Source organism: Camelus bactrianus, chromosome 3, assembly GCF_048773025.1.
Source record: "Camelus bactrianus isolate YW-2024 breed Bactrian camel chromosome 3, ASM4877302v1, whole genome shotgun sequence".
Taxonomy (NCBI): Eukaryota; Metazoa; Chordata; class Mammalia; order Artiodactyla; family Camelidae; genus Camelus; species Camelus bactrianus.
The window spans coordinates 141,714,391-141,779,136 of record NC_133541.1 but is presented as its reverse complement, the minus strand read 5'-3'; the positions used below and the strand labels follow the sequence as shown (position 1 = coordinate 141,779,136).

The following is a 64,746-nucleotide window of genomic DNA, read 5'->3' as shown; positions in this document are numbered from 1 at the left end:
TAACCCTAACCCTAACCCTAACCCTAACCCTAACCCTAACCCTAACCCTAACCCTAACCCTAACCCTAACCCTAACCCTAACCCTAACCCTAACCCTAACCCTAACCCTAACCCTAACCCTAACCCTAACCCTAACCCTAACCCTAACCCTAACCCTAACCCTAACCCTAACCCTAACCCTAACCCTAACCCTAACCCTAACCCTAACCCTAACCCTAACCCTAACCCTAACCCTAACCCTAACCCTAACCCTAACCCTAACCCTAACCCTAACCCTAACCCTAACCCTAACCCTAACCCTAACCCTAACCCTAACCCTAACCCTAACCCTAACCCTAACCCTAACCCTAACCCTAACCCTAACCCTAACCCTAACCCTAACCCTAACCCTAACCCTAACCCTAACCCTAACCCTAACCCTAACCCTAACCCTAACCCTAACCCTAACCCTAACCCTAACCCTAACCCTAACCCTAACCCTAACCCTAACCCTAACCCTAACCCTAACCCTAACCCTAACCCTAACCCTAACCCTAACCCTAACCCTAACCCTAACCCTAACCCTAACCCTAACCCTAACCCTAACCCTAACCCTAACCCTAACCCTAACCCTAACCCTAACCCTAACCCTAACCCTAACCCTAACCCTAACCCTAACCCTAACCCTAACCCTAACCCTAACCCTAACCCTAACCCTAACCCTAACCCTAACCCTAACCCTAACCCTAACCCTAACCCTAACCCTAACCCTAACCCTAACCCTAACCCTAACCCTAACCCTAACCCTAACCCTAACCCTAACCCTAACCCTAACCCTAACCCTAACCCTAACCCTAACCCTAACCCTAACCCTAACCCTAACCCTAACCCTAACCCTAACCCTAACCCTAACCCTAACCCTAACCCTAACCCTAACCCTAACCCTAACCCTAACCCTAACCCTAACCCTAACCCTAACCCTAACCCTAACCCTAACCCTAACCCTAACCCTAACCCTAACCCTAACCCTAACCCTAACCCTAACCCTAACCCTAACCCTAACCCTAACCCTAACCCTAACCCTAACCCTAACCCTAACCCTAACCCTAACCCTAACCCTAACCCTAACCCTAACCCTAACCCTAACCCTAACCCTAACCCTAACCCTAACCCTAACCCTAACCCTAACCCTAACCCTAACCCTAACCCTAACCCTAACCCTAACCCTAACCCTAACCCTAACCCTAACCCTAACCCTAACCCTAACCCTAACCCTAACCCTAACCCTAACCCTAACCCTAACCCTAACCCTAACCCTAACCCTAACCCTAACCCTAACCCTAACCCTAACCCTAACCCTAACCCTAACCCTAACCCTAACCCTAACCCTAACCCTAACCCTAACCCTAACCCTAACCCTAACCCTAACCCTAACCCTAACCCTAACCCTAACCCTAACCCTAACCCTAACCCTAACCCTAACCCTAACCCTAACCCTAACCCTAACCCTAACCCTAACCCTAACCCTAACCCTAACCCTAACCCTAACCCTAACCCTAACCCTAACCCTAACCCTAACCCTAACCCTAACCCTAACCCTAACCCTAACCCTAACCCTAACCCTAACCCTAACCCTAACCCTAACCCTAACCCTAACCCTAACCCTAACCCTAACCCTAACCCTAACCCTAACCCTAACCCTAACCCTAACCCTAACCCTAACCCTAACCCTAACCCTAACCCTAACCCTAACCCTAACCCTAACCCTAACCCTAACCCTAACCCTAACCCTAACCCTAACCCTAACCCTAACCCTAACCCTAACCCTAACCCTAACCCTAACCCTAACCCTAACCCTAACCCTAACCCTAACCCTAACCCTAACCCTAACCCTAACCCTAACCCTAACCCTAACCCTAACCCTAACCCTAACCCTAACCCTAACCCTAACCCTAACCCTAACCCTAACCCTAACCCTAACCCTAACCCTAACCCTAACCCTAACCCTAACCCTAACCCTAACCCTAACCCTAACCCTAACCCTAACCCTAACCCTAACCCTAACCCTAACCCTAACCCTAACCCTAACCCTAACCCTAACCCTAACCCTAACCCTAACCCTAACCCTAACCCTAACCCTAACCCTAACCCTAACCCTAACCCTAACCCTAACCCTAACCCTAACCCTAACCCTAACCCTAACCCTAACCCTAACCCTAACCCTAACCCTAACCCTAACCCTAACCCTAACCCTAACCCTAACCCTAACCCTAACCCTAACCCTAACCCTAACCCTAACCCTAACCCTAACCCTAACCCTAACCCTAACCCTAACCCTAACCCTAACCCTAACCCTAACCCTAACCCTAACCCTAACCCTAACCCTAACCCTAACCCTAACCCTAACCCTAACCCTAACCCTAACCCTAACCCTAACCCTAACCCTAACCCTAACCCTAACCCTAACCCTAACCCTAACCCTAACCCTAACCCTAACCCTAACCCTAACCCTAACCCTAACCCTAACCCTAACCCTAACCCTAACCCTAACCCTAACCCTAACCCTAACCCTAACCCTAACCCTAACCCTAACCCTAACCCTAACCCTAACCCTAACCCTAACCCTAACCCTAACCCTAACCCTAACCCTAACCCTAACCCTAACCCTAACCCTAACCCTAACCCTAACCCTAACCCTAACCCTAACCCTAACCCTAACCCTAACCCTAACCCTAACCCTAACCCTAACCCTAACCCTAACCCTAACCCTAACCCTAACCCTAACCCTAACCCTAACCCTAACCCTAACCCTAACCCTAACCCTAACCCTAACCCTAACCCTAACCCTAACCCTAACCCTAACCCTAACCCTAACCCTAACCCTAACCCTAACCCTAACCCTAACCCTAACCCTAACCCTAACCCTAACCCTAACCCTAACCCTAACCCTAACCCTAACCCTAACCCTAACCCTAACCCTAACCCTAACCCTAACCCTAACCCTAACCCTAACCCTAACCCTAACCCTAACCCTAACCCTAACCCTAACCCTAACCCTAACCCTAACCCTAACCCTAACCCTAACCCTAACCCTAACCCTAACCCTAACCCTAACCCTAACCCTAACCCTAACCCTAACCCTAACCCTAACCCTAACCCTAACCCTAACCCTAACCCTAACCCTAACCCTAACCCTAACCCTAACCCTAACCCTAACCCTAACCCTAACCCTAACCCTAACCCTAACCCTAACCCTAACCCTAACCCTAACCCTAACCCTAACCCTAACCCTAACCCTAACCCTAACCCTAACCCTAACCCTAACCCTAACCCTAACCCTAACCCTAACCCTAACCCTAACCCTAACCCTAACCCTAACCCTAACCCTAACCCTAACCCTAACCCTAACCCTAACCCTAACCCTAACCCTAACCCTAACCCTAACCCTAACCCTAACCCTAACCCTAACCCTAACCCTAACCCTAACCCTAACCCTAACCCTAACCCTAACCCTAACCCTAACCCTAACCCTAACCCTAACCCTAACCCTAACCCTAACCCTAACCCTAACCCTAACCCTAACCCTAACCCTAACCCTAACCCTAACCCTAACCCTAACCCTAACCCTAACCCTAACCCTAACCCTAACCCTAACCCTAACCCTAACCCCTAACCCTAACCCTAACCCTAACCCTAACCCTAACCCTGAACCAAAACACTGACTCTGAACCTCAACCTTGACCCTGAGCTTGAACACTGACCATATGCCTCGACCCTGACCGTAACCTTAACCCTAACCTGATTCCAACCTGAGCCCGATCCCGAATCGAATCCCGACCGTAGCCTGAACCCAAACCCGAACCCTCACACTATAACCCGAACCATAAAACCCTGACCCTGACCCTTACCCTGACCCAGACCCTGACTCTGACCCTAGACCCTAATCCCTAAACCCTGACCTAGACCATGACCCAGATCTTGACCTTTGCCCTGACCCTAGGCCATAATGCCTAACCCAGCTCTTACGCATAGACCCAATCACAGCCCATACTCTTGACATAAACATCCCATACTTCCCCAGGCCCCTGTTCCCTAGCGCTGACCCCTAACACCCTTTGCCTAACGCTTACCGCTGACTATTTTACTTTCACCCTGTCTCTACCCCTCATCCCTTAATCCTATTTTCTTGGAATAACCTAAGACTATCTTGATGGAATAAAATCCCACAGAAACTTCACAATCAACTTGCCTATTAAATTCGATTTCTCCACTTACCTAAAGTACTACTTACCTTAATTTAACCACACAATAAAAAGATTATGCACCTTAAGTAAATGTCTCCACAGAAGATTTTATAATTTTTTAACATTTTAAACCAAACAATGTCTTAAATTTTAACATAAAACTAAATGGTATAATAAACAACGATATTACAGCAGGAGAAATTACATAATCTGATTCAATTGATCACAAGAAACGTTAAAAAAAACTCCACTCTTACTTCATAGAATAAACACTCGTGAAAATAGGGGTAGAAACAAATTATCTTAGTATGATACACAGCATTATAAGAAACAGTAAATAAAAATCTGGAATAAAGCCCAGAGGTTTCCTTTCAACACTTTTATTCACTATTTTCCTGGAACTTCCACAAAAAGCCAGGGTGAAAGACAGTAAGAGTATCAACAAATAAAATTGTTACACTAAAAACAAATCTATTCACCAATCAGATGACATCATATATATATATATATAAATCTTGAAATCATGAACAATTCACTGAGTAGCTCAACTTTTAAGCTGTAAGCGACTCAAATACTTCAGCAAGTAGACAATACAAATTGTCAATGTATCAGAATTTCTTTCTTGTACACAGTAACAATGAATAATGTCAAGAATAATTTAACAGAATTATATTTTACATAATATCAATATTACTAGAATACTTAAGAATCAATTTTATCAAGGTGTAAGACTAGTAAATTGAAATGGAAAAGACATTACCAAAAGAAATAAAATAAAACCTTAAAAAAAGAAGACATCCCATGTTGATAACAAAACTAAACATGGAAGGAGTACCCAAAGCGATCTAGAGAGAAATAGACTGAAGCCAGTTTACTACAAGATTTATCTGCTGACTGAAACTTCCTGTAGTGGAAGCCCACCAATCTACTAAGTATTTACCTTAATTAAAGTGTTTGATTGGCTTCAATTGATGTAGTACAAACTCTTGTAATCCGTATTTTCAGAAATGAAATTGTACTTCCTTAAACATTTGAAAACTCTTGGTGTGTACAACCTGAATCCATACTTAAGCACTGATACAGTTGATATTAAGGGCAGTAATCCTGTGACTGTTAGGATTAGTAATAATCAGAGTGTTGTTTTCTATGTTTAAAATCTCATTTTTTTTATAATTTATTGATAAAAATATAGGTAGTGATATGGAGGATTTTAGCCAGAAGTACAAATATATGTTGAATAATGCTGCAAGGACTATTAATGTTTGTAGGTTGATGTTAATGAATTTTGTTATATCTTGAGTTATTACTCATTTGAGGAAAAACCCTTATACTGGTGGCAGACCACCTAAGACAATATGATGATGGGGATAAAAATTGTGATCAGAAGAGTTTTCTTTTATGTGTGTGATAATGATACTGTTGCAGTCCATGCACAGGGCATAAATAGTAAGTTGACAGTGTTTTTGATACAAATTAGTGCATTTAGGGTTGTCATGATTGGATTACACATTGTAATAGCTTTTATTCATCTTATATGGACAGTTGATGAGCAGGCTATAAATTTTGTAGTGAGTTTTGTTAGTCTGTCTCAGCTGCTGATGATACTTCATAATACAGCTTTGATGAATAGTATGTTTAGTGGGCAGTGAGATTTGGTGTAACACATAGGGGTGTACATTTGTCACATTAATAAGATTGGCTGTATTGTATGACATATGCCCTGTATAAATTCAATCACTAAGAAAAGAAATGGGGGAAGTTCAATTTTATGTCTAGGGCTATTGTTAAAATGGTGGATGCTCTTAGATTAAATAATTTTGTACTTGTACATTGACTGGAGTATACTAGATTAATAATAATATCCAATATAAATAGTATTGATGTGGTGTTTTTTGTTAGAAAATACTTGTTGGATGCTTCTATAACTTGTGCATTTAATTTTCTTTTAGAATGGAAATACTAGTACCATGTGAGCTTTTTATTAAAATAATGATTCCTGAGATAATGGTCAGTAGAATGACAGTAAAAATAGGGTTTACTAGTATACTAAAGATATAAAACAATACTCTTAGGGTATGTGCCTGATAGTTTATTTAACAGACTATATTCACCATAGAATGTGGTATAATGTGGTAGCATGAACATTTTAAAATTCTTAGGGGTAGGATCAATTCCTATGATTCTAGGAACTGATTAAACCTCTTTTATTTACTATTTTAAAAGAGCTCTTTTGGGGGAGGGTATAGCTCAGTGATAGTTTGTATGCTTAGATGATGATGATGATAATAATAAATAATAATAATAATAATAATAATTTAAATAATAATAATATTTTAATTAATAATAATAATAATAATAATAATAATAATAATAATAATAATAATAATAATAAATTTAAACATACATAAATAAACCTACTTACTTCCCCCCTAAAAGCAAAGCAAAACAAACAAACAAAAACTCTTTGGTCAGACATACTTCTTATATTTTTGTAGTGGGATGCCTGATGCACTGACAGGTACTGAAACATATACATAGAGCTAGTCTTTGTGTTAATTTTTTTCATAAATAAGGGATGTATAAAAAACAAATCTAAAAAGAGAACATAAATCCAAAACAGAAATAGACTCATAGACATAGAATACAAACTTGTGGTTGCCAAGGGGGAGAGGGGTGGGAAGGGATAAACTGGGAGTTCAAAATTTGTAGATACTGACAGGCATATGCAGCATAGATAAACAAGATTGTACTGTATAGCACAGGGAAATATATACAAGATCTTGTGGTAGCTCACAGGGAAAATAATGTAACAATGAATATATATATATGTTCATGTATAACTAAAAAATTATGCTCTACACTGGAATTTGACACAACATTGTAAAATGACTATAACTCAATAAAAATGTTAAAAAATAAGAGATGTATAAGATGATCATCTCAAAATTGTGTGTAGGATATTCAAATTCATAGAAAGGATATTGTTAGGATGCATGTTTGAATAATAACATTGGCTGTATGTAATTTGGCTGTATATAATTCTGTTATCTAGGGATTTTGAAATGCCCTTAAAAATAGAATAATTTTGAAACCATTTATTATAGTGATACTGACATATTCAGCTATAAAGATCAGAGAATATAGACCTGCTACATATTCTACATGGAAGGTATATACAAGTTTTGATTCTCCTGTTAAATCAAAATGGGGTTCTGTTGATTTCTGCTACAGTAGAGGTAAATATAAAAAAATATATGGCTAGGGGTTGGGAGGGGAAAATTAATCATAGGTATTCTTCTTTAATAAATGAGAGTATAAATGATCCATTTATCAGTGGGAATAATAAACCAATAATTGCTAGTTTACTTTATTTGAGATTGTGCTTTTGCCTATAAAGCTCTGATTAGTGTGTATTTTTAATATTGAACTCATCCAGATCAGAGCATGGAATAAGAAGCTAGGTTTCATACAGCCAGTATAAGAAGTGTGCCTAAGTTTACATCAGTGGATAGTGAATATGTTATGTTAAGAGGACTGCTAATGTGAAAGCCATGGTTAAGTCCAGCATTGGTGCAATAATATACATAAATTGATGATATTTGGGCCTCTCTAAATTTCCAGAACCTAGGAATTCCCTTTAATTAATGTGAATAATGACACAGTGAGCAAACCTGTAATACTTAGTAAAAGAATGCAGATTGTAAATCTGTTCTTAGGAAGAGGACTTAACCTTAAGGAAATAAAGATTTATGTTTGATGAAATTGCTGTGTTCTGCTACTGTAGCAAACCATGTTCTACACTAGGGTATGTATAAATTATTAAAGTTTTACTGTATCATCAATTAATTTGATGGTGCTTTTATAAAGTGACCCTTAATTCTTTTGTCCTCTCATACTGGGACAAGTGTATAATAGATACAAACTTACTGGGATCATTCCAGTCTGAACTCATATCTCACAGAACTTTAATCATTAAATGAAATGTTTTCAGCAGTTACAACACTGGGATCTTCTGATACAATTCTGAGGGTATAAAACCTATTGCTGAAATGAATTCTAAATTTGAATTGATCTATTATTCTTAGAGTACTTTTTTCTGTTAATCAATGTATTGGATCAATACATGCTACAGCATTTTGAAAAGCTGGTCTAAATTTTAATCACTTGGAGCTTGTTATATTCATTGGGGCCACCACAACCATAATTATTAACCCATTAAAAGCTATGCTATCCCTTAAGATTCAGTTATTTATTTTATAGATTAAACACATAAAGCACCAAAGGATCTTCTCATTTTATACGGCTCCCACCTCTTATTGGGAAGGTCAATTTCACTGATGAAAAGAGATAGTAAAAACCTTGTGCCATTCTCCTAACTGCTTATTTAGAAAACAAGTGATTATGCTACATTTGCAGTGTCAGGAAACCATGGCCATTAAATATGTCCTTTGTTAGGCAGTGCCTCTAAGATTAGAAGTGCTAGAGGTAACCTTCCTGGTAAACATGCAGGACATGTGATTACCAAGTTCCTTTTCCTTTTAGAAAGTCATTCCTTAAATGCAAACCTGTGTTGGACTAACAGTTTTTTATAATTAAGTATTGCTTAGGGTTTATTTTACTGTTAACCATCAGTAAGTGATTCATCCTGATATAAGCTTATGCAAGGATAAATATTTCTTGCTACCAATATGAATAGTATTGCTTTTACTAATTAATAGATTAGTCCAGTATTAAATTATGAGGTTTATTCTTTTGCTATTGATATTGAGATGAATGTGTTCTTAACCTTGAATACTTTCTTAATTGATGGCTTCTTTTAAACAAACTACAGCATTGTTTATGCTTATTCTCTAGAGAAGTTTATATCCTGCATCTACAAACCTGTACCTTTTAAAATTACATTAAATTATATTAACAGTTTTGTTTTTAATTAATAATTAAAATTGAACTAAAATTCTTTTATGAACAACCTGCTATCATCAGACTTGTTGGGCTTATTACCTCTACTCATAAATCTTCTATTATACCATATAGATGAATTTGTTCCAGTAAACTGTTCATAAATACATCATCTGGTTTCAAGGTATTTAACTTATTTCATCTTTCCCTAATGGTACTTTATACTACTAGATTTAATTTTCTATCTTCAATATATTAAGTGGTAAACAAATCTCCAGTTTACTTATGATAGTTGAATATGGTAGGAAGCCTGGGCTGGCTTTAGTTCAAATTTTTCATGAAGTATGGGATCTACTGGGTGTAAACCAGGTGCTTTTCTTTCAACTACACTTTAATGCATCAAAGCACACTCTCTGGTGTGCTGACCTTGTCATGAATCACCTCCTCTTTAATGACTTGTACTTGCTAATGGGCTATAAAAAGTTATCACTATTTGAGTAGGGTGATGGGATGAGTGTGCCTGCTTCATGTCCTGATTGTATTTGTCACCCTTCTTAATTTAAAACTATGTTCTCCTTTGGTATTTCTTAACAGCTTTGTATATATTATTTTGTACTCAAGTTGGCCCTTGACTTACCATCCAATAGTTTACACTTAGACCTGACATTTTTATATCTGATCATTATGATTATGACTGCTCCTTTTGGGGGTACACTGAAGATGCTGGTAAAGAGACAAACCACCAAAAAAAAAAAACTGATAAAATAAATGAGTTTAGAAAAGTTGTATGATAAAATATCAATACAGAAAAATCAGTTGTTAAAATATACACAATATCACTAATTATCAGAGAAATGCAAATCAAAACTACAATGAGGTATCACTTCACACCAGTCAGAATGGCCATCATTCAAAAATCCACAAATGACAAATGCTGGAGAGGCTGTGGAGAAAAGGGAACTCTCCTACACTGTTGGTGGGAATGCAGTTTGGTGCAGCCACTGTGGAAAACAGTATGGAGATTCCTCAAAAGACTAGGAATAGACTTACCATATGACCCAGGAATCCCACTCCTGGGCCTCTATCCAGAAGGAACCCTACTTCAGAAAGACACTTGTGTCCCAATGTTTATAGCAGCAATATTTACAGTAGCCAAGACATGGAAACAGCCTAAATGTCCATCAACAGATGACTGGATAAATAAGAAGTGGTATATTTATACAATTGAATACTATTCAGCCATATAAATTGACAAAATAATGTCATTTGCAGCAACATGGATGCTCCTGGAGAATGTCATTCTAAGTGGAGTAAGCCAGAAAGAGAAAGAAAAATACCATATGAGATCACTTATATGTGGAACCTAAAACAAACAAACAAACAAACAAACAAAAAAGCATAAATACAAATCAGAAATAGACACATACACATAGAATACAAACTTGTGGTTGCCAAGGGGGCGGAGGGTGGGAAGGGATAGACTGGGATTTCAAAATTGTAGAATATATAAAGATTATACTGTATAGCACAGGGAAATAAATACAAGATCTTATGGTAGCTCACAGAGAGAAAAATTTGACAATGAATATATATATATATATATATATATATATATATATATATATATGTACATGTATAACTGAAAAATTGTGCTCTTCACTGGAATTTGACACAACATTGTAAAATGATTATAAAGCAATAAAAATGTTTAAAAAAGAAAAATGAGTTGAATTTCTATATGCTAATAAAGAAGTTCCAGAAAGATAAATTACTAAAACAACCTTATTTCACAATTGTACCAAAAAATAACCAAAATGTCTAGAAATAAATTATAAAGGATGTGAAAGGCCTGCACATGGAAACTTGTAAAACACTGATAAAGAAATTGATACAGGACACACATCCACAAAATTTGTGCTCATACATTTGAAGAACATTGGTATAACATTCATCAAGCCAAAGCAGTGTACACATTAATTGCAAACTCTATCAAATTCAAATAGATTTTTTTTTCATGGACACAAAAACCAAGAAATCCTAGCATTTGTGTAGAGCAAAGAACCCAGAATAACCTAAATGATCCTAAGAAAGGAGAAAACAGCTAGAGGCATCTTTCTCACTGACTTCACAGAATATGATGAAGCTACAGTCACCTAAGCAGTGTGGTACTGGCACAAAAACAGGCACATGAACCAGAGTGATAGAATAGAGAGCACAGGAATAAACCCAGTTTATGTTGTCAGTTAATTCACGACAAAAGAGCTAAGGACACACAATGGGGAAAGACAGTATCCTCAATAAATGGTGCCAAGAACACCGGAAACCATATCCCCCCAAAATGACACTAGACACTGTCAACATCACACACAAAATTAAGAGTAAACTCCACAAGTTCCCATATAAAGCCCCTTCTCTGCTGGATCCTCTGAAAATGGAAACCCTTAGCTGTAACCACATGGAGAAAGCTTCTGCCCACTTTTTCCACATCTTTTACTCTCATGATGTTGCCTCCTGTTGGTTCCTGAAGAAGTCTGGCTCCTGCCTGTGTGTACTTACCTGAGCATTGTCCTGAAGTTGAAACCACGACGGGTCCTGAAGAGGCCCAGCCTCCACTAGCTCCACGAGGAGCCAAGTCCCTCAGTGAGAAGCGTGCACCTCAAGGGTCAGAGAGTGGGCATGGAGCCACCTTCTGACCAGCTGGGAACTGAAAGGTGCAACCACTCAGTGTTTACCAAGTGTACTCTAATTTGTCCATACAATTATAAAAATGTACATCTATAAATATTCTAAAGGAAAACATGTAAGAAAATCTACATAACCTTGTCTAAGTGATGAACTTTAAAAAAAAAATCCCCAAATCTATCCACAAAAGTAAAATTTGTATCATGGAATTTAAAAAAAAAAAAAATTTAAACATTGTTTACAATCTTATTCAGAAAACCTAAAGAAAAACCACACACTGAGAAAAATAAATCTACACAACACATACCTGATTAAGGATTTGGACTCAAATTACATCAAGAATTTTATAACAAACAACCCAAATAAAAACTAGTAAAGATCTTAACAAACACCTTTCCAAAGAAAATCATATACCATTAAGGAATTACAAACTAAAATGATGATATAGAAATGCACACATATTAGAACCACTAAACTCCAAAGAAATGACATTACCTGTGATTGATAGAGAATGAAGAAAAACAGGAACTCTCCCTCACTGCTGGAGGAATCTATGTGTGGCTACTTTGAAAGACAGTTTGGCAGTTTTTTCCAAAGCTAGTCAAAGTTCACCTGAGGACCCAACAGTGTGTCTCTAGTATTTAGACAACTGCTTTGAAAGTGTCCAAACAAAACCTAGCCTGCAATTATGCACAACAACTCTGCTCATAATGCCTAGAATCTTTAAAATATGAGGATATCCTTCCATGCATGAATACATAAGAAAATTGGGGTATACCCATGTGAAGGATGGCAAATTACTCTCTAAAATAGATCTCTTTAGCTTGAAGACTACAATGGACAGATTTCTTAAAAAGGAACCATGAGATTCTATGAAACCCAAGTCAATTTTGCCTTTTTGAGGCAATTTTATATTTATAATGGAAATCTCCATTTGAAACGTTGTGTCCCCCTCTGTACCAGGAATAGAAAAGTGACTAAATCTCAAACAAAAACAACAAAAATAACAACAACAACAACAACAACAACAAAACAATCTTATTAATGGAGAAGGCTAAGATTTAAATCTGTACAATGAACATACCCTTCCTTTCTTTTGGTTTTAGATGAAGATGGTATTTCAAGTGATGTCTTGGGCCATTTCAGGGAATTACTCGATTTTCTTGGTATCTCCCATGCTTAAAGGAGGTACGCATGTTACTAAGCTTGTTTATATAATTATGTATAGACTGCTAATACCACAAAAGTATGTACTTAAAATGATTTAAATGTTATGATTTAAAATGATTTAAGTGTCATATTATGTATTTTTAATCACAATCAAAATAATCAGGAATGTAGTACTGATACAATGCATGATAGTAATACACACTAAAAAGATCCCTAGTGAAAAAAGCCATAAAGAAAAGTTCTCCCAGATGAAGTGATTATCGTGTATGCTTTAAACCCATCAAGGTTGTCAAAATGAGAGAATCTCAGTAACAATTCTAGAAAAAGAAAACATGCAGTTAGACATACTGGTGAAAGTTGAAGTGAGCCTATGGATTAAATAATAATGTGGAAAGCATATCACTTCCTCATTTGCACATTATATGGTGGTTCTTCAGGAGAGTGTCCCTGCTTTGGGAAAAGCAGACTACAGTATTTGGTGCAAAGTGCCAAATATGAGGACTTTTTATCATTACAAAAATTATTGGAAAGTCCAGTATTTTCAAAGCAACCATATCAATACTATGGCAGAAAGTGGATAAGACAGATATCAAACGTTGATGTAGAGGCCAATACTTACCCAGACCAAGGTCATCTAAAGTTGTGATAATTGCCCTTGTAGAAATCCACTTGCTATTAAGAGGCAGGGTGGGAGGAGTATACAAGTAACCATCAAGGTTAAACAGTATCTAAATATCCTTATTGTCTTGCATCAGAGGTGCTGATGTACTGTCCTTCTGTCTAAGCATCATCCATGTGAGTTTCTGCCTGGGTCCCCAAGCCATTCATCCACATGTCTATGCAAGTAACTGTCTCACTCCCAACAACATAGCACTGCCAGTAACTCCTAGACCGGCCAAAGGGAAACAGAACATGATGGGATATAGTCAGTGGTAGTGGTTTGGAAGAGGCTGGTTTGGCCGTGTGGCATCTTCCTAGGTTTGCAGGCCTCTGTGAGTGAGCAAGAAAGCCTGATATCTGGGTACATGTCAAGGTGACCTCAGCTGAGCTGAGAGGGTGGGGCATTGGTGAAGTTTATAAAAGACTTTTCAGGGGTACTTCTGCCTACACTTGTGCAACATGGCCTGTTCATCCCCAGCACAGATTAGAGAACAACACAGTTCCCACAGGTGCTGCACAAGGCCAAACCTAAGGTGTAATGGCTTGCTGATCCTGTCATCATGTGGTAACTCAAAACCATCATCAATCCAGTAATGTGTGAATTTTCCCTGAGAAAAGTGTTTTACTGAATTCAATATAAATTCAATGTAGATTTTATAGAAATTCAATTATAGTGAAGTAGAAATCCACATATACAAATATATCCCATGCATGCAACAATAATTTTGCCATCATATGTTTCCTAACATAAACACCTATAATGTAGTTTCTTTAAAGGTTAATTGAAATGAAGAGAGAAGTAGTAAGATCTTAAGATCCTATAGAGAGACAATTTCACAGCAAAAGATATTTGGATGTATGTGGCTTATTTGGGAAGTGATGACAGGAATCCAGAGAGGTGTAGATGGCAAAAAGGGACAGTAAGACAGGGAAAATGGAAAAGTCAAGAAAGGCTAGTTATAGGACTGGTTCCCCTTCTAGGAAATGAGGTCAATCCCAAAATGGATATTCTGAAGAACTACATAGAATGGACTTCAGAAGTATCTCTTTGAAGGGCAATGTGGAGATTTATCCAACAACTCACATTTCCCATTGATTGAGAGTTTTTGTAGATGTCTTTAACACCCCTAAACTTACAGGCTGTGCTTGTGCAAAATGAGCTGCCTTTCACAGTTTAAAGAAAAGCCTGAGACAGAATAGATGAAAGGCACTCGAGGCAGGACATAGACGTAAGCTTACTGGTACCAGGAATGCTCTGCTACAGTACGTTTGAGAACAGAGGTAAGAGGATGAGCAATGAGAATTGGAAATAACTGAAGCCTAAGAATTGGGAAATAGAGTGACCGAATCTGAGTAATACTTTCAGACAAAGCCTTGTACTGAAAATAATTTAAGCTTCTGGATTAAGGAAATGTATCTTTTCAAAAGCAATAAAAATGTTAAACTAGTACTGAATGACATCATTAGGCCAAATTTCAAGGGAAAGTGGGAACTCAATGAGGTAAGTGGAGCATGGAAGGTGTTGTCAAACAAAGGAATGTGCCATCAATTTTGAAGGTGTGTGATAAGGGGACAGAATTCAAAAGCCAGAGCTCACCCAAAGAGTCTATGGGGATGCAATGTACTTGATGACCATAGTTAATAATACTGTATTACATATTTGAAAGTTGCTAAGAGAGTAGATATTAAACGTTCTCATCATAGGAAAAAATATATATAGCTATTTGTGGCAATGGATATTAACTAGACTTATTGTGATCATATGTATGAAATACATAAATATGATATATATATATAATATACCTATCTCAAATCCATGATTTTGTGCACCTGAAAGTAATATAATATTATATGCCAGTTATATCTCAATTTAAAAATAATGTAAAAATGCATGAACTAAAATATCAAAGGAGAAAAGAAGAAAAATAAAGGTAAAGGACTTAGGTTCTAATAACATGATATTAACCAATTATGAGAAATAAAAGCCATATAAAGGGATGTATAATTCTATATTCTTGCCTCTCAAGAACACTGAAGATTAATGCAATGACAACACAGTTCCATTCAACACAAAAGGTGATGAAGCTTCAATGGCAAAGTGTCTTTATTAATGAAGAAATATGTTTTGCTTGAACATTAAAAATTCCAAGCTTGAAATTCCCATAGTAGAGCCCTAGTAAAGCATTCTTGCTGCAGTTTGAGGGGCTTAAACTTTCACTTCAAAAAATAACTTCTGATCAGAATACTCCCTAATCTATATGAGGCAAATGAATAACTGTGCATTGTTTGTTTTTTTCAGCTTAAAGGGAATAGATGCTATCTCATCTCTCCTGAAAATTATCCATTATTTCACACCTCCTAGAGTCGTTAATTAGAATTCCAGCATTATTTGATAATAAAACTAGAATGGGTTTTATTATACATAAAACTATATGTTATATTAGAAAATATAATAACAGTATAATATATATTAATCACTTATTGTATTCCTGGAACTGTGTTAAACTTGCTCAATGTTAATATATTAAATGTGATCACTATACACCTTGTGTGATTCTCAATGTGATTGTGCCATTTGTCAATTCATTGACTTCCCAATTCCAAGTCTACTCTTTATTCTCTATTCTGAAAAAATACAGCTGAACTCCTCAAGTATTTTTCCTTGGCAAAGTGGCAAAGTTCAGCTTTGTCAGTAGAAAGTGTTAGGAGGACAGACAGGGTCTAGTAGGAGAACTCCTTTAGATATTGAAAGACTAAACTAGTTATTCTTAACATTTTCTGTACATAAACATCAACAGGGATGCTCTTAAAAATGCTCACAGTTGATCTTTGGACCATCACCAGAGTGTCTGATTTAACAGAGCTGGACTTGGAGCTAAGCATGAGTGTTTTTTTAAGGCCTCCTCCCCAAGTGATTTTAATTGCAAGCCAAGGATGAAAACAACTGGAGTACACCTACAAAGAAAGTGTGAACTTGAAGGGAATCTGCCTTCCCTCACTCCCAATGCATTATATTCAATGTTGATTTGATACAGTATGGAAAGGAGAGAGAAGAGAAGCAAAAAAAGATTCATGGCTATCATATTTATTTGCAGCCCGGGGTTTGTTTTAAAGTGTATGTTTTGTTATTATTCAAATATGGTGAGGCCAACAGATAAGGAGATGATTGTCATTGAAAAGACGGTTTGTTATTCACAGCTCCCAAGAGGAGAGGGCATGCCATGCCATGCCAATGTGGGGCCACACAAGAAAGTGCCAGGGTCAGTAAGGAGCAGAGTGAGCAAGGTGAAACCTGGGCAAGAGCTTTATTGTGGCTGCTGCTGGAAGGGGAAATGGAAAGGGTGAAGCAAAGTAGGCAGGGTTAAGATTGGTTAGTTTGAATAATTTCAGCAGGCTGTATGGTATGGGGGTGTCCATAGTTGACTGATATCTGATCCTCAGGTGATTAGAGCAGTTGGATAGTGGCCCAGAGTGTGAAGGCTGATAGAGGAGGTGGCTGGAATACAGCCTATTGATTGGTTGGTTTTTATACAAAAGGCAAACTTGCAAGGGAGTCCTTTACTATTTCTAAGAATTGGCTAACCCTAGATTGATCAGTCTCTTCAGGGACTGCAAAATCCCAAGATACCAAACCATTAAATACAGAAGCTAGTAAATATAGTTACAGGGTTGCACCTCTTGGATGGTCCAGGAACTCAAGCCAAAATTTTGGTGTAGGATGACTCTGGACTGGTAATATCCACAGGCACCTTAAAGAATTAAATATGAATCCTTCACAATGGAAGATAATTTTACCTTATTCATCTTACAATTCCAACAAAGAATTTTAAAAGAAATTAAATAGCAATAACAATTTAAAAATTGCCAAGCTCAAAAGGAAACAATGAGCAAACACCCCTCCAAAAAAAAAAAAAAAGAATAAAGTGACTAACAAAATTTAAATGTTGAAAATTATTGAATACAGATTACAAACTCATAAGCTTTCTCTGTTTAAACAAATAAAAGACAAACTTTAAAATATTTGCAAGTAATAGAAAATTATATAGTGACAGCAAATTTCAAAAGGAATGGAAAAGTCTTTAAATGAAAAATGGAATAGCTGAAATTAAAAACCCAAAATATATTATTAAAAGTAGATTAGAGACATCTGACAAGAGAACTGCTGTTCTGGGTGACAAGTCAGAATACAATATCCTGAGTGCAGCACAGAAGAGGAAGTAGGAGGAGAAGGAGAAGAAGATATGTAAGAGAAGTGAGGCATCTTAGAGGATAAGGCAAGAAAATCTAAACTATATGAAATGGGTGTTCCAGAACCAAATTGAGATTAATGCAGAAGCAGTTTTAAAGAAATATCAACAGCCAGAAAGAAATTAACAAAATGGCAATAATTGCATACCTATCAATAATTACTCTAAATGTAGATGGACTAAAGTCTCCAAACAGAAGACATAGAGTGACTGAACATATGAAAAACAAGATCTATGTATATGTTGTCTACAAAAGACTCACTTTGGATCAAGATACACACAGACTTAAAGTGAAGGAATGGCAAAATATATCCTATGAAAAGGGAAACAAAAAGAAAGCTGGGGTGGCAATACTTACATCAGACAAAATAGATTTAAAACAAAGACTGTAAAAAGAGACAAAGAAGAGCATTACATAATGATAAAGGGATCAATTTAACAAGAGGATGTAACAATTGTATGGGGGGAAGGTATAGTTCAAGTGGTAGAGTTCTTGCTTAGCATGCATGAGGTCCTGGGTTCAATCCCTAGGAGCTCCTCTAAAAATAGACAAAGCTAATTACCCTGCCCCCAAAATTAAATAATTAAATCATACAATAATAAATAAAATATTTTTAAAAGATGACACAAGACTTGTAAATATCTATGCATCCAACATAGGAGTACATAAATACACAAAGCAAATATTAACAGACATAAAGGGAGACAGTAAGATAATAATAGTAATGACAATAATACAATAATATTTGAGGACTTTAACACCTCACTTACATCAATGGCTAGATCACAGAAAAGCAGAAAGGAAACAATGACTTTAAACAATACTTTAGACCAGATGAACATAATAGATAAACACAGAACATTCCACCCAGAGGCAGCAGATACATATTCCTTTCAAATGCACATAAAGCATTCTACAAGATAGATCAGATGTGAGGCCACAAAACAAAACTCAATAAATTTAAGAAGAGTGAAATTATATTAAGCATCTTTTCTGATCAAAATGGTATAAAATTAGAAATCAATTATAATAAGAAAGCTGGAAAAAAAAAAGCCACAAACACATGGAGGCTAAAGATCAAGGTTCTAAAAAAGTAAATGGGTGAACAAAGAAATCAAAGAGGAAATTAAAAAATACCTTGAAACAAATTAAAATAGAAATACAGCAATCCAAAATCTATAGGACAGAGCAAAAATCATTCTAAGACAAAAATGTGTAGTTATAAAGGCCTATCTTGGGAAACAAGAAAGCAAATAAGCCATCTAAACTTACACCAAAAGAAACTAAAGCAAACAAACAAAGAAACAAAGAAAGCCCAAAGTGAGTAAAAGGAAGGAAATACTAGAACAATATGAGGGGAGGAGGAGAGAGAGAGAGAAGGGACAGAAAGTTTATTAGGAAGAAATAATGGTTGAAAACTTCCCAAATTTAGGGAGGGAAATAAACATCCATATTCATACAGCATAAAGAATCCAAAGGGAATGGATTTAAAGTCCACACGGAGACACATTATAAGCAATTGTCAAATCAAAGATGAAGAGAGACTTTACAAAGCAACATTAAAAAAATAACTTGTCACATACAAGAGAACCCATAACTATGAGAGAATTTCCTTTTCTTTTTAACATTTTTATTAATTTATAATCACTTTACAATGTTGTGTCAAATTCTAGTGTAGAGCATAATTTTTCAGTTATACATGAACATATATATATATATATATATTCATTGTCACATACCTTTTTCTGTGAGCTACCATAAGACCTTGTATATATTTCTCTGTGCTATACAGTATAATCTTGTTTATCAGTTCTACAATTTTGAAATCCCAGTCTATCCCTTCCCACCCTCCACCCCCTTGGCAACCACAAGCTTGTATTCTATGTCTATGAGTCTATTTCTGTTTTGTATTTATGCTTTGTTTTTTTTGTTTGTTTGTTTTTATTTTTAGATTCCACATATGAGCGATCTCATATGGTATTTTTCTTTCTCTTTCTGGCTTACTTCACTTAGAATGACATTCTCCAGGAACATCCATGTTGCTGCAAATGGAGTTATGTTGTTGGTTTTTATGGCTGAATAGTATTCCATTGTATAACTATACCACTTCTTCTTTATCCAGTCATCTGTTGATGGACATTTAGGCTGTTTCCATGTCTTGGCTATTGTAAATATTGCTGCTATGAACATTGGGGTGCATGTGTCATCCTGAAGTAGGGGTCCTTCTGGATATATGCCCAGGAGTGGGATTCCTGGGTCATATGGTAAGTCTATTCCTAGTCTTTTGAGGAATCTCCATACTGTTTTCCACAGTGGCTGCACCAAACTGCATTCCCACCAGCAGGGAAGGAGGGTTCCCTTTTCTTGACAGCCTCTCCAGTACTTGTCATTTGTGGATTTTTAAATTATGGCCATTCTGTAGGTGTGAAGTGATACTTGATTGTAGTTTTAATTTGCATTTCTCTAATAATTAGTGATATTGAGCATTTTTTCATGTGCCTATTGATCATTTGTATGTCTTCCTTGGAGAATTGCTTGTTTAGCTCTTCTGCCCATTTTTGGATTGGGTTTTTTTTTAAGTCATATGAGCTGCTTATATATTCTGGAGATCAAGCCTTTGTCGGTTTCATTTGCAAACATTTTCTCCCATTCCATAGGTTGTCTTTTTGTTTTACTTATGGTTTCCTCTGCTGTGCAGAAGCTTGTAAGTTTCATTAGGTCCCATTTATTTATTCTTGCTTTTACTTCTATTGCTTGAGTAGACTATTCTAGGAGAACATTCTTGAGATGTATGTCAGATAATATTTTGCCTATATTTTCTTCCAGGAGGTTTATTGTATCTTGTCTTATGTTTAAGTCTTTGATCCATTTTGAGTTTATTTTTGTGTATGGTGTAAGGGAGGGTTCTAGCTTCATTGCTTTACATGTTCTGTCCAGTTTCCTCCATACCATTTGCTGAAGAGACTGTCTTTATTCCATTGCCTCCTTTGTTGAAGATGAGTTGACCAAAAGTTTGTGGGTTCACTCATACCAGTCATTCTCAAACTCTTCCAGAAGATTGAAAAGGAGGGAATACTCCCAAACTCATTCTATGAAGCCATCATCATCAGGAAAAAGAAAGTAAAGAAACAATCCCCTTTAAAATAGCACCCAAAATAATAAAATACCTAGGAATAAATCTAACCAAGGAGGTGAAAAAATTATACAGAAAACAATAAACCACTGATGAAGAAAATTAAAGAAGACTTTAAAAAATGGAAAGATATCTCATGTTCTTGGATTGGAAGAATCAATATTGTTAAAATGGTCACACTACCCAAGGCAGTGTACAGATTTAATGCAATCCCTATCAAATTACCCAGGGCATATTTCACAGAAATAGAACAAATCATAATAAAATTATATGGAACCATCAAAGACCTAGAATTACAAAAGCATTACTGAAGAGAAAGAAAGAGGCTGGAGAAATAACCCTTCCAGACTTCAGACAATACTACAGAGCTACAGTCATCAAGACAACATTGTATTGGTACAAAAACATACATATGGACCAATGGAACAGAATAGTGGGTCCAGAAATGAGAGAATTTCTCAGCATAAATCTTATAGGCTAGAAAGGAGTAGAACGATATACTCAAAATGCTGATAGAAGAAAAACTGTAAAATAAGACTACTATATCCCACAAAATTGGTATTCAAAAGTGAAGGAGAGATAAAGACATTCTGAGACAAACAAAAGCTGAAGGAGTTCATCACCATGAAATACTAAAGGGAGTTATTCAAGTTGAAAAGAAAAGACACTAAATAGCAACAGGAAAGTATACCAAAGTATAAAACTCACTGATAAATATAAATATATAAACAAATATGGAATATTGTACACTGTGATAGTAGTGTGTAAGTCACAGTTTATTTTGGTTTAAGAGTTAAAAGAGAAAAATTTTAAAAATAAACATAATTATAAAAATTTATGAATGGATGCACAATATAAAAATATATAAAATGTGACAACAAATATAAAGTTGGAGAAGTAAAAGAGTAGAGTTTTTGTATGTGATTGAAGTCAAGTTATTGTCAGTTTAAAAAGAGACATTACTCTAAGATATTTTATGCAAGCCTCATGGTAACCACATGACATGAAAATACCAACAGAGGAGAAAAAAGAAAAAGAGAAAACAATCAAAGAGTAACAAAAATCAACAAAACACAGAGGAAGACAGCAAGAAAGGAAAAGAGTAAAAAAGAACTATAAGACAGACAAAGCTATCAACAGTTAATGTCCAGCAACAAATGAGTAGATTAAGAAAATGTGGTCTAATCATACAATGGAATATTACTCGGCTTTAAAAAGGTAAGGAATTCCCACCATTTAACACAACATTAATGAAACTGGAAGACGTTACATAAGCAAATTAAGTTGGTTACAGAGGACAAATACTGCATGATTCTACTTACATGAGGTGCCTAAAAATTGTCAAAGTCATAGATGTAGTGAATAAAATGCTGGTTGCCAGGAGCTATGAAGAGGATGAAAGGGAGATTGGTTGTTCATTAGGTTGTCAGTTGCACAAGATGTGTATGTTCTAGAGAGCTGCAGTATAGTACTATGCCTACAGTTAACAATACTGCACTACAAACTTAAAAACTTGTTAAGATATATAAAATAGATAAACAAGTTTATACTGTTTAACACAGGAAACTATATTCAGTATCTTGTAGTAACATATAAAGAAAAAGATATGAAAATTAATATATGTATTTATATATATGACTGAAACATTATTCTGTGTATCAGAAATGGATGCAACATTGTAAACTGACTAAACTTTAATAAAAATTAAATTAAAAAATGTGTGTGTGTATGTGTATACATATTATATATATAAATATATATATATAATATATATATATATAGCAGTTTGGCCCACTAAAATGTTTTTGAAGCAACAGCACTGCAGAAATAATGAACAAATGCAACACCCAGATTTTTGTTTTCAAATTTTTGTTCACTTAAAAAAATGTAGCAAACAATGTTCCTTAGAGAAATCTCAGATTGATTGCAGGTGGAGGGGAAAAACACAAAATGTGGCTATGATATAGTTTGGTGCCAGAAAACAAAAGTACACTCAAAGATTAAGGAGGTCATATCAAATATGCCAAATGGACATATCATGGGCAAGTTTGGGATAATTTTAATATCAAAAAGACTCATGACTATAAGTGATTATAATCACATAACCTAAGCCGGTATCCAGATATAACTTCAGCAATAGGAAACATAGGGAAAGAAAAACAAGATAAAAGACACCATGAGAAAATAAACATGTGGGATATTCTATATGAAAAGTAGTTTCTTTTAAAAATCAATGCTGTTTTTAAAATGAATAACAAGTTAAAAACACAAAATGATACTTCTAGTTTTATATAAACAGATATAACAAATAAATATAGGACATGATACTTGGTTTGACCCTGATTCAAAGATATAAATAAATGATACAGCTATAAAAGTATGTTAGATGCAATTGGGAAATTCAAATATTGGCTATCAGGTTATATTAGAGAATTATTAATTACCATTTTTTCCCAGTTACACTAATAACACGTTTATTTAGGAGAAGTTACTTATTCTTGTGAGATGCATGCTGAAATACTTAGGGGTATTGTGAAGTGTCATGAAACAAGTTTTAAATGGTTCATCGAAAAAAGTATGTAGAGAGAGAAAGTAAACGTGACAAAATATTAACAAATTTTAAATCTTAATGGAAGGTATATGGGTGCTCATTGCACTATCTTTTCCACTTTTCTGTATGTTTAAAATGTATCAATTTAATGTTTGGAGAGAGAAAAGAACCGTCAAAGTGTAGAAAGGCATTCTTGCAGTGTTGTTAAAAATATTATAACTCAGGGTACGATCTAAATGCACTGCAAAAATAAATCACTTAAACACATTTAGTACAGTTGGTCCAGCCACAGAATGAATTCAGTCAATCAGTGAACAGTTATCAGGCATCAATACTACCCTAAGCCCTGAGGACAGAGTGATAAAGAAAATAGAGAAGGCCTCTGCTCTCAGGGGAGAGCCAAAAACAAGCCAACAAATAAATGAACAAATTCATTACCAATAGGACTGGTGTATGGCATGAAGGAAATAATAAATGACAGAGGAGTTTCCCTAGATTGAGGGAGAGGGAAGGTTACGTTGGGGTGGCAGTATTTGAGCTGAGGCTTGAGTGACAACAAGGAACTGCCACGGGGGACACCTCTTAAATCTTCCCATCCTCACAAGGGATAGCAGAGTGTAAAGACACTGATGTGAGCATGAGGACGGCTACACAGGTGAAAAAGATGAGCACGGCTGAGGAACATGTTTGCAATTATGGTGCTGTGTGAGAAGAGGGGTCTAGAACATCTTCTCTAATAGGATACAACTCTTCAAAGATACATGTACACACAGAATGATACAATGCAAACCACCAACAGCTTGTCACTGTATTGACATCACAGGAGACCTTTCTCTTTCTCTCACTATCTGTTTTTCCCATGGTACAAATGAACATGTGACTTTTATATAGATATAGATTGATGATATAGATATAGATATAGATATAGATATAGATATAGATATAGATATAGATATAGATATTTTAAAGGCTTATGCACCCTTCTGGAGGGAAAAAAAAAAGCAGCAGAAATAGCTCAGTAACTCCCTGGCACCCTGAATGAAGTTCAATCTGGACACTTGAGAAGGACCATTCTGATCCCACCTAATCACAATCCAAGAGCTGCACACTGCCTGTCCAAAGGCGTCCACTCTTTGCAGGGAACAGCTTCATACATTTATGAAATGCTTTGCTTTCTTCCTTGACTCTAAACCTTGGGATTAGGACAGAAAATAGGGGAAACTTCTCATAAGCTACCAACAACAGAAGACTAGCTGAGCCTAAACAAACAAACAAACAAACAAAGCAATTAATTAATTTTTTTTAACATTTTTTATTGATTTATAATCATTTTACAATGTTGTGTCAAATTCCAGCGTTCAGCACAATTTTTCAGTCATACATGGACATACACACACTCATTGTCACATTTTTTTCTCTGTGAGCTACCATAACATTTTGTGTATATTACCCTGTGCTATACAGTATAATCTTGTTTATCTATTGTACAATTTTGAAATCCCAGTCTATCCCTTCCCACCCTCGGCCTCCCTGGTTAATCTTTTTAAAGTGTAGCTATGACTGATTCAGCATCCTGTTTACAGCCAAGGAGGAAAGCAACCTACCAGTTGCTCGTTAGTGGGAGCCTGATGATTGGCTGCTCAGCCACAGATATCCACAAGAGGGCAGCAGAGGAGTTTGCTTGCTCAAACACAATCCCGTATGCCCTATCCTCCAGGGCCTCCATTCTTCCCTCTTCACCCACTCTTTTAGTTCCCCCCTGAAAATGATCTCCTGCTTTTCAGCTTACTGTGGAGAATAAATCTGTTGGATCTCCAACTTCTGTAGACAATGCTCAAACCACTCATGCCACATACTCCCAACCATAAACAAACTGAGAAAGTAGCATTTAAACCTTTGTCTTCAATTAAATTGCATGGCGAATGATTTCCCCAAGTCCCAAAAGGAAAGAGGGAAACTATGCAAAAAGTCAAGAACCCTTGGCTGCTTACTCTCTGAGATTCCCCAAACTTATATCAACTTATAAACTTATTTGTGGTGATACTTTTCTTTGGTTTCAGAAAGCTAAATGGACCACTATCTTGGAAGACCTGGAGGGGTCTCAAATTACTGCTGAGTTCAGTCAGAAAGTAAGAGTTAGAGAAAAAGGGTTAGAAGCCATTCCAAGTTTTATCTTGTTAAAATCGTTTGGTCCTTTGTTCAAAATTGTAAACAACTGAAGGATGAAATGTGGCAAATTAACACCAGCAATTAGAAACTATTTGTAAAGAGCAGTCAAGGCTTGAACTGAATTACAAAAGTAGCCTTTGCTCTAGCCGCAGCTTTCTGAATGATATAAGACTTGAGCTTTATGACAGAAAAAAGTCTACTGTTAAAATGCTGAGATGCCTGAATTTCAGACATCAGCTCAGCATTGTGAGGGTAACGTTTCTAAAAAATAGAAAATTCACTATCAAATCACATGGCTTTACAACTAAAACAATTACAAAAATCTGAACAAAGACAGGACCCCAAAATATGGGCTTCCATTGAACAGAATACTTGCTGGCATTACAAAGAAAAGTTCACTGGATTTTGGACTGTCTAGACTCCAAATAGAAAGAAAAGCCCCAAAAACACACAGGAGGAATACTAACTTAGCTCTGAGGAAGCAAGCATTCTTTGACCACAGTTCCCACTAAATTCACAGGGTGAGGTTACCCTTGTGAGTTGAAGGGCACCCTACCACATTTCTCTTAAATTTTGGAGTGACATATTTCACTTTTAACACTGCTTCCTTTTCTGGCACCTTCTTCAAAGTCACCAAACTGCCAGTGGTGGGTTTTGATAATTTGTCTCATAGTTTGCCTCCCAGTCCCTCAGTATATCTATAAGATCCCTTCTGTGTCAACACAATTTTCCTCTTAGACCAACTACTCCAATAACTTCATGGATTGGGGTATTATACTTCATTGTGATACTGCAGGACTTCTTTCACAGGTCTCCTATTCATTTCTTTCACTTTTGTTACCTCTAATGGCTTTACCTGACTTCCTTAAGCTTCTCTGTCCTCTTCAACCTAGTACCAATCTTACTGTGGACTTAAGTCAATTAGTGGACAGGACTTCTCTTCTTTATAGACAAGGAATTTAACTGAAATTGGGCATGTATGAGGTGGAGAACCCCATAATAGAATGCTATGGTAAGTAGAAGTAGTTCTGTCCATGCCCACCCCCCCAAGATCCCCCAATATAACATAACACAAGAGAAACTTGATGGGTGCTAATAGTTCAAGAATTATTAGATAAGGTACTCCTGGTTCCTACTTGTATCCCATGCAACACTTTCATTCTGGCGGTTTAAAAGCCAAATGGAAAGGATACTGGCTATTCCAAGACTGGAGATTCTAACATGTTCCCCTTCAAATCTAATAGAACTCTATCCTGAGGTCTATTTAAATGTTCCCATAACTATATACTTCAACCCTCAATCCACCCTTATCAGACTTTCCCCTTCCCACTCTAGCCCTTAAACTCTCTATAATCACTCAGCTTTAGGCTTCTTTTGCCCTTCTGGGGATTTTTGGAAATGTAGGGACCCTAAAAGCAACTACCACATATGGAAAAGACTAATCGGAAACAGAGTGGATATTTTAACAACTCAAATGAATTTGAAAAATACCCAGATAGCTGCTTGGTGTCTTCCTATTCCCCATTCCAAAATTGAGTTTACAGTCACCTTGACATGTATCCAGATGTCAGGCTTCCTCCCACACTCACAGAGGCCTGCAGACCTGGGCAGATGTCACACACCAAACCAGCCTCTTCCTCACTACCACTGAGTGTATTTCATCACGTTTTGTTTCTCTTTGGCTGATCTAGGAGCTACTGGCAGTGCTATGTTGTTGGGAGTGAGACAGTTACTGGCATAGACGTGTGGATGCATGGCTTGGGGACCAGGCAGGAACCCATGTGGATGATGTATAGACACATGGACAGTACACAGATTCCTTTTCTGCATCTCTGCTCCAAGACAATGAGGATAGTTAGACACTTTAACCCAAATGGCACTAGAAGCAGACACTCAGCCTGAGATTCTGGACTTGGACCATTTTACTTGGCTTGTAAGACAATGATACATATATGAGCTGATGACAACCTCTGGTATATCGTAGCACCACATTTACTTAAACCAGGATGACTTCCCATTGTCCACCTTTGTAAACAATGTCTTACTGGAACATAGTTATGCCCATTTGTTTACCTATTGCATGGGTGCTTTCACTGAATAGTTGTGACAGAGAACCTATATCTCAAAAAGCCTAAAATATTTACTACCTGGCCTTTTATGAAGAAGTTCCCATAGACACGGAGAATGCTGAGGAAGGTGGAGAAGAGGAGGAAGGAGAAGTACTCCCTATACCCTCACAGTCTGGCTTCCTTGGACATCTCCCTGCTGCACTTCTCATCTTTCCCTTATAGACTGCTCCATTTTCTTTCTCACAAATGTGTGCACCCAGTCACTTTCTTATCTGACCAAATACATCCCTTTGGAACTGGTCCAATTGGCTAAATTCCTGTGGAAAGAGGGTATCTATGTTAGGAGAGGGTCCATGTGTTAGGGAAGTACAGGCATGCTGAGCAAAATGCCAATAGTGAGCATCTCCAGATAATACAATGAAGGGTTGTTCATTTCCATCTTTAATCTTTATTTTCTAATTATGATAAAAGATATTCATTTAACTAAACATATATAATTATGGAACAGATGTAAAATGTTAAAAGCCCTTTACTAACAAAAATACCCAGGAATCCCCGCCAAGAGGAAAATGTTTGAATTATACTTGTTGTATACAGCCTTGCTTACATTTGTGCCATGGATTTTCTATTTTTCTTGTTTGCCAAGGAAACTTAAGCCGCCTTTGGCAACTTTACAGGGGGGGAGAGATGTATCAAGAAGGGGGGCTATGAAGGCCTTCCAGTGCAGGGCAGCCCACAGAAAGCGGTGGCATGTGTTAAGATGTGACTATTAAATAGCTTTCTCTAATCTCCTCTCACCATGAAATACACACCCATATTCGTACTGTAATCAGTGGATCTAGCATGACTCTGCTAAATGAAAAACAGCATGAATTACTTTTGCTTTCAGCTTTAGTTTTATTACCATCATACTAGATGGACCAAGAAAAGATGAACCTCCTCACTCTTTTTTAGCTTTCATGAAGGAGAGTCAGACTGGTAGGAGGAGTTAGTGAGCAAGGTGTGAGAGGCACTGAGAACTGTTCTTGTATCCCCAGTGTGTGGAGCAGGTATGTCCTTGTCTTTTACATGCAGTACAAAATTGATTTCTTTTCTGATTTTATTGAAATAGAGTCGATTTACAATGCTGTCTTAGTTTCTTGTGTACAACACAGTGATTGATATATATATATATATATTCTTTCTCATTATAGGTTATTACAAGATGCTGAATATAGTTCAATAGGACTTTGTTGCTTATCTATTCTGTATGTAGTAGTTAGCAAGATTGATTTCAGATTCAAAGTGACACCTGAGGAAGGGCAAGTAGCCTGCTGTCTGGCATGCAGGGGTCTGTGGCTGGCTTTAGTTCAAAGGAAGCTCAGCTTCTCTGTATGGACCAGTAGCAGCTGCAAAGTGACAGCCAGACACACTGTGTCCCCCTCGATGTGCTGCTCCTTGAGAGAGTCCTCCTGGGAGCCTGCCTGTCTTGCTCTGTCAAGGTCTCTGGGCTGGCGTTAGAATTCAGAGAATAAGACAATCCCTGGCAAGGAGGTTATAGGGAACTGTCATCTATAGAGATTGTTTCTTTTTAATGTTTCTATTAGTCAATTTAAGAAAGCTCACAGTGAGAGCTCTGTAAATCTCTATGTAGCGATAAATTTAGTCCCCTCACCCCTGATCTTTATTAGTTAAACTTTACGATCACATCAAAACTATCTTTCTCTTTCTGTCTCTCTGGCTTCCTCTTCCTCCCTCTCATTCTCTCTCTTCCCCTGTCCCCCAACCCCCGCCCCCTCATTTGTGGGTTTGTTTTTCATAAGAACATTGGAATCATTTGTAGCATGTTTTATACATACACAACCTAGGTTTAACAATCCCTTTGGGTGATTATTTTTTCTGTAGATCACATTTTGAAAACCAACCTGGAACAGGATTGAATAGCTGCAGTTTGTTAATTTGATGTTAAAAATTATGTGGCTTATTCACAGCTAAGAAATCACAGGTCTGTTTCTTTAAAACATTTTTTATTGAGTTATAGTCATTTTACAATGTTGTGCCAATTCCACTGTAAAGCACAATTTTTCAATTATATATGGACATACATACATTCATTGTCACACATTTCACTGTGAGGTACCACAAGATCTTGTATATATTTCCCTGTGCTATACAGTATAATCTTGTTTATCTATTCTACATATGCCTGTCAGTATCTACAAGTTTTGAACTCCCAGTCTGTCCCTCCCCCCGCCCTGCCCTCTTGGCAACCACAAGTTTGTATTCTATGTCTATGAGTCAGTTTCTGTTTTGTATTTATATTCATTTTAAAATTTTTTGAGATTCCACATATGAGAGATCTCATATGGTAATTTTCTTTCTCTTTCTGGCTTACTTCACTTAGAATGACATTCTCCAGGAGCATCCATATTGCTGCAAATGGCGTTATGTTGTCGGTTTTTATGGCTGAATAGTATTCCATTGTACAAATATACCACTTCTTCTTCATCAAGTCATCTGTTGATGGACATTTAGGCTGTTGACATCTCTTGGCTATTGTAAATAGTGCTGCTATGAACATTGGGGTGCAGGTGTCTTTTTGAAGTAGGGTTCCTTCTTGATAGAGGCCCAGGAGTGGGATCACTGGGTCATATGTTATGTCTATTCCTAGTCTTTTGAGGAATCTCCATACTGTTTTCCACAGTGGCTGCACCAAACTGCATTCCCACCAGCAGTGTAAGAGGGTTCCCTTTTCTCCACAGCCTCTCCAGCATTTGTCATTTGTGGACATTTGAATGATGGCCATTCTGGCTATTGTGAGGTGATACCTCACTGTAGTTTTGATTTGCATTTCTCTGATAATTAGTGATATTGAGCATTTTTTTCTTGTTCCTATTGATCATTTGTATGTCTTCCTTGGAGAATTGCTTGTTTAGATCTTCTGCCCATTTTTGAATTGGGCTGTTGGTTTTTTCTTATTATGTCGTATGAACTACTTACATATTCTGGAGATCAAGCCTTTGTTGGTTTCAGCATTTGCAAAAATTTTTTCCCATTCCTTATATTTTTGTTTTGTTTTACTTATGGTTTCCTTTGCTGTGCAGAAGCTTGTAAGCTTAGTTAGGCCCCATTTGTTTATTCTTGCTTTTAATTATACTACTTGGGTAGACTGCCCTAGGAGAACATTTTTGAGCTGTATGTCAGATAATGTTTTACCTATGTTTTCTTCTAGGAGATTTATTGTATCTTGTGTTATGTTTAAACATTTGATCCATTTTGAGTTTATTTTTGTGTATGGTGTAAGGGAATGTTCTAGCTTCATTGATTTACATGCTGCTGTCCAGTTTTCCCAAAATCATTTGCTGAATAGACTATCTTTATTCCATTGTATATTCTTGCCTCCTTTGTCGAAGATTAGTTGACCAAGAGCCTGTGGGTTCATTTCTGGGCTTTCTATTCTATTCCACAGACCTGGTTTTTATAAAGTTGTTTCTCTCACATTTTCCTGCAGCTTCCTTTAACTTTTCCATTTAAAGAGGGGGACTGGACAACTCTGGTCATTATAATGTAGCTGTTAGAGGATCCTGTTTTACCTTTGTATTCTTTTCTCCCACAATGAAGAATCAGACAAAAGGAGATGGTACAGGAGCAGTGTTTGAATTTTCTTGCTGCTTTGCTCTGAAAAAAAAATTATAGACCTTGTTTCTTAGTAACCTGAAGTTTGCAGGTTGTGTTCAAATATGTAACCCAATTTGTTTAGTGCAGTTGTTGTGGATAAATCTCCATCTAATTCAGTAAGCATGCATTGAAATCCCATTTTGTGCTGCATTCTATGCTCATATATAAGCTTTTACTTATCTGATTTTATTATCAAAACATCCTCCAGACTGGACTTACCATTTTTTTCATATTACCCCTATAATTATTCTTAAAAACTTAGGTTTAGCTAGGTGAGGCTTCTTGTTTAAGGCCACACAAGTAGTAACTGATAAAGCTGGTATTTTTTAAAAATATTTTTGATAGTATTTGAGGCATCTTGAATACTTGACCTATAAATATGGAACTGAATAGTTGAGACATTTGAATATAATATCATGTTTATATAGTCTGATTATGAAATATGCATAGATATTATAGGGAAATTTTAATATAATGCCAATCAGAAATATGCCAGAAGAACCATGGTACAACTGTTTTTAATACTTAATTTTTAAAATCAAATTTGCCTTGGAAAACAATTACAAGGGAATCTCATAACCTTTTCACCTAGATTTACCCACTGGTGGCATTTTCCTAGATTTGCTTCCTCTCTCTAAATATATGTATATGTCTCTCAATATAATATAAAACAATATTTGCATTTTCATTCTTATTTTCATTTATGGGATTAAGTTGCAAAAATCCTGACCCTTCTCAGCTAAGTACCTTGGCCTAAATCTCTCAAGATTCAGGACATCCTCCTGAAACAGAAGAAGAGTGGCAAGTGGAAGAAGGAGCAACTGTGTGGGAACATTGACCTAAAGTGTGCAGTCTCCTTCTCAAAAAGGGGAGGCAGGAGGGTGGGAAAAGTCTTCAGTAGTTTACCTATGAGGATGATGTTACCTGTGCGTTTTTCCATATATAGACTTCATTATGTTCAGGTAGTTTATTTTTATTCTTAATTGTATTTTGTTTCGTTTTCACATATTTGTAGACTTTGCAGTTTTATTCCATCTATTAATTTCCAGTTTCATTTCATTGGGTTCAGAAAAGATACTTTTTATGAGTTTAACCTTTAAAATTTGTTGACTTGTTTTGTGGCCTAAAATATGGTCTATCCTTGGAAATATTCCATGCCCATCTGGGAAAATGTGTTTTCTCTTGTTGGATGAGCGTGTTCTGTACATGTCTATTAGGTTCAATTAATCTATAGTGTTATTCAAGTACTCTGTTTTTTCTACCTATTATTGCAAGTAAGGTATTAAACTATTGTATTATTGTTAAGTGATCTATTGCTCAATTCTGTCAGTGTTTATTTCATATATTTTGGAACTCTGATGTTCAGGTATACATATTTAGAATTGTTTATCTTCTAGATAAACTTGACTCTTTTAACATAATATCCTTCTTTGTCTCTTTTAACAGTGCTTGAAATACATTTTTTTATCTCATATAGATATAACCACAACAGTACTCTTTTTGTTGTTATTTGAATAGAAAATCTTTCTGGGGTGTACAGTAAGGTGGTAGTTGCTCAAGCTGACCTGTCTCCAACCTGTCTGGTGGCAAACCAGCACCCATTCACTCCTTCTAGTCTAGGCTTCTCCAGCCTTTCTATCTGTTTCAGTCTTTCTCCAAGTAGCCAATGGGACTTGTCTCCTCTGTGTAGGACCCCAGGACTGGGATGCCAAGTCTGTGGCTTGACCTACTCACTCCTCAGGGTTAGGGTCTATTTGCACAGTCTTCCTTTTCTTCTTAGTCCTTCCCTAGTTGCACAGGTCCCAACCTGAAGTTTTTACTCCTCCCTAATTATGTGGAAATATCTCTTGAAATCTTGTTTGTATAGGAGTTCTGCCAGTTTTCAGTCATTTTTCTGTGAGAAGTTATTATCCCTCATCTTGACCCCCCTCCTCTGGAAACAGTATTCTTGATTGGTAGGTTCCCCCCTACCCCATCACTCAGTTTTTAGCAATTTAAACATATCATTCCACTGCCTTCTGGCCTCCAAATATTTTGTTGATAAATTGACTGACAATCTTATTGGATGTGATGAGTTACTGCTTTTTGTTGCTTTCAAGATTCTCTCTTTGTCTTTTGACAGTTTGATTATAATATGCCTCAGCATTGGTCTCTGATGATTTATCCTACTGGAGTTTGTTGAATAACTTGCATTTGTAGATTTATATATTTCATTGCATTGGGAATTTTTTAGCCATTATTTCCTCAAATAATCTCTCTGCCCTGCCTCTCCCTTCTGCTTTAGGGACTTTCATAATGTATATACCTGTCTATGTAACAGTATTCCATAAGTTTCTTAGGCTGTATTCACTTTAAAAAAATTATTTCTTCCTTCTGCTCCTGAGACTTGATAATTTCAAATGTCCTGTCTTCAAGTTTGCTGAGTCTTTTTCCCTGTGCAAGTCTAATCCCCTTTATATGTATTCAAATGCTCTTCCCCTGAGCTTTACCCCCAAGTCTAATTCCCTGTAGAAAATGTGTAAATTCATTCATTGTATTTTCCAGCCTCAGAATTTCAGTTTGGTTCCTTTTTTATTATTTTTATCTCCTTGTTCATTTTCTAATTTTGTTCACATATTGTTTTTCTGATTTTCTTTAGTTATTTTTCTGAGTTTTCCTTTAGCTTTTTAAGCATATTTTTAAAAAGTTATTTTAAATTCTTTGCCTAAAACATCTAATGCACTTGTTTCCTCAGGGTTTTTTTTTTTTTTTTTTTACCACTTTATATTCTTCCTTTGGAAGGGCCATATTTTCATTTATTTTGTATGTCTTGTGATTTTTGTTGTTGTTGTTGAAAAATTGGATATTTATTTATCTATTTATTTATTTTAAATGGAGGTACTCAGGATTTAACCCAGGATCTTGGACATGTTAAGTACATGCCCTACTACTGAGTTATTACCCTCCCACCCCCTGAAAATTGAGCATTTATGAAAGCAGTCACCTTTCCCATTCTTTGCATACTGGCCTTTTGACAAGGAAGTCTTTTCCTAAGCTGGCTCTTGATTTTGAAACTTGGGATTAAGCTTAGGAGAAGTTGTAAAGTCTTTTTAGGCTTTTTTGAGCATGCATCTTCCCTGGGCCTGTGTGTTGCTTTTTCAGTTTTCCCATATATGTGCTCCTTTTAAGTATATTAATTTCCCAAAGGATGTCTCCTTTGAACTTTTGATTGTCTATTGTGTGTCTCCACCCTGAAAAGAAAAAGAAAAATTCAGTTTCTCTTCTCAACTTTCTATTCTCTATACTTATTTCTGGTCACCACATACATGAGCATTTTTTCACAATAAGCAATTCTGACACTAACTTCCAAGAGTTAGTTTATACCCTACATATTAAGGGCTCAGTCCCACAAGACTTCTCAGTTCAGATGCAATTACAAATCCAGGTTGTCACCTGTGCTTCTGACTAACTGGCTGTACATTGGAGTTTCCCATCTCTTCCCCAGGCTCAATGATTTGCTAGGATGGCTTAAGAACTCAGGAAGGATAGTTTGCTTACTAGATTACTGGTTTATTTTAAAAAAGGATACAGCCTATAAACAGCAAAATAGGAGATGCAAAGGGAAAGATATCAAGAAAAGCGTGTGGAGCTTCCATGACCCCTTTGGATGTGCCACCTTCTAACAACCTCCACATATTCATCAAGCCAGAAACTCTCTGAACCCCTTCAGTTAGGTTTTATTTATTTTTTTAATGGAGGACTTCTTAGATAGATATGGTTGAGTAAACTATTGGTCATTGGTGATTAACTCAACTTTCAACTCTTCTCTGCTCCCCAGTGGTTGGAGCTTCAGGATAAATGTTGCAACTTTCTAATAACATTGATTCCTCTAGCAACCAACTCCATTCTGTAGTGATCTAGGGGCTTTACAAAATCACCTCATTAACATAAACTCAGTTGTGGTTGAAAGGTGCTTGTTACAAATAACAAAAGACTCTCCTTTCATCTTTATCAGTCTGGAGCTACTTTAGGAGTTGAGGACAAAAGACCAAAAGTTACAAGAAAAATAATTTCATCTCTCTCATCACATAGGGTTTTAAGAGCTATATACCAGGAATAAGGACAATGATCAAATTTGTATTTCTTATTATACATCTCAATATTACACACCCATAATATCTTGTCATAGGTGTCTGCAGGTCATTCTCCCTGCAGCTTTCCCAAGCAATGCCCACTGCTTCTCCCTGCCTAAGATCCAAATAAGGGAAAACATAACAGTCCTTCAGGCAGCCCATGAGATGTCAGAACATTGTAAATGCAGTCTGCTCTGCTCTGTTTATTTTGAAAAAGGGAATTGGAAACTCAATTGATGCCTTAGATAGTCTATTTTATATATTCACTGGTAACCTCTTGCTCTAGGCATCTGTGGAGCTGTCTCTCCACATTTTTCCTTGAGAAATACCTGCTGCTTCTTTCCACCTGATATCCAAGTTTTACCACCACCTACCCCTCTGCCACCCTTCCCCGAGTTTCATGTGAGGTGAAACAGAGACCTGAAGAGGCAGCCCTGACAGGTTAGAACATTATAAAATTCCCTCTCTCTGAATCAGGGGAGGGAATTGGGAAATGATTTGCCACTTCCTTAAAGACCTTACCACAATGGGGACCGAGGGCAACAGAAAAAACACAGAATTTCCTACCATTTTGAATGAGGCTGTTTCTTGATTTGGTATTTGGTTGGTTGCTTTGGACCTTTGACTGTTTTATGGAACTACTGTAAGGTTATTCTAGCCAGTATTTTGGTTGTTGTTTATATCTCCTTGGGGAAACAAGAGCTTAGAGTTTGCTAGTCTGTCATTTTGCTCAAGTATGTAGATTTTCAATCCTTTCTCAATGACATTCACTCAGCCTTTGTGAGAACCATTTACCTCATTTCCAAAGTAGTTATATTAATTTCTAACTTTCAGTCTCTTGTGAATATCAGTTTAGCTGGATATGTAAGTTATTATCAAAGGTCTTGGTATATTGTAGGCCTTCAGTGCATCATAACAATAACTTTAATTATATTATTATTTTGAAATAACACTTTGGAGAGTGATATTATATTATTTCACTACCAATATCATGAGAGACTTGAGGGAATGATGGGGGAAAACCTCTGCAGTATGCTAATTCTAGGTTACATTTTGTCTCATGGAAAGCACAGAACTCTTACTTACGTTACCCTAAGTTGATACATGCTTTGTATAAGTCTGATTTAGAGAATGACTTTATAATCTGATTTCCACTAAGAAGCTCTTCTAGGTTGGCAGGTTGCCATGGCATCCAGACCCAAAATGATGGACCCCATTTGTCTGCTGGAAAGTGTCAAGGAGCTTTCAGTGAACCAAAAATCTCTGCAGATTCTTGGTGAGATTTCTTTGCCAGTGCTGGTGGTGGCCATTGTAGGACCGTATCATACAGGCAAATCCTACTTGATGAACCATCTTGCAGGTCAGAATCATGGTGAGTGTTGTACTGGGTCAAGGACCAATTGCTTGATTCTAGCTAATACCTCAGCTTCTTAATTTTTGTCCTGATCATGTGTAGGGAGAACCAAACTTCTCTTAACAAATCAACTTTCCACTCCTATTTCTCACTGCTAAACCACTGTCTTACTGTAATTCATTATCTTATTGTATGTTTTATTCCTGTAAAGCAAAATTTCTCCTACCAATTCTCACAATCCTACCTTATTTTACATGCTTAAGCACTGGACTCTTACAATTGTGTCTACTCACTCTTGAAACACATTTTGCTTTTTTATGGACTATTCTCATCAACATATAAATGTGTTCAAATGTCTATAATCTTAAAAATATTTCCTGTATGTCATATACTACTGTGGCTAACACCTCTCCCCACTTTTGAAAAATTTGTCTGACAAAAAATATAATCTTGATTTTTTTCCCACCTTTTTCTCTTCCCATGTCTGTCTTCAGTCCATTTCCCTCTGGCTTTGAACCTCACCATTCTTTCAAGATACTCTTGTTATGATTATCAGTGACTTCCATTTTGTCTGATTCATGGATTCCCCTTTGCCTCTATGTTGAGCCCTTGCTTGGTATCTTTATCACAATTAATATTCCTTCCTCCTTGAAACAGATGACACACAAAGTAGGACATTCTTGAGGAAATGGAGAAAGCACCAACTCGTATGCTGGGATACTGACATTCCAATAGATCTGACTTTGTAGCCCCTTGGTGGTTTAGATTATCTGCTCTAACTGAATGCTGCTTTCTCCCCTCTCCTCACAGGCTTTCCTCTAGGCTCTACAGTGCAGTCTGAAACCAAGGGCATCTGGATGTGGTGTGTGCCTCACCGACGCAAGCCCAATCATACTCTGGTGGTCCTTCTGCACAATTAGAGCCTGGGGGATGTGCGAATGGTAAAGCAGAAATTCACAGTTAAATACTTTTTATTCTGGATTTTCCCCTTATCTCTCCATGGTCCTAGAAATTTTACTTCTTTAATCTGTAAAATCTAGAAATCAATTATAGTAAATAAGGCAAACTGTGATTTGTTTGAATCTCACTTCTAGGTAAGTTATCATGGTGTCTTAGATAAATTCTTTTATTTCTTGGCACTGTGTGGAAGACTTGATTACATTTAGTAAGTCATTATTGAACGGCTGAGTTCCAGGCCTTTGGACTTAGCATTGTAGATATCAGTGACCAAATAAATGTCCTGCCCTAAAAGAGTCTTTAGTTCAATTGACAAGACATTATCTGCAGTCAGATTTAATACCATGTAATTGGGAAAGAAGCAGGCTGGAGAGAAGAAGAAATTACATTGCATTGCAATCCCCAATTTCTGGGAATTTCATGGGAGCTCCATGGCTGGAATGGCTTTTTTGAGTTATCCTGATTTTGGGACTGGGGCGCTGATACATTTTTGAAGAGCTGCTCCAGCAGCCTTTCTAATTAAGAGGGCTGACACCTGAATACTGTCTTCCACCAGCACTCCCAACAGCTGGGGGAATAAGTCCTTCAGTTTTGAAAGGCAATCCAGGCAGCACCTGACTGGTTTTGAGAACTTACAGTTAAGCATAATTAAGAAAGAGGAGAAGTATCAATCTGTGAGTGAGGAAATATTTCTGATTCACCTTCTCAGCTACAAGGTGAAGAGTGTATTTGAGGGTTGGATTTAAGAGACGGGTTTACATTTTCTATGATGAAGTTCATCAACTACTCACAGAGTGTTCTGGAAATCTGTGAGACACCTCTGAATGTGCAAGTTCTATAAAAGTAAGTTTTTGTCCTACAAGAAACATTTAAAATGGATTTTGGTGTTTTAGCTTTCTGCTAATGGGTGAAATGAACTATCCCTCCTTTCCCCCTTTTGAGACTTATTTGGAAATAGTACCTACATTTTTATAGCTCTCTCTTTTTTCTCAACAGGAGTTAGAAAGTCTGTGCTTATTTTTAAAGCCATATATCAAACAATGATATAATCTTGCTGTTGAAATAATTGTTTGTCATAACTGCTACTTCTTCTTATCCTAATTGATTATTTTTAAAAGCTGGGTTTTGGGGGAAGAAAGTAATGAATAGACTCTTATCCCCCCAAACTCCCATTTAGAATCTTCTCAACATAAACCACAGTTTTTGCATTTACACTGGGAGCAACTTTACATGCCATTTATAATAATAAAAAAAAAACTATTTCCAGTTTATGCCATCATTTAGACAATGCTATGATTTATACAACTTAGCCTGGGCTTTAAGGCCCTTGATTAGGCTGCATGAAATCTCACCTTAACTTCTCCACTTGCCCTCTGCCCTCAAATGACTCTGTTCTAACTACAAGATCCCTGTCTTCTCCCATCTCTAATTTTGTTTCTCTGGGTTTTCCTGTCTAAAGGGTTCACCTTCATTTCTTCAGTTCCACATTTACCAGTTCTTTAATATTCAGCTCAAGACTTTGAGGAAGCTTTCAGATCACATATTCTTTCTCCAAATTTCATAGCTCTGTTCTGTTCTTCCTTGATAGACTTCTAAATTTTAGTTTAGTGTTATAGCTATAGGTTTCACTGCTTATATACATTACTGAGAGTAAGCCTTTTACAGATACTTCTATCATTTTTGCACTTACTGTTATGGATGTTTGTCCACTGCTTTGAAATAATCATGTTGAAAGAAAATTTTCAATTTTAGCATTGCTTTTTTAAAATCTAAGAACAGTGGGGGATATTTAGTAGCTTCCTGCAAGTATTTATTGATTGGATATAATTTAAATACCCAGTTATGCCAACTATGGTATATTTTATATGGACTCTGATTAATAAATATTTGCAGAATGAATAAGTGCCCACACTCATCACTGAATTCCTAATTACACAACAGGTACTGTATTAGTTTTTCTGTATATGTTATTTTACTTTATCCAATTGAGGAAAAAGAAAGCACTGTGAACATTAGAATCCTTTTATATATGAAAAATTTGCAAACACAAGAAGTGTCTCTGTAATTGTCAAAGTTGATATCTGCATTTACATCTGTCTTCAAGCAATTTCTTTGCATGGTGAGTATGTTAGCTGAAATAATAAATGAAACCATGATTGAAGAAGTGTACAGATGAATTTCTAATGTAGGGGTAAACTTCTAACTCTCTTGTTCTAATGTGCTTTCTAGGATGAGTCTAAGAAGGATTCATGGATCTTTGCCCTGGCCGTGATTCTGTGCAGTAGCTTTGTCTAGAACAGCATGAGCACCATCAACCACCCGGCCCTGGAGCATCTGCAGTATCCTTCCAGGTCCTGAACCACCATGTTTCACTGAATTCATGGGAATGAGGATAGAGTCGGTCTCTCCTTTCCTGTCATTTAGTTTTCTTGGGTGGAACAGAGGGGACCCATGGCAAAAGAGTGTGTTTATAATATTTTTATACTAGAGAAATGTGGGAATTGTTGGTAGTGAGTTTCTTTTCCCTAATCAAATCTTAGTTATGTGACAGAGCTTGCAAAACATCAGGGCAAAGTCCTCTCAAACACCTGATAGAGTAGAAGATTCCACAGAATTTGTGAATTTCTTTCCAGACTTTATCTGGACTGTATGGGATTTCACCCTGGAGCTGCAGTTATGTGGTCAGCCTATCACAGAAGATGAGTACTTGGAGAATGCCCTGAAGCTGATTCCAGGTATCAGAGTATGGCCTGGGCAGTGTACAGTCCAATAGAGTGTGGGATCTACTAAACAATATCCCTCATCTCTGTGATTGCATTTGTATTTGAGACTAAATCAAAGCCTGTGGAAATGGTGGCTGGAAAGTGGGTTGCAAAGATCTAGGGGCTACAGTTGAAGTTTACTCAAGAAAAGTAAAGTGTAAAGTGAAATTACTCAAAACCAATATGTTTTTTATACATCTTTAAATTTAGCATCCAGATTTAAATGGGTGCTGAAACATTCTAAAGACTGGACACTGTGTTTCCTATTCCTTCAATTTGTCTCTGTTGAAGAAAACAACTAATCAGCTAATTGTTAGACATGAAACTGCAGTGAAAAGCTTATCTAATGAACAAAATATAGATTTCACATATTATTCTTTTCAAAGAGGGATATAAAACTTTCTAATCCTGTATAATTATATCATCTACAAAATGATTATATGTTCTAAATGAACCTGAAGAAGTGACTGTCTTTACAATCTATGCCTTTTCAATAATACTGACAATTATTAGAACATTCATTTTACCTTCCACATCATAGCTTTCTCCTAATTCCCACATGTTTAACCATGAATTAATTACAAGGTAAAAAATTATTTTCATGGGTTACATTTCCAAGGATGTGTGTCTATTGAATCCTTGAGAGAAATATCAATCCCAATTTATTCATTCTTACATTCATGTTTCTATTTATGATTTCTCAAAACAGCTATTAAGAAATTGGCTGGCAGGAGAGGACCAGATATAATCATTTACCTCAAAGAGTTTATAGATTAGTGGTGATACCTTAAAATTACATTTCAGGTACATTTATACTTCAGAGGTTTTTACTAAAAAATAGATAACACTGCATCAATTATTTTTAGCATCAAAACAGTTTTCTTTAAATAATGAGGATGTCATTCCTAATATTCCAATTACTGTCCATGATCCCTTGTTTGTAGCTCTCCTTTTTGGTTCCAAAGCTCAATTCCTACATGAGGTTGAGTTGAGCAGAAAGTTTCATGTGTCCTTTCATCTTTTTAGCTGCTAGTTAAGCAAACACATCATAGACAACCACTCTACTATGTGCATGTCTGGAGAGACCAGCCATAGGTTTCCTTTACTGGATCAGATGTCTCCCTAAATTTCTCTGCAGTTATATCATTGGTATAAGTCTGATGTGCAAAGAAGTATTGAATGTCTATGTTAAAAGAGTTCTGTGTGTAGAAATGGCAAAGACACACAAATCCCTGCCATGAACACCTGTAACCCCCTCGCCTCAAGACTCTACACACTCTAATCCCTGTTTTTCTGTCCCTCAGGGAAGAATCCCAAAGCCCAAACATCCAATCTACCCAGAGACTGCATCAGGCATTTATTTCTAAGATGGAAGTGTTTTGTCTTTGACTGGCCAACATAGGAAAAAAAAATTCTAGCCAATATTGGGATGGTATCTCAAGACCAACTGGATCCTAAATTCCAGGAGCAAACAAAAAATTTCTGTTCTTACATCTTTGCTGATGCAAGGACCAAGACCCTCACAGAAGGAATCATGGTCACTGGGAAAGGTGAGTCTCTTTTTCCCATTTCCATGGGGACTGCTATGTGTTGAATATTTTATATAATGTGCTTTCTAGTATTTTTGTTTGATTCTATAAAGAATTCTGATTTTACAGACATTTATACTCCATGAAGAAATCTGTATACTTTATAATTATCTCACTTTGGGGGCTTTACAAATTCCTTCCCCAAATTGCAACTTTTGTGAATGATATCTGTGGCTCCCACTTATCTGAAAACATCCTCCACTTAGAATATAATCACTCTCTTGGTGTAAAGACAGAATACTGCATGTTTTCAAAGGAAGTCCTATACAAGTGTTCTTCACAAGGAGAATTCAAAAGATATTTTGAGAATTTAGAGTGGTCCAAAAATAAATATTAGTCCATAAATCACTGAAAATCCATTCAAAGCCTCAGAATTAGGAATAAATTAAACATGGTACACTTTGCCTCATCTGTCTATCTATGTAATCTATATTGCTTTCAATTTTTAAAATGGGGAACTGTATTTTCCAGGTAGCCCCTAGTATGTTAGATAGAAGTAGATATTAACTTTTTTAGTCCTGTGGCCTGGAAAACCATAAAAATGAAGAGTCAGTAAAAAAATGAAGGTGATAATAGTAGAAGGAGGTAGGGGTGCGTGTGTGTGTTTGTGTGTGTGCATGTGTATATGACCCTAGAAGCATAGTCTCAGAATCCTGGAGCCATTGACTGATAACTTGATATTTAGCCCCTAAATTTCCTGGCTTCTTCAGGGCTGAGGACTCTGGTTGTGACCTACGTGGATAATATCAATAGCGGAGCAGTACCTCGCTTGGAGAATGCAGTGACAACTCTGGCCCAGCTGGAGAACTCAGCTGCCATTCAGAAGGCAGACAACCACTACAGCGAGCAGATGGCCCAGCGAGTGAGCTTCCCCACAGACATGCTGCAGGAGCTGCTGGAGGTGCACGCTGCCTGTGAGAGGGAAGCCCCTGCAGTCTTCATAGAGCACTCCTTCAAGGAAGACAAGCAGGAGTTACAGAGGAATCTTGTTGTAATCTGTTTTAGTATTTACCGTATGTCACCTCCCCTTGAAGAACGAAACCTAGAAATGTTGTTACCGGTCCCATGGCTCATCTCTCATTCAAGGATAAAGTAGTCCATGTTCTCATGAGGGACAGAGTTTCAAAGGACTACATTTCCTTCTTTTTTGACTGCCAGAACTCAGGCAGTTTATCTGGAACTCTCTTTGACCTTCAATGAAAAATCAGAATGGATATCCTCTTGAAATAAATACTTCTGTGGATTCCAAGCCTGTCCAGAACACCCAAGACATTCTTTAGCTGGCTTCTTTTTCTGTGAACACACTCCTATGGCTGGGAACCAAAATTTCTCTTTTCAGATCCACATCTCTGGCCACTTTCAGCTTAGGTTGCTCCTTGTTGTATCTATCATTGAAGACAGAGAGAATCACTGAATGTGGCAGCTTCAAGGAACCACAGAGATTAGGTAATGCAACTCCAACAGCTCAGATGAAATACCCAAAGGAGGTTAGGGAACTTCCCCATGGTCTTCCAGAGTTTTCAGAGCTGTGAATAAATCAAATCTTGTGACTGCTGTTTTATTACATGTCCTCCAACAGAATACTTTTCTCATGAGGAACACAGTTAGACCAATTCTTTTACCAGATCCTTTGGAAATTTACTTCCTCTGTTCCTTGCTTCTGGTGACAGCCCTCTAACTTTCTTCCCTCTAGGAAATCATAAAGAATAAGAAAGAGGATTTCTTGATGCAGAATGAAGGGACATCAATCAAATACTGCCAGACTAAACTTGATCAGCTTTCAAAGACACTAATAAAAAGTATCTCAGCAGGAACTTTCTCTGTTCCTGGAGGTCATGAACTCTACAGGAAAGCAAAGGAAATTATTGAAAAGGAATATCACCAAGTGCCCATGAAAGGAGTGAAGGTGAGGAATAAGGGAAACATGGGGAACCTACAGAATAGTCAAAGGGGTCTCCTGAAAATCTGAGAGTGCAGCTCCATGCATGCATAAAGAGAGAGTATGGGGCCATTCAAACAGCTGTGGCTTTTAAGGTTCACTGCATGCTATTTATTCCTGAAGAGAGTACAAATGTCAACTCCCAACCATGAGTACAGATTTCTTAAATCCACAAGAGACAGAACAGAAATTATTCATTTTTTTTTACTCAATAACATATTTGAAGTGTTGAGCACTGATAATTTACAAGTCAGCCTTTGTACACAAGGATGATCACAAGTGAGACAGGATGTCAACTACATAGACAAGTTATAACACTCAGGAAAGAGCTACTTAGGTGTTAGAAACAAATATAATAATAATTAATAATAATAAATAATAATAATAATAATAACAATAATAATAATAATAATAATAAATAATAATAAAATAATAAAAAACAACAATAAAAATGCAACTAATATATATTGAACTGTTGTTTCCTATAGCCAAAATGTTAAGCTCTTTCCCTAGACTCTTTAACTTAATCTTTCAAATAGCATTAAGAAGCATCTACATTATCAACATTTTAAAGATCTGAACTGAGAAGCATAGGCAGGTTAAAATAAGTTGTCTAAAGTTATAACCAGCTAGTGGCAGAGGAGAACAGCAGCACAATTTAGAGGCGCTATTTCACACTGGTAAAGCAGATATGTAAAAGCACCAGAGATTTGGGGTTTGTAGAACTGAACATGATTCTGACTGGCAGGATTCTAGAGTGGGGAGAAGGAAGTAGCACTGGGCAAGAGACTGGAGAGAGACAGGTCACTCTAAGGAGCTTGGACTCATTGTAAGGAACCACTGTGGAACTTTAAACTTGAAGCAAAATTTACATGGACTTAGTTGTCTTTGCAGCACTAATTTCCCTATTGGAAATCTAATTTCTGTGCTCCTCCTTGGTTCCTCAGGCAAATGAGTTCCTCCAGAGGTTTCTGCAGTCCCAGGTGGCACTAGAGAAATCCTGCAGGCAGATAAAGCCCTCACTGATGGGTAGAAGGCCATAGCAGGTACGGGGTAGGGCTGGGCTCACAGTGGGATGCGTATGTTCTTGCAGTGCCCTCTGACAGGTGTGAGAGCAAAACCTTCCCAATACCGGAGCTTCCTTCCTTTCTGTGGAACAACCCTGCTGCATTTGGAAACAGCAAAGGAAACTGTGATTGGATGCCAGACAGGCAGAGCATTTTCTCTCACATTCTGAAGTGTGCTCTCGATGGTGTGGACATGGGGTTTGGGGGGAGGACTTCAGAGATTTCCTACCTCTCTCTTCAATTTGGTTTGGCCTCTGAGCTCAGGAGGGTGGAGGTCAATTCTTGCCTATTTTTTTCCCTCTCTAATACCTTCCTGGGGCAGAAGAGTGGACTTGGAAGGAGACAGCTGAGAAGGAACAGGAGCTGCTGAATCAGAAACTGCAGGAGCAGCAGCAGCAGGTGGAGGCTCAGAAGAGAAGTCTCCAGAAACACATAGTCCAGATGATGGAGAAGCTGGTGAGAGAAAGAGAAAACCTGCTGAGAGAGCCAAACAAGATATTGGAGCATCAGCTGAAGGTGAATCAGGCTGTGGCAGTAGTAGAGCTTGATAGCTTTGCCCTGGTACCCCAGGAATGGATGGGTGAAGGTTACAGCATGGTCATGCAAAGATCACAAGTGCATCTACTGCTTGTGATTTATTAAAACCCTGAAGCCTTTGAATCCTTCCAAAACCTTTAAATTCGGCTCTGTAAGTAGACTTTGGAGAGTTCAGGATGAGTATTCCCCCCTCTACTCCAAGCCCTCAGAGAATATAAATAGGGTTGAATAGCCATTTAGAGAATTTTAAAATGATCTCACAGGGCTTGATTGAACAGATATTCCAACTATGTGTGTTTAATATGAACAACAACTAGTACGCTCTACCAAGATCACTACCTTTTACCAGGAGACCTGCTCAGCCCAAGGCCCTGAGGTAGATCTGTGCTGACATAAAACTACCAGAAATGTCCAGACTTAAAAACACATAGAAATAATAGATTTTACACTTGCTGCATTGCCTCCAGGTGTGGACAGATCCCCAAGTTATCATGTGGCTTGGAGGGATTTCTCTCATTGTTCATCTGAACATGATTTATAAGAGATTTCTATAATTTAGGGGCCATGTGTTTATAACAGATTTTTATAATATGGGTGACAGTGTCATCCTGAGTGGGACTGAGAATTAGTGCAGTCAGACCAAGGCTACCTCTCATTTGCATTTTTTGACTGGAAAATATTACATCTGTCCTCATGCCAGGCTTAGCCTCCTGGCAAAACCCTAAGGTATATGAATATTATTAAGGCTGTAAACTACACTTCCTCTTAATATTTAGGTCCAAACCAGGAAATATTCCTTGTTACAAGAGTCTCCTTTCATGATTAAGAGAGAACAATTTTAGGAATAAAACAAAGATAGTCTGACAAAGTTTTAAAGTTTGACAAAATGTAATCCTTGAAAAAATGGGGGATTTAAAAAGTTTTACTTCCTTCCTCATTTTTATTTTTTTTTTTTTAGGTCCAAGAAGATCTGTGTACTGAAGGATTTAGAAAGAAATGTGAGGAGATGAGTACAGAGATAAATGATTTGGGAGAGAGAATTGTTGATACTAAAAATGATGATAGTTCCTTGCTTGTACAAGCCTTGGACAATCTTGGCAAAAGGATCGCTTCGTTATTGCCTGCCCCAGCTAACATTCTTGGTAATGTTATGAAAGTAGTGAGCTCACTATTTAAAAAGAAGTAGCTCTCCTTGTAAAGAAATCAGATATATAATATAATATACATGTATGTTCTCTGGCCTATTTCTGATGTGCATGCATTTCACTTTCATCCAGCAATGCTTTAAATATAAAAAGTGATTTCTAGAGAATACTGATGCCTGGCCCACATTAGATAGAATAAATGCATGGACACTTTGATATAGTGTGTTCAGTTTTAGGAAATATATATGTGTGCAAAATCATATATATGTGTATGTACATATATACAAGAGTTTCACTGAGGCTTCACTTCTAATGGCAAAAGATTGGAAACAACTTAATGCTCATTTATGTAATTTGGTAATATATATTTTGCATGCATTTATACTAGAATACTAGGTTGCTAGTAAATAGATAGTGGAGCTCTATTCGTATAAATATAGAACAATCTGGAAGATAGAATGTAGAGTGAAAAAATGAGGCACAAAACAGTTTGTATAATGTGTTCACCATAAAAAAAAAAAAGGCAATTATTTTGGGCACTCATACACATGTATGTATAGTACATTTCTGGAAGATTCATTAGAAATTGGTATCATTGGTTCTTCCTGGAGAGGGCAGCTTGGCATCAGGGATGGAAAGGACACATGCTTTTCATTATATACACTATATTTTCAATTTTGCAAAGTTAGCTTGTGTTATTTCTCGAATAACAAAGAAAACAAACTAAAATACTAATAATTAAAATAGTAAATGGAATGTGAATAAATGGAATTGCTCATTGCTTCCAGAAATGACATTAGCCTGCTTAATGAGGGGTCTAAGACTAAGATCAGAATACTAGAAAATAACGTTTGCATCCTAATCTTGTTTTTGCTTTGGCCTTGGTTTTTAATCCCTTATATTTGCTTCAAAAATAAGGTATGAACTTTCCTGTTACCCCTTGAAATCTCAACAACAGTAACCTTTGCTTCATAGGTTTCAATTACACTTTTACAGTGTTTAGAAACAAATTACTAAACACTAAGAATATTCACTGGTGAGAGGAATTCCCAACATCCTTAAGTTCAGTGGTGGCGTCTCTGCTGTAGACAAGTACAGAAGGGGTGATGCACCACTGCAGAAGTGGATGCCTTGATAGTAATGGGGAATGAAAAACCCAGACACACAGAGGCCAGGTGTTGGCATTTAAACATCAGAATTCAAGTACATACAATAAGAGTAATGAGCATTGTGGTTTGTCTTAGCTCAGGCTGCTATAACAAATTACCATAGACTGTGTGGCTTACAAAACAAACATTTATTTCTCCCAGTCCTGGAGGCTGTAAGTCCAAAAGCACTGTGCCAGCATTGTTATTTTCTTGGTAAGGGTCCTCTTACAGCTTTACAGATGACAAGGTTCTTACTGTGTCCTAGCATGGTGAAGAGAGAGAGACAGAGAGAGAGAGAGACAGAGAGAATGAATCTCATGATTCTTTGTTATACAGGCACTAATTAGATTCATGAAGGCCCCACACTCATTATCTAATCCCTCCCAAACCCCATTTCCAAGCACATTGGGACATTGGTAGTTGGGGTTTCCTCAAATAGATTTTGGAGAACACATTCAAACATTCAGTCTATAATTTGGTTGGAGTGGCAGCCAGCAGACCTGACCAGAGAAAATTCTGAAGATGGCAAATAAAACAAGGTGTCTGTAGAGAAAAAAAGAATGGGGAGGAAACCATTGGAATCAAGGATATTTATAGGAAGCTGAGAGGTTACATTGATAAAAGGTTATAATCCGTACCCTTGGTCTAAACCAATTTCAGATGATGGAACTATCACCTGGAGGGGAGGGCAGGATCCCAGGAGAGAGGACCTTGCAACTCTGGGATGAGGATAAATGATAATGATTTTCACAGTGCCTCTCCTAGGGGACCTCTGGAAATGTACTTGGATCCATATGCTGGGAAATGAGAATACCCAAACACTTCAAGGACTCTCAGAATCAGGATCCAAGCTAGGAGTGATGCTCAGATCCTGAAAAGACATCACAGTCTCCCTGTTAGAGGTACATGACATCCTTGTATGAACACAGTCTTGGCCCAGGTGCAACTAACTTGGTCTAGTATTTGTTTTCAAATAAAAGTATAGTTCGTCTGAAGACAGACACCATTTTATATATATATATATATATATGTATTTTCTTTACATCTTCATAGTGTATGTTTAGGCACAGAGGGTACTTAGTAAGAAACTTCTGTAAAAACAAAAAGCTGACACATGTGTGATTGTTTTCAATTGCCAGAATTCCATGATCACACCAAACCTCTGAGATAATAGATTGTTTGGATTTTAGATATTAGATTAAGGTCTCTAATTTGACTTAAGGACCAGAGGAGCAGAAGAAAATCTTTCGGTACAGTTTCCCCCTATGTGACCTTATTCACCACAGTCTCAGTATCTCTGCGAGGATGTTAACTCATCTCCACTGGAGAATTTAAATGACTCCGTCTAGTCGTGGCTTCAAGTGTTCAGAAGGAAGAATGAATGGCTTTGCCTTTTAAAGAAGAAACCATATAGTAATGAATATGTGACCAATGTATCATGGGGTTTAATGGAAAAGTAAACTATTCTACAGAAATATCTGTATATCTGTTCCCACTGAGAGCTTGACTTAAGCAGATGTTCTAATCCCTTGGACTAGACACACCCTGCATTGAAGAGCAAAGAGAAACCTTGTCTTTTTTAGATTCGACATGCAAGTGATATCACACTGTACTTGTCTTTCTCTGACCTATCTCACTTAGCATAATGTGCTCAAGGTCCATTGATGTTGCAAATGGCAGGATATCCTCCTTCCTTGTGACTGAATAATATTCCCTTGTGTATATGTATATGTGCCACATCTTTTGTATCCATTCATGTGTTGGCATTTAGGTTGCTTTCATTTCTTGGCTACTGTGGTTAATGCTGCAATAAACATGAGTGCAGATATCTCTTTGAAATACTGTTTCTATTTTCTTTCAATAAAAAATAATAAAACTGACAATGGTCACTTAGAAAAATAAAAAGGCTTTAAAAAGTAGTTAACAATTTATTCACACATCTATTCTAATTCTCATTAAGGAATGCTTGGTTCTAATTATTTACATTGTTTGTTAAATTCTTATGTCCTCCCTGCCATTGTTCTGGATTATGTAAAGAGAGAAAAGCAAAGATCTTGTCCTCATGCAGCTTACACTCTGTATGGGCCTTACATAATGTTATTTAGGCAGAAATAAATATTGTAATTATATACATGTATATATATATATGTGTGTGTATATAGATGTGTGTGTGTATATAGATGTGTGTGTGTATATAGATATGTGTATGTGTATGTATGTGTATGTGTGTGTGTATATATATAAATATTTTATGTGTAGTGATCAAGAATCTAAGTAGCAACCAAATAGTCATTTTTTAAGTTTGGTTTCAACTTAGTGCATCTTGCCTGGAGATATAATTGTGTATTATAGAGCCCTAAGGACCAAATATGGTAACTTTAAAGTAAGGTAAAACCTAGAGTGCATGGTGATTGAAACAATGAATAAATAGATTAATGGTTGGATGTATGAATAAGTGTGACATTTGTTTATTATTTCAAAGGGTAATAAATATCCCTCATTACCTATAGGCCAAAAAGTAAAGGTTTTGATGAAGAATTTTGTGTTCTTTGATCTCTATTCCTTTATCACCTGTACAAATTTATTATGTTTAAACAAACTAAAGTGGATTCTGTTTCTATGACTCTACTAGGAATGATATGACAACTCTGGAATATTCTTCCTTGTGTCTCTTTTTCCATGGAAGTGTGGTTGTGCCAATCAACAGTGTTATTTGGATGGAATTCCTTTTACTTCAGATAATGTGATCTTATTTCCTGACCACTATTTTGTGGACAGTGGTCCCAGGCTGCATTGAATATGGTGCTCACTCTTAGCCCAGGAAACAGTCCCTGATAAAACATGAGTAATGAATTCCTCCCCTGATATATTTGGTCTAAGGCCCCAATCTCTCTCTGCCCCTGCTGACTGTCCATTAATATAGAAAATGCAGACAATCAAGTTCTATTTCCCTCCCACTTAAAGTACCTAATTATTTTATTTTGATGAAATATGCACAACTATTTACTATTTTAACAATTTAAAGTGTACAATATAGTGGAATTAAGTATATTCACATAGATGTTACAATCATCATCACTATCTACCTCCAACCCATTGCATCATGCTCAGCTGAAACTCTGTATTCAATAAACAAGTCTCCATTTCCCTCTCCCCAAGCTCCTGGTAAGTGTGAGTAAACTTTCTGTTTCTATGAATTTAACTACCCTGGATACCTCATAAAAATGACATCATATAGTATTTTTCTTTTTGTGACTGTCTTATTTCAGTTAGCATAATGTCCTCAGGTTTATTTAGACTGTAACATGTGTTAGAATATCCTTCTTTTTAAGGCTGAATAACATTCCATGGTAAGAATGTACTACACTCTATTTTATTTTTTTAATTTTTAATTATTATAGAACTTCCACATTTCCACTTAATTTGCAGTTATTACAAAATACTGGCTATGTTCCCTTTGTTGTGCAGTACATCTTTGTAGCCTGTCTTATACTCAATAGTGTGTTACTCCCACTCCTCCCACTCCTCCATACCTTTATTGCCTGCCCCACTTCCCACTGGTAACCACTGGTTTGTTCTCTATATCTGTGAGCCTGCTTCTTTTTTTGTTGTTGTTTTTGTTATATTCAATAGTTTGTTGTATTTTATACATTCTACATATAAGTGATATCATATAGTATTTGTCTTTCTCTGTCTGACTTATTTCACTTAGCATAATGCCATCCAAGTCCATCCATGTTGCTGTTAATGGCAAAATTTCATTTTTTATGGCTGAGTAGTATTCCATTGTGTGTGTGTGTGTGTGTGTGTGTGTGTGTGTGTGTGTGTGTGTGTGTGTGTGTAGTATACAATAAATATCTATACATACTATATCTATCTATATCTATCTATCTGTGTGTGTGTGTATATCATATCTTCTTTATCCATTCACCTGTTCATGGACACTTAGGTTGCTTCCATACCTTGGCAATTGTACATAATGATGCTATGAACATTGACATGCATGTATCTTTTCAAATTAGTGTTTTTGGTTTTGGTTTTGGTTTTGCTTTTATATACCCAGGGGTGGAATCTGGGTCATATAGTAATTATATTTTGAGATTCTTGGAGAAATCTCCATACTATTTTCCACAGTGGCTGCATGAATTTACTTTCCCACCAAGAGCCCACCAAGGGTTTCTTCTCTCCACATCATTGCCAATATTTGTTGCTTGTGTTCTTTTGATGACAGCCATTCTGACCAGCAAATACACTACAATTTATTTACCCATTCATATGTTATTGGATAACTAGATTGTTTCCATTTTTTTATATTGTTTTGAATAATGCTATTATAAACATTGGTGTACAACTATATATTTGAGTTCTTACTTTCAGTTCTTTTGAGATATATAACTAGAAGTTGAACTGTTGAATCAAATGGTAATTTTACGTTTAATTTTCTGAGGAATAGTTATACTGTTTCCTACATTAGCTGTTCAATTTGTTCCTACCAATGATGTACAGGATTCTCAATTTCTCTACATCCTTACCAAAATTTGTTTTCTGTTTCTAAAGAAATGTCAACCATATTAATGTGTGTGAAATGTATCTCATTTCCTTAATGAATAATGATGATGAGCACATTTTCAGGTACTTATTGGCCATTTATCTTTGTTATTTGGGGAAGGTGTCTTCAAGTCCTTGACTATTTTTGAAATGAGCTCTTTGTTTTTGTTTTTGTTGTTGCTGAGTTAAAGGGTTCTTTATATATTCTGTATATTAATTTCTTATCAAATGTATGATTTGTAAACATTTTCTCCCATCCTGTGAGTTACCCTTTATTCTTTTGATATTGTCCTTTGATATGCACAAAAGTTTTAAATTTTTGTAAAAACCAATTTATCTATTTTTTCATTTGTTGTCTACAAACACCTTTGGTGTATATCCAAGAAATCACTGCCAAACCCAATAGAATGAAGAGTTTCCCCTATGTTTTCTTCTAAGAGATTTTGTTTAGCTTTTACATTTAGATCTTTGTTCTATTTTGAGTAAATTTTTGAATATGGAGGAAGGTAAGGGTATAACTTAATCCTTTTGCATGTGAATATCGAATTTCCTCAGTATCACTTGTTGAAAATATTGTGCTTTTCCCACTGAATGGTCTTGACACCTTTACCAAATCATTTGACCACATATGAGAAGATTTATTTACTGTATTCGTCTATATGTCTATTTGGATTACAATAGTTTGTACTAAGTTTTGAAATCAGGAAGTATGATATCTCCCACTTTGTTCTTCTGTTTCAAGATTTTTTATTTGTTTATTTGGGATCTCTTGAAATTCCCTATGAATTTTAGAACTTTTTATTTTCTGGAAAAAATATTGGAATGTTGATAAGAATTGCATGAGATCTGTAGAATCTGTTGAGTAGTACTGACAGCTTAACAATATTAAAACTTCCCACCTATGAACATGGATGTCTATTTCTTTATGTCTTATTTAATGTCTTTTGGCAATGTTTTCAGTATGCAAATCTTTCTTCTTCTAGGCTAAATTTATTTTTAATTAATCACTTTGATCGTATTTTAAATGGGATTGCTTTCTTAATTTTTTGAATTGTCATGTTAGTGTATAGAAATGCAACTGATTTTTAATTGTTGATTTTGTATCCTCCAAATTTGCTGAATTCGTTCATTTTTTCTATTTTTTGGTGAAATCTTTGATATTTCTATATTTAATATCTTGTCGTGTGTTGAGAGAATTTATTTCTTCATTTCCAATTTTAAATCTCTTTATTTCTTTCCCTTGTTTTATTACACTGGCTAGTACCTCTAATACTATGTTAAATAGAGGAGGGAAAAATGGGCATTACTGTCTTTTTTGTTATCTTAGGGGAGAAGATTACAGTCTTTCATCATTGAGTAGGATGTAGCTGTGGATTTTTCATGCATGGTTTTTATCATGTTGAGGAAGTTTTCTTCTATTCCTAATTTTTTAGTATTTTTTTAACAGAAAAATTATTAAATTTGATCAAAGGATTTTTGTGAATCAATTGGATGACCATTTTTTTTCTTTGCTCTCTTAATGTGGTATATTATATTGATTGATTTTTCTATTTGGAATCTACAGGATGTAATCAACATTTATAGAATACCAAAAACATCAGAATACATATTTTCCTCAAGCTAACATAAAACATTCACCAAGATAGACCTCATTATGTATCATTAAACACACCTTAAAAATTGAAAGGAACAGAAATGTTATAATGTATGTCTCAGACTAGAGTGAAATTAAACTAGAAATCAACAATGGAAAGATAGCTGGAAAGTCCTAAAATACCTGGATAGTAAACAACACACTTCTACGTTATACATAGGTCAAATAAGTCTCAAGAGGGATTTTAAAATGTATTCAATGAAATAAAAATAAAAATACAACCCATCAAAATTTGCAAAATGCAGTGAAAGTTGAAGGAGACTTGTAAGATACTTTTGTCATGATATATAATCTTATGGAGACCATAAACTCAATTTTGGGAAGGGGAATAGGAAGACACAAAGCAGCAGTTCCCAGGAAGGGAAATGATCCTAAAATTAAATTCATAAATGGTTTCCAAGCAAAGAACAAATCAAGGGTGTTGCCAGAAAAGAAAAGAAAAAAGATGGAGGGGTCAAATATGAAATGAAGGACATGACTGAAGATTCTTTTCCTTAAACCTCAGAATCATTATGGTTGCATCCTTGGAGTATGACATAATCAGAAAAAGACTCTCTGAGGAGATACAGTATGTATCATAGATGCTCTCAAACAATTGGGCTTCTGGAAAGTTTAAGGGAGTTTTTCCTCAGACTTCTCAGCAAAAACCAAACGTAGAAATAGGGCTACATTGAAAGGATTTGTGGGTTCAGCATTGTTGAGCCTTGATGAAGCTCGCCTCAGAAGGCTTAGACCAAATTGGAGGGTATTTGTGCTAATGAAGAGCTACAGGGGAACCTGTTGATCCTGCCCTGGCACTCCCATGCATGACTATACTTTCATACATTTTTCCTTACCACTTTATTCTCTTATCTATTTTTACCCTTTGTTTTTCTTTCTTTTCTCATTTCTTCACCCCTTTTTGGACAGTTTTGTGTAAGTAATGGACAGAGGACAGGCCTTGGAGTCAGAGAGCTTGCATCTGAGACTAAGCTCTAGAACCAAGCTAAGTGACCTAGAATATGTTAAGTCTAATCTCTTCACTTGCATAAATGTAGGAATAATATCTAATTTACTGTGTGATCATGAGGATTAGAGATAGTAATTGTACTTCCTTAAAGGTAGAAAGTGTCCAATAAGAGTGGCTGTTATATTGTTTTTATTACTGTTGCTACAATTTTGTTTATGTGGTTGATTTGGGTTCTTGGAGCAGCTGTTAGTAAACTCTACACTGAGTTTCTTTACTCTACATACTCTTTAATATGATTATTTTTATGAGGTTGATTTTGATAGCTGATATTGAACTCTCTTAGTCTCTTTACAGCAGAGTATCCATCCCAAGATGCTTTGAGTGCTGGCTTCTAGAAATGCTTACATGATCTCCCTTGAGAAATGCCTGGGAACTTGCATCCTCCTATGTCTCCACTTCTCTAAAGATTTCTTCTCAGAGGATTCAAGCAACAAATCATCTACAGGAATTGCCATCTTAGGCTTTGCTTCTAACATACTAACATTAGAAAATTATTTTTTAATTTTTATTTTTAATACTACAAATATATCTTAGGCCTTCCACTAGCAACCAAAGATACAGCAAGCCTTCAGTTAAAGAGAATGCTAATCTATACTGTATCAGTTTCCCCTTCCTGGCTCCACTTCTGGCACGATGGTGTGCAACTCAGTATCACTCCTCAAAAAAACTGATGAAAACTATTTTTAAAACACATTTAAAAATAGTTGGCCTTATGAGCATACACAAATGGAAATGCCGCTACAGATATACAGCAAATGAGGACACATTTACTCAAGAATATTTACTAAAGCTCCATAAAATGATGAGTCTTTAGTATTTGAAGATCCGCACTTTTCCCCTCTCCACTCATTGAGCTGGGAACTCCACCCAGACTTGTACAACCAAGAACACAAGTTTTTGACTCCCCCCAGGTCCTGGTTGGAGGGTTGTCTTCCTGGGAAGGACATGACATTAGCATTTCTCATACTGCCCCTAGATACTTGTTGCTGAGGCAAAGTTCTGTACTACTGCAGCCAACAGGTGGGGGCCCCATTCTTCCACCACATTTCCTCTCATGAGACAATGGTTCTACCTTGGGCATGGTAGGACATTGAGATCCCAATTGCTATTGACTCAGCTCATAGGACAGGGGCTTGTGCCAAGGGAGACAAGCCAAGGACACCTGGGGCTCTTGCCCATATATCCACTGAGCACTTACTTCTTCAAACTGGGCTGTCACTTAGAATTGACCTATTGTTCCTTACTCCAGCACCAGAGTTGTGGCTCAGAGATTTTCCCTGGGAGGAAAGGCAGACCATAGAACAGAGAGTTCAAATTATCTCCCCAAAGGAGCCAACTTTATTTGCAACAGCATATGAAGTTCAAATCTAAGTGTGCTTTCAAAAACAGTAGAAGTGTTGGTGAGAGGCAATGGGGAGGAGACTGATAAAATCCTTGAAGATACAGGCTAAATGATAAGCCAACTAGTTGCTGGAGAAAAATAAGAAACCAGCTGCAAGAACTAGAGTCTGAATAAATTTCAAACTTTGACCATCAGGAACTGTCCCTTCATAGCAGCCTGAATTTGACTGGATTAGGGTGTAAATAATTTATTCTCCAGGGCATTGTTATGAACAATAGAGCTTTTAACCAGCAGTTAGTGGAGTTTCATAGGTTAGTGTGGTCAGGTAACTAGACAAACACTGCCTAAGTCCTGCTAAAACCTTGTTATCCCAAAGTGGCTGGGCATGTCCAAGGATGAATCCCTGAGGAAAAACATCAGAGGCTTTACCCTGTGTCTGTTTAGGGGATAGAGGAGGAAGAGAAGGGAATGGACAACACTAAAATAATCCAGTTAGTCTTTAAACAAGTAAACAAGCTAACAACAATGACAAGCACTGAAAGAGGGGAGAGATGAAGCCAGTACCCAAAGTTGCTGCAATATCTAAAATGTTCATTTTCCAAAAAATATGAGACATGCAAAATAAGCAGGAAATTATGGCCTAGATACCAGAAGAATAGCAGGCAATAAAGCCACCTGCATGAGAGACCAGATGTGAGAAAAGAAGACATTATAAATATGTTCAAAGAAACAAAGAAAACCATGATTTTAGAAGTAAAGCATGATGACAGTGTCACATCACATAGAGAACATTAATAAAGAGACAGAAATTATTAAAAATAACCAAATGGGAATTTTGGAACTGAAAGGAGCAATAACTGAAATTTAAAAATTCACTAGATGGAATCAATAATACACTTAAATGGGCAGAAAGTAAAAGTACTTAAGAATAGATCAATAGAAATTATGCAATCCAAGAACAGAGTGAAAAAAGAATGAAGAAAAAATGAGCAAAGTCTCAGAGAAATGTGGGACACTAATGTATACCAACAGACATTTAAAGGCAGCACCAGAAGAAAAGAGAAGTAAAGGAGCAGAAAAATATTTGAAAAATTAGTGGCTAAAAAATTCCCATTTCCTAAAAAATTTAAATCTACATATCCAGGAAGTTCAACAAACTGCAAGTAGGATAAACTCAAAAAGACCCATGAATAGACACATAGTAAAAATGCCAAAGAAAATCTTGAAGGCAGCAAGAGGAAAATGACATCTTGCTTAAGGAAACTCCTATAAGATTAACAGTTGACTTATCATCAGAAACAATAGAGGGCTGAAGGCAATAGGATAACCTATTCTCAGCCCTCAAATTTTAAAAGTTCTTAATCAAGAATCATATATCCAGCAAAATTATCATTTAAAAATGAAGATGAAATAAAAAGACATTTGGAAAACAAAATCTGAAGGAATCTGCTGCCAGTAGACCTACCTTACAAGACATACTAAAGTTAGTTCTTCAGGCTGAAAGCAAGTGACCCAAGACAGTAATTTGAATACACACACACACAAAACAAAGAACACTGATAAAGGTAATTATGCAATTATAAAGGAGTATAATTGCCTATTTCTTATCCTTTCTTATCTTGTTTAAAAATCATAAAGCAGTATACATTTAATTGTATTTGTGGGCATATAACATACAGAAATGTAATATATTTTCCAATAGCAGAGCAAAGAGGTTGGTGAGAACAAACCAACATTGGGTTAAGAATTGACTCCAGATGTTTCACTTGAATCCTAAGGAACAAATGCATAGAACCTGAAATGGAAAGAAGGCTAATATGAGAAAAATTATACATATAACATAAAAATTGTGTTCTACACTGGAAACTGACACAACACTGGAAACTGACTATAACTCAATTAAAAAAAAAGAAAAAAGTTATACGTATAAACTTGTTCTCTTTTCTCCTCTCAGCTTCTTTAAAAGACATAAAATTACATAAAGGAATAATAATTATAATGATGTATTGTTGGGCTTATAACATGCATAGAGATAATACCTATGACAAGAATACCACAGTAAGAAAGAAAAGAGAGTAGAGCTATATGGGAATGCTGTTTCTACATTCTCTGAAATTGCTGGTGTAATTGTGAAACTGTTTTTGATAAGACATATATGGTAAGGCCTAAAGCAATCACTAAGTAAATAACTAAAAATATATAGCAAGAAAATCATTAAAGAAGTTAAAAAGTAATATTAGAAAATATTCAATTAATGAAAAAGAAAACAGTAATGACAAAAAAAAAAAAGACGAGGTGTAGAGAAAATAATAACTTAAATGAGAAATGTAAATCCTATTGTTTTGCTTAGTTTTGTTTTTATGAACTCTGGATACAAGTCCCTTATCAGATATATTATTTGTGAATATTTTCTACCATTTTGTGGGTTGTCTTTTCATTTTCTTAACATTACTTTTTCAATTAATGCTATGTCTCTCTCTCTCTCTTTTTTTTTTTTTACTTAAAATGAATCAAAGCAAACGCAACATGTGTACAAATCTATAGATAAAGCTGCTCTGGAAAAAAACGCATAAATACATGGCAAAGAAATGAGACTTGGCATTTTAATGCTGATCATGCCATCCTCAGTGCCATAACACCAAATCTGTGCTTGCAACACAGTAAACTATGTGTATCTGCTATACCCTACTTCTCAAATCCAGGACTTATGAACTCAAATCAGAATTTGCCATCAAAAACTCAAACTTGAATTCCTGTACTAGGAATGTCTCCAGTAGAGAGCAGTAATGCTTTTTGAATATTCGGTGTAAGTAGCTTTAATTGAGATAAGGCCTAGGAAGGAGTTACAACCATTTCCCATTCCCATATATCTGGGTACACAAGACATAGGCATTTATTCCATATCCATTAACAGTTTACAGAGCACCCACTGTCCCCAGGCACCACATTAGGCCTTGGGATCCTGAGGAGGAAAAGATACACTCTTACCCTCAAGGAATTTGGCCTAGTGAAGAAGACTGTCTCAATCCCCTAATAACATCTCCTTGCATCAATCAAGGAAAGCATTTACTAATCATGCACTTTCCTATCACAAACTACATACATATATGTAGAAAAGCACATGGACTGTAAGCATTTGCAAACAGTAGGTTCAGGAGGGCCTTAGAGAAAATCTAGTCAAAATCTCTCATTTTATACCTGGAAACGTTAAACCCAGAGTGGATAAGTGACTTACCCACAATCACGACAAGAGCTAAGATTAATATGGCACTTCCTATACGCCTAGAACTGCTCTAACAGTATTGTTTATTTAATCCTCACCACAACTCATTTTTGAAATACAAAACTAAGGCACAGAGAAATTAATTAACAACAAAAATCAAACAGCTCACAAGGGCAAAGTCAGGATTTGATCTAAGTAGTCTTGCTCCAGAATCCATACTTTTAGTCACCATGCTATATTTAAGTAGCTATGTCTAAAGGCAGTCATGATTTTCTGACTCATGTTTTTACATTGTCTTGTTATTTTATACTGTCAGGGTTTCCAGCATCTCTAGAACCCATTGGTCAAAAATTATCAAAGAAATCTCAAGATATTATGGTACTTCAAAGTCACAAGATCCTCGATTTGGGGAAAATGGCTCAATTCAACATGGATGTATATGTTACCAGAAGGTGAAGATGAAGACATGCACAGACATGAGAAATATAATAAGTAATCTTGTAATAAGTATTCTTTTATCTTACTTTGACAAATGTTGCCACTTGTGTCTCATTTCCTTGTCTTCCTGAATCACTTCCATGTACTCCTTCTCACTTCCAAATCCCAGTCTTTAAGTGTGTTGATTCTTCAATCAAATAAGAACATGTTAATGTAGACAGAGCTAGGGATTAATCTTGAGAGGACCCTGCACTATACAAGATAGAGAAGATGTGCATTTCAGAAGCCTCAGACTTCATTTCACCCATTCATTTATTAACTAACAAATATTTATTGGGTGCCTGCCATATGCACAACAATGCACTGGGTTCTGGGGATGAGCTAGTCTATGTGATGGATGTGACCTTTACCCTCCTGAGGTCCACAGTCTTACAGCATTCCTCCAGAGTAAGTTAGGGATCCATAGTTAAGCACTTGTCAATTCTCAACCTGTTGGGCCTCTGAATGATGCCTGAGCTACAGGAGGATGAACAGAATGACTCAGCAAGACTGGGGACTGCTAAGAGATGCTGTCACTCTCAGGTGTGCGGACTACAGAGGAGAGAGCATGTTATTTTGAAATGACAGTAATACACTGTTTGAGTGATATGCATGAACTATAAAATAGTTTATAAATAGAAATTATTTGCATTATGATTATGTTTTGTCAGAATGCACACATCTTTTTTTGTGTGTTTGTGTCCTTGAGGACCCTGAAGAACCAAATTTTGTATCTGATTATTGAATTGGTTAAGTAAATTAAGCAAATCCAGGCATTTTATTTGATAATCAAGTTCACTCAAAAATGAAGGTAAAATTATAAAATTTACACCCACTTACATATTTGTTTCATCCTTTAGTATGCTTCCCCCCTCATTTTTACTTGTAATCAATCTGTCTGTAACTCCCCCAGTTACACAGAGGCCTTTACCAGACACCAAAAGCTGTTCTGCTCACAAAAACAACAGGCTTCCTTAAGCCTTAAGTTTTTTTTTTTTTTAATTTGCCCTTTAGGTCTCAATTTCTCTGAGAAATCTGGGAAGTCCTCTCCACTTTAGCCCACTCTTTCATCTACCAATGTAAGACCCAACTACTTTTGCCCTTCAATTTTGTAATGAGATAAAGGATGCCTGAGTTATTATCATACTGCTCTTTTTCATAAGGTGACCTGGTTACATTCAACTATTATAAAGCATATTTGAGTCATAGGCTCTGAAACATGTCAATATCCTGTACTAGGAGATTTTAATCAGCCCTGAATTTGCTCATATATCCAGCTACATATTTGCCTCTATTTTTTTTAAAACTCTAAGTTTCTTGAGGGCACATGTTTATTTGTTTTTATATCCTCCAAAAACAATTTGGTGGAGAGACTGAATTGGAGATAAAGAAGTTAGCAGAGATAAATTAGTAGAATAAGTGGATAATTGGAAGGTGTGCCTGCATTTGGATACATAGGATTCAGGAGACAAAGACAAAGAGAACTGTGGTGTGGGGACACACTGGGGTTTGGTTAGTTAGTCCCCACTGATTTATCATGTCCAGCCTAACGGTCCCTGGAGGAATGCTTGGAGACTTGTGGACCCCAGGAGGGCAAAGGCCACATCCATCAAATGGGCCAATGTATCCTCAGAAACCAGTCCAGTGTTTTGCACACAGTAGGCATAGAATAAACATTTGTTGGATGATAAATGAGTGGTAAGATGAAACGAAGTCTGAGATATCTGGAACATGAAATACTCCTATCTTCTTTTCTGATATAGTCCAGGATAGTTACTTTAAACACATAGAAAACAGAAACTCCTGCCTAGACTGTTAGTGGCTTGCCCCAGATCTCACTGACAGAAGAGCCACCAGCAGAAGCCAAGATACCAATTCTCATACACTTTCTGACTCATATCTCTTTTCCTCTATTTCTAAAATGTTCTGAATCTTGTTCTTTTACAATTTATATTGATTCTTAAAAATTCTTAACAAACTATATATATGTGTGTATATATACATACATACACACACACACACACATACATGTGCATACATATTATGTCCTAGTCTTAGAGAATCAGTTAAGGTTAGAATTGAAGTTCAGTATTAAATGTGTATTACAATTAACAGATAGCCTAATATTAGGCCAAGAAACACATATGCACAAATACATACTCACACAGTCATTGAGGAAAAAAAGATGGGAGGGGCATGGAATCAAGGTCTAGCTGGTATTAGACCTGGGTTACTTCAAATCAAATAAATGAAAAAGTTGACTATGAGGAACCTCAGAAACCAGCTGCTTTCACAGTATCAGGAAAACTTTTGCCCAGATTTCAACATGGTCCAGGGAACACAGATTGAATTCTTACAGGGATCCCAGCAAGCACTGTCTCAGTCACTAGCAGAACCCATCAGGGCGTTTTTTATATCACTTCACAGGAGCTAAGGAGCACTAACTCTGCTTTAATTCTAAGCTTTCAGCCTGGCTTCACTTGCAAATATTTTCTTAGAAGTCTTCATTTTATGGATGGGAAAGAGACAATAGTCAATAACTGGCTGGCTCCTGTGTGGCAGATTCCAATATGGGACCCAGATGACAGTACATATTCTTTAAATGGGATGCATGGGAAACTTTCAAAGAAATATTTGGACATCTTCCAAGAAGACAGATTAGCTGGAGATGGCGGGCATCCTGCTGCAGGAAATCGTGTTTTTCCCTTGAAGAAGAGCCTGGAAGATCACCTTCCTAACACTTGTCATAAAAGGAAGGGATGTCATATAGTTAAGGCAGAGGGTCAATCAGCACAGTGGGCTGAGAACACAGAGTAATTGGTCGTGAATATTTAAGACTGGGACCATGATAAGGGATCAGCTCACACAGAAGTGCACAGCTGGCCTTGCACAATTACAGTTTCTAGTCAAGCTACCTTATTCCAAAAACACTTGCAATGTCGACCTCATCCTGTCCTTGGACTTCTCACCACTGAGCTCATTCTCAGGGGTCATTCTCAGAATTTCTCCCAGGCCCGAGGAGAGCTCACGTTAAAACTCTGCAACCAGGAGATTGAAAAGGTCAGGAAAACATGGTGAAGTCTTTGATCAAAAATAAATAAAAATTCTTCATCAATGATAATATGCTCAATCATACACAGCTGAACCAGCAGGATGACTTTCTGAGAATGCAAAGCCGTAAATGCCTTCTCACTTTTGTTCTTTTCTTCTGACCTGATGTCTCAGTAGGACTAACAAACTTGAACCCTGGTGTTGAGAAAATATTGCAAAGTAGTATTTCAATTGAGCACTGTAAAGCTAGCCAAACTTTCCCAGACCCATGTTCCTGTGCTCCTCCTTCAACCCTGCGTGGCCCACCAACCTCTCCTCCCCTTTCAGGTGCTGCATGCTTCCCCTGTAGATTACATACCTCTGAGAAAAGGAATAATGATTCCTGTTTACCTTCGTATTCTGCCTCACCTCTCCAGAACTCCAGTGCTTTCTTTTATACACTGTAGACTTTCAATGTTTTAATTAATTTAAAGAAATAGAGAATTTTCCATTATCAGAAATAATTTTATAATACAGAATTGGAAAATAACTGTTAATACTGGATAATATTCTGTCTTCCATTAATCATAAAAATTTTCTCATGACACAGAGAAATCTGAACTCTTATCAAGGCAGCCACATGGAGCAGAGATGATGATACTCAGAGTCTCTCTTTTTTAAATTTTTTTTTTTAATTTTTGGTTTGGTTTGGGTTTTATTGTTTTGTTTTGTTTTTCAGGGAATCAACTCAGAAAGGCCCTGCCAAACCTAGGAGTGAGTTGATTGCTCCATGTAGGTCATGCAGTTCAATAACACAATTTGTAGTGATCCTTTCATTTCTGTTATTTGTGACTCTGCTTGTGCCATTGGGCAGAGGAACCAGCCACATTGCTGCTCACAGTCATCTCCTTTATCATATGAATGTGAGAAGCCTACCACTAGATATTGCCCCAAACCAATGGGATGCTGTAGAAAACAGAGTATTTCTATGTCTTTTTCTTCTGGATTTTCTCAGGTTACCAGAAAGAGATTGACTGAGCCCTGAGGGTGGATTGGTCATTTTAAGACAATATTTGGGGCAGATAAGGCAAACATATAGAATTTAGGTCTTTCTAAATTTTACTTCACTTTCATGAGTCTCTTTCTGATTATTATCACCTGCACTGATCCATCTCTTCATGTAAGTAGTATTTGGTTGTTTTCTATGTGTTCACCTAAGTTCTGAGCTGCTTGAGGTCAGAAACCAATATTGATGCTTTTTTGATATTGTGCTTGATATCTAGCATACTGATGGGCACAGAATGAGTGCTTAATAATTATGATGAGACTTCTAAACACAATTTTACACTTTGACAAATTTGGCTGTGGAAATAGTGACTGAGTCTTTTAGAA

The 64,746-nt window shown here is 36.8% G+C and overlaps 1 pseudogene; it reads left to right on the top strand.

Moving 5' to 3' along the window:
- Positions 1 to 36,739: 36,739 nt before the first annotated feature.
- On the top strand, positions 36,740 to 51,630 carry LOC141577180 (guanylate-binding protein 6-like; annotated as a pseudogene).
- The last annotated feature ends 13,116 nt before the right edge of the window (positions 51,631 to 64,746 follow it).